The following is a 72,089-nucleotide window of genomic DNA, read 5'->3' as shown; positions in this document are numbered from 1 at the left end:
GTTGAATGGCTATTGAGTTGTCAAATAGCTAATAGTCATAAAACAATGGATTGTGCTGACAGGACACAGCAAGCAGGTGAAACTGATTTTGTTTTAAAAAATTAGCTTTTGTTACTCGAAACCTCTATTGGTCCCGTTTCCTACAAAGTGGCTTTGTGAATGTTTACAATTTATATCACCCCACTTCAAAAATAAATAGGCCACTTCATCCTTAACGTAACAACAAATTTATTATCTGTAAAAAAAATCTATAAAGAACTACTGTGTGATTTTTAGTCAAACACGGACTTCTATGTGCCATGTAAATAATTCTTAATAACACACACATATGTAAATTGCAGAATCCATACAGATTCAGTATACAGTAATCACAGTTTATCGCGATAAAATTGCTATATTATGTATACAGTAATGTACCGTTTTAACATTTTACTAAATTATATAATTAATAAATATATTTGTATTTATAAATTTCATTATTTCAACATAAAACTCCATAAAAAAACAATTCCAGAGAAAAGAGACCGGGAAAATCAGCGAAGCAAATTAATTATGTGGCAAATGCAATTCCGCAATAAACTGGGGGCACGAGATTGGAACCGATAAAGCGGTGGATTACTGTAATTCCAAATTACCGCTTTATTTAGTTTTTTCTTTTGCATGACCATCTTGAATGATTCAACAAATAAACATGTTCAACAGTGTTGAATCTGGTGTAAAGCAGATTATCTAGATAAAGCTCTTGTGTACAGGGCTTTAATTGGCTTGCAATATGCAGGTAATGTTTTGAGCAGCGTTTTTTGGGGGCTACTTTATACAACACGTTTGCTATTTATCAGTAAATATAATACATAGCTAGCGGTCTATGTAGAAGCCCATGAGCAAGTATTGTTCTAGAGAACCTGAGTAGTTCTATAATCAGACACTCATACTCATTCATAGCTTTAGGCACTGTCACTTTATTGCCAGTGTAATTTCAATTTGCTGACATTTATTTTGCTGTCTGGTTACGATGCTCACTTTGCTGAAGTTTGTACTGCACTGCCACTTCAATTCACCTCAAGGTTGCTCTTGCAATGTTTACACTCTACTGCACACTATTTGTACTGCTCTGTGCCCCATTAGCACCTGCACCAATGGTCAAAAATATCCATCACTGTGACATTTGAGTCTTGCTTTTGTGCAGGCACAACTATCTCAAAAACAGAGCCCACAAGCAGCTTACACAATACTTAAAAGGAGATTGTAAACTTCCTTTACTTATTGGCTGAGTTTGCTGCATACCGCCACCTAATGCTGCTTACTACAAAACATCATGGACAGCACATGTTGCACTGGAAATGATGGTATATGCCAATACAGTGTTTTATTTCTATGATATATACAGTATTTAGTATATACCATATTTACTATTTGGATTGCACATTACACTTATTTATAGACACAATAAGGTAAGATTTTCCACAGTGCTCTTTGTATTAGCTTGACTCTGATTTGAGCTGCATCTAGTATAAGGCTAAGAGGATCACAGAGAGAGAGAGAGAGTGAGAGAGAGAGAGAGAGAGAGAGAGAGAGAGAGAGAGAATGCAAGTGCTGCATTCCCAGTAAATTTATGAGAAGTGAGGGGGCCTGCAGGAGTCCAGGTCAGTCTAGATTAATGTTAGTCTTAATGAAATAGCAAAAAAAATCCCTCTCAATCTGATTTATATTTAGCATTTAGAGTACTGAGTAGAATAGGCGTTCAAAGCTCTGACAGTCCAGGTGCAGAAAATTAAAAATGTTTTTGTATTATTATATTATAATTATATTTTGCTATTTTCCCATAAATGTGGCAAATTATTATAAGAAGTCAATACTGTACAACCTTACTTTGAGTTGAGAGCCAATAATACACAAATATAAAACAAAACATGATGTTTATAGTGACAAATACTCAGATGGACAATGTATGTAGCAACAAATGTGTTGCTATAAAATCTTAAAAGACAACCTGGGTCAGTTGGACAGAACAATTCTAGCAGACATAACAAGTACTGAACACCACAGGAGATAAAGTCTACCATAAAGTTGCACTCACCAATGCCAACATTCTTTTCACAAGGCACTTTTTTGAGCTCGTTGAATCCTGCATTCCAGATCTGCTCATCTCCTGCCTTCATAAAAATGCCAAATTCATCCTCATCTGCTTCATCCACCACTCCAAGCTCTTCATCTGCCACATTCTCCTCTTCCTGGCCTCTCTCTTGCTTTTTGAACTGCTCCAATGCTGGTTTTACTGCTAATCTCATACCCTCGGTCTCCTCTTGTTGCTGACTACTCATGGCTCTGAGGGCAGTTGCATTTGTGGTGGGGGCCGGATTAGACGACGACGTAATAGCATTAGCAACAATGAAAAAGCCAGAACCTTGTGATAAAGAATTAGCAAGCTCCTCAAAAGTCTCATTTGTGGCATTTAATTCCCCTCCCTCCTTAAATGTCATATTTACTTCCATGATTACTTCCTGCTTTTGATGAAAACTACACACTGGTGACCCCAAATGCTCCTCTGCTGGTTCTTTCAAATGATTTACTTTCTTCATTTCACCAAAATGGACAATCTTCTCCATTTCATTATTCAAGGAACTCTCATCTTTCCTATTCTTTATCTCTCTTTTCACTTGTGAAACCGTTAAAAAAGTATCATCTGAAAGGTTGCTGAATGCAGGGTTTATAATGGCCTCCTCAAAGTGACTATTAGTTCCATTCGTCTTATTGGTATCCGCTGAAACTATTTCAGACTCTACCCCATGCTGTTTAGATTTCTCCATATCAAATTCACTGGATTTATTTAGATTTCTTTCTGTTAAAATGGTGTGTGTGGTGTGATTATGGCTAATGGTGGATAAGATTCCATTTTTCTTATGCATAACTACTTCAAATCCTGGACTATGCTTTTCAGAGTATGGCATAGCACTTTCCTTGTATTTTAATACATGATTCAGAGTCACTTCGGCTATAAATTCACTCTCATTTTGACTCAATTCTGTGGTATTTTCTGTGCAGTCGCTGGTAGAAATGGGTATGTCTTGATCCCCAAAGCTATAATTGAGTTTTGGGCAAGAGGCTAGTGTTGTGTCTTCTTTCACAGAAAACTGTGACCCATTTGCATGCTCTTCATCATTGTTAATTGCTGTCAGGGCACTTTTTGCCTGTAGGCACTGTGTTATGGAGTGTTTGTCCAAAAGTTCCGGTTTCGTAGAGCTGTCTCCCTCTTTATTCTCAACCAATGAGATATTCTCCATGGATTTAGGCCTCTTGTTAGACTTCCTCCATTTCCGGACAGGTCTGCCATCAGAAATTCCCAAGCCATCCTGACTCCCTTTTTCAGATTTTCTTCCATCCACTCTGGTCCCCACAGTACAGAGGTAATTGCATCCTTCAGCATTGAGAAAGAGGCATCGAGTTTGGGTTTGTCTGCCTCCATCAGAGTCCTTTAATGTGGCCACAGTCACTAGAGCACCAAGTCCTCCTTGCCTGACCCCAGGTGTATGAAATGAATGTGTCTTCCTATGAATACTCCCGATTCTACTCTCATGAGCTGTGTCAGATGCTTGAGAAGCAGCTGCAGTTTTTCTCTTACTTCTTGAATATCCTCCACTTACTGCCCAGGCCCTAAGACCTTTAATTAGTGGGATTGCGCCAAATCCGAGGGCACTGCTGAACGTCGTACCATTTCGCCTGCAACCATGGAGCAGCTCTCTATGGGCCACATCCAGGCAAGGGTAGTTATTGTTGTTGTTGTGCTGTAGCATTTTGTTTGTTATTGTTCTGAGGGGTCGGTTAAGTGCTGTGGGAAGAAAAGAGAAAAACATTCGACATGCCCAATCAAAAGATAATTTATAATCGAAATAATTTATTGTCAACATTTAAGTGATATAATTTTTGAGATCATCACTAGATCATCACTATGCAACACTAGGCTCTTGTTAATTTAAAATGTATATTTGTAATATATGTATTTTTGTAAAGCTGCTTTGGGACTTTGTCTATTGTTAAACATTCTACTAATAAAAATTGTATTTAACTGAATTCATACTGAGAACATAGAAATATCCCATAGTCACTGATGCAAGCAATGTCATTTTAGTATGCTGAAGCTATACAATCCTTAACACTTATGAAAACAATAAACAGTGTTACAATTAAAATAAATTTATGTGCTGCCATTCACTGATTTTGTTGCTTTGCCAAGATGAGGCAGTGTGAAATCATGAAAATTATACCAAAGAATCTACCGGCTGCAACACTATACTATACAGCTCAATTATTATTATTATTATTATTATTATTATTATTATTACTATTATCATCACAAATACTGTAATGTTTTTTACTTGGGAATGACACTATACAGTATAAGTATATGCACTGTGTCATAACCTTTTTATTCATTCAGTATAAAAACAATGTAAAGGCAAAATCTTTTTTAAATGATCAAATGAAATCAAAGAAAATGACCATTTCAGGCTGCTGTGTTCCCTCTTTAAAACAGAATGAACCTCTGTAAAAATGAACTTATTTTTTTTAACTAAATTAAAGGTTTTCATTTAGCTTTTTTGTTCATTAGACTTTCATGTAGCACTACAAACAGGTATAATTCTACAAGCAGGCAAATTACCACTTCTTTCCACTGCTTTTTCTTTTTACTGTTATTGAAGAATTAACAGCTAGTTTTAAACTGTAATCAACACACACATGCACATTGTTAAATGAAATATTACAGTATTTAATTTATTATTTAAAATATAATACAAAAATGACATTTATCTGCTAAAATAACATTGTACAACATTAAAATCTAAAAGGAAATTGAAAATTACTTATGCTGACTAAAACCTATAGTGACAGCTTCTTTAAAGAGGTGTTGAAAGCAAAAACTCTAAGATCCATTTGCAGAAGGCACACGCAGCATTGCACCTGCAACATACACTTAGACCACCTACAATGTGAGTGCAGATGGGCAGTAAGGGCTCCATTTTTGTGATGATGTGAGGATGGAATGATGTGGTGTACGGAAAAAAAAAGTACAATTGGCACATTGTATATTTTTATTCTTTGTTACCATTGAGGTGATAACATGGCACAGCGTGGTGCAAATACATTTTTAGTGTTAATTAAATAATTTAAACATGAAGTGTGATATGTTATACAATCAAATCAGTGCAGCAATGTCTGCTTTTAATAAAGAAATAAAATTATATTTCACATAGTGTATGTTTTTTTATTAAAATAATTGGCCTGTGTCTGTCACAGATTATATGTGAATATTATATTGGCATAATAAAGCACAGCTGGTTTTATTCTGTATATCCTCATTACAAAACAGATTCCTGCTTTAATAAGCTTTATAAATATTATACAATATAATAATAATACAATAATAATATTGTAAATAATAATACAATATCCTTGTTAGAATCTATAGTCTCGCCTTGCAATCAAAAATATAGAATAGGTGGCTATGGAGCCTCAAATGGCTCTTTAACAAGATATGACTGTTATGTTGCACGCAGTGATGCTTCTGTGTCAAAGATTAATTATATAAGCCTGTCATAAAAAGACACATTATAAAAGCTTCATGTGTGAGCAAGACTTTAGCAGTTACAGCTGTTTTGCTTGTTCTAGTTAGTATTTGGGTAAAGTAGATTATGTAAATTGAAGTGGCATACATGCTTAGAGAAAATCTACAAGGTTGGGTTGTTGTGAATGTGCTTGAAATGAGGAAAAGTCTTATGCCTGCATCTACAGTATAGGTGATATCACAAACATTTTCAGATGAAAATAAGTTTAACATCTCATTAGATTGAATGATTTCAGAATATCGTGTCGGTTTTTGCACCATTCCCCTCAGAACAGTGGAGTACAGTGAAAAGCGAAATATTGATTTTCACCAAACCAATAAGTATGCATTATGCCTATGACAGGCCATAGGAATAGGGTTGGAATGTAGGCACCCTCATTAGCTTATTGTGGGCAGACCACAATGGGGAAAACCTTTTCATTTCAGCATGACAGTGGCTTTAACGCAATGGCCGGATGTGGGCAACCCACAGTGATCGTACTTTAAATTCATGTGGGATGCATACAGAAATGTGGGCTGTCCAGAGTAAATTCTGGTTGACAGTTTTGTTATAAGCCCTTGTAAAGAGCTGGGTAAGACTGAAGTTGACTATTAAATTAAGCTTGTTCTGGCATGAATAAATAGCCCAAAAAGGTTTTATGCCTCACAGTAGATGATTTAAAGATTTAGAGATTATACAACTCAAATGTAAAAAGGATTTACTTTCATTTAGGTAAAGGTATACAATTTTATTTATCAGCATATTACTGAATTTAACATTTCAGCAATTGTGTTGTGTGTGTTATCTCAAGTTCATAAATTCAAATGCCAGGTATGTTAAATAAGGATATACCGAAAATACTATTTTACAATAATAATTTATTAATTATTTAAGTTAAATGAAGCTGTAGCTGTTAATTCACTGGGAAATTGTAAAATATTTTTCTTTTTTTAATATATTAACCCAGATCTGCGCTTTTAGGAATTTTCCTTCCATACACTGAATATAATAATAATAATACTAATAATAATAATTATAATAATGATGATGATAATAATAATAATAATAATAATAATAATAATAATAATAAAAGTAGGATAACGCTTAATATGCGACATATTGGGTTTGGGGACATGTCCATCAAATGACGTAATAAATAATAATTATACACTAAACTACAATTCAGACAATGGATTACTACCCCGTGTCTCCCTCTCTTACACACACACACACACACACACTCGCACACGATGAAACACATGATGATGAGATGCGTGGATGCTGCATCAGGATACAATAGGCGATGAAAGATTTCCCAAAAATGCGCATCAGGCTCAATCAAGCCTCATTACCCCGCGCTCAATAAAAAAAGATGAACACCGATAATCGATTCATTTACAGATGTCCATGTCTTACCTCGATCTCGATGCCGTGGCCATATTTTTTCTTTTCCACCAGCAGAATCTGTGTCACGAATCCCAGTGATGATTCAGATGGCCGCGCGCGTTGGAGTGACGTCTACACTGTCTAATCTACACCTGATTATTGGACCCGTCCCAGTATGTACTCCATCAAATAGTAAAAGGCACATATCCAAACGGGTTAGCGTGTATAATTATCCTTTCGATAAGGCGACACTGTCACACCACCATCAGGTCCCGGTAGTGGGATGCAGCGAGCCTATAGCGTTTGGATATAGCGCAGTATCGCCCCCTCTCTGACAAGACAAAAACCGAAGCCTTCTGCAACACACTCGCACGCACGCAGTAATTCAAATATTAAACGTTTGGGAGCCCTCTGGTGGAGAGATATACAGTTTCTCACAAAAGAGAGTACACCCCTAACATTTCAGCAACCATTTTAGTATATCTTATCAAGGGACAATACTATAGAAATGTGCAGCTTGTATAGAGGTACAGATTTACCGTCCTCTGAAAATTACTCAGCATACAGATATTATTGTCAAAATAGCTGGCAACAAATGTGAATACATCCTGAGTGAAAATGTCAAAACTGTGTCCAAAGTGTAAAAATTTGGCACCATTGTTATTCAGCACTGCCTTAATCGTCCTGGGCATGGAATTCACCAGAGCTGCACAGGTTGCTGGGAACCTATTCCACTCCTCCATAATGACATCAAGGAGCTGCTAGATGTTAGACACATGGCGGTTCCCCAGCTTCCGCTTGAGGATGCCCCACAGGTGCTCAATAGGGTTCGGGTCTGGAGACATACTCCGCCACTCCATCACCTTCACCTTCAGCTACATCAGCAGGGGAGTTGTCATCTTGGACATGTTTGTGGTCATTATCATGTTGGAAAACTAACCCAGCCATTAGGGTTGCACAAGCCAGTGCACTCGTAGTGCTGGTCCCAAGCCTGGATAAATAGGGAGGGTTGTGTTATGAAGGGCATCCAGCGTAAAAAATGGCAAATCAAATATGCGCATCACAAAAGAGAAATTCATTCCAGATCGGTTGAGGCCCGCGTTACCAACGACCGCCACAGGTATCGTTAGCCAACAGGGTACTGGTGGAAATTAGGCTACTGTTAGCCGAAGGAGGAGAAGGTGGGGAGGAAGACGTCTACAAAGACGCAGGAAAAGGAGAAGTGTAGAAGAGTGGAGGTTAGGGTTGGTATTTTAAATGTTGGTACTATGACTGGTAAAGGGAGAATGTTAGCTGACATGATGGAGAGGAGAAAGGTAGGTATGTTGTGTGTTCAGGAGACCAAGTGGAAAGGGAGTAAGACCAGGAACATTGGAGGTGTTCTTTCATGGTGTGGATGGAAAGAGAAATGGTGTAGGGGTGATTCTGAAGGAAGAGTACAGTAAGAATGTAGTGGAGGTGAAGAGAGTTTCTGATAGGGTGATCAATGTGAAGCTGGAAGTTGAAGGAGTGATGATAAATGTCATCAGTTCTTATGCTCCACAAGTGGGTTGTGAGATAGAGGAGAAGGAAACATTCTGAAGTGAGTTAGATGGAGTGGTAGAAGGTGTACCTAGGAATGAACGATTGCTGATTGGGGCAGATTTAAATGTGAATGTAGGTGAAGGGAACAGAGGTGATGAGGAGGTGATGGGTAGGTATGGCTTTAAGGAGAGGAATGTGGAAGGGCGGATGATGGTAGATTTTGCTAAAAGGATGGAAATGGCAGTGGTGAATACTTATTTTAAGAAGACGAAGGATCATGGGGTGACGTATAAGAGTGGAGGAAGGTGCACACAGGTGTTATGTAGGAGATGCAACCTGAAGGAGATTGGAGACTCCATGAGACAGTCACACCATGAAGGGAAAGAGTAGTGGAAGCCAGGCTGAGAGAAGAGGTGACCATCTGTGAGCAACAGCATGGTTTTATGCCAAGGAAGGGCACCACAGATGCATTATTTGCCTTGAGAATGTTGATGGAGAAGTATCAGAAGGAGAAGGTCAGAAGGAGTTGCATTGTGTGTTTGTAGATTTAGAGAAAGCAAACGACAGAGTGCAGAAAGAGGAATTGTGGTATTGTATGAGAAAGTCAGGTGTGTCAAAAAAGTATGTGAGTGTGGTGCAGGACATGTATGAAGGCAGTGTGACAGCAGTGAAGTGTGCAGTAGGAACGACAGACTGGTTCAAGGTGGAGGTTGGACTGCATCAAGAATCGGCTCTAAGCCCTTTCCTGTTTGCAGTGGTGATGGACAGATTGACGGACGAGGTCAGACAGGAGTCACCATGGACTATGATGTTTGCAGATGATATTGTTATTTGTGGTGAGAGTATGGAGCAGGTTGAGAAGAGCCCGGAGTGGTGGAGGTACATGCTGGAGAGAAGGGGAATGAAAGTCAGTAGGAATAAGACAGAGTACATGTGTGTGAATGAGAGGGAGGGCAGTGGAGTGGTGTGGTTGCAGAGAAAAGAGGTGGAGAAGGTGGAGGAGTTCAGGTACCTGGGGTCAACAGTGCAAAGTAATGGAGAGTGTGTTAAAGAAGTAAAGAGTGCAGGCAGGGAGAAGTTGGTGTAGAAGAGTGGCAGGAATGATTTTTGATAGAAGAGTGTCTGCAAGAGTGAAAGGGAAAGTTTATAGGACTGTGGTGAGACCTGTGAATGTTGTATGGTTTAGAGACAGTGGCATTGAGTAAAAGACTGGTGGTGGTGGTGGTGGTGCTGGAGGTAGCAGAGCTGAAGATGTTGAGGTTCTCGTTGGGACAAGGATGGGCAGGATCAGAAATTAGTTTATTAGAGGGACAGCGCATGTAGGACGTTTTGGAGACAAGGTGAGAGAGGCAAGATTGAGATGGTTTGGACATGTGGAGAGGAGGGACATGGGGTATATCGGTAGGAGAATGCTGAGGATGGAGCCACCAGGAAGGAGGAAAAGAGGAAGGCCAGGAGGCGGTTTATGGAGGTGGTGAGTGAAGACACGCAGGTAGTTGCGTTGAAAGAGGCAGCTGTAGAGGACAGGGGGGTATGGAGACAGATGATCCGCTGTAGCGACCCCTAATGGGAGAAGCCGAAAGAAGAAGAAGAAGAAGAAGATAATGCTGGAAAACTGTCCTTCGGCCCAGTTTCTGAAGGGAGGGCATCATGTTCTGCTTCAGAATGTCACAGTGCATGTTGGAATCCATGTTTACCTCAATGAACCGCAGCTCGCCAGTACCAGCATCACTCATGCAGCACCATGATGCTACCCCCACCATGCTTGACTGTAGGCAAGACACTGTCTTGGTACTCCTCACCAGTGCATCATCACACATGCTGGTCAACATCTGAGCAAACAAGTTTATTTTAGTCTCATCAGACCACAGGACATGGTTCCAGTAATTCATGCTCTTGTCTTCAGCGAACTGTTGGCAGTCTTTCTTTGAGCCAGCTTCAGAAGAGGCTTTCTTCTGGGACGATAGCCATGCAAACCGACTTGTTGCAGTGTGCCACGTATGGTCTGAGCACTGACAAAGTGCACCTTTCCGCTTCTGCAACCTCTAAAGCAATGCTGCAGCACTCATGCGTCTGTTTTTTTGAAGCAGCTTCTGCACGTGACGCACAGCATGACAACTCAATTTGATCGTCACTTGCGAGGGCAAGTGGAAATCCTCTGTATGACCCAAGCCACTGTACTGTAACTTAGTTTCAAGGTCTTACCGACTATCTTATAGTCTTGGCTGTCTTTGTGGAGACAACAATTCTAATTCTCAAATCCTCAGGGAGTTACAGTACATGTTGATCATCTAGTGGTCAGTATGAGAGAATTGTACTCAAAGCACCACATTTTAACTGCTCTCATAAAAGATATACAAATATGTATGGTCCAGTCAAGCAGACGAAAACATGAACATGATGAATAGGACCTGTGGCTTTGCATGGTTAAGTGACATACAGCATTATCACTTAGGGTGTACTTTTGTTGCAAGCTATTTTGACAAAAATGACTGTATGTTGAGTCATTTTCAGAGGACAGTAAATCTATACTGCTACTCTGAAATATATATAGTATATGGCCTTTCATGAGCACAATACACATGCTTAATGACTTTAAAGAGGAGTGGACTCAGCAGAGAGCAGCAATCACATGAGCAAGAAAAGAGACAAAAAACAAGAAAGTGAAAGGGGAAAATGCTGTGTTGTGTTGTTTCCAAGCTGGTTAAAAATGTTCTTGTCTCACTCTTTGCAACAAAGTCTTTCAAGCTTCAGACATACTTTTAGAGATACAATGTTAGCAATTATGGAAAACAAAAAATAATCAATGTCTATACTTTTTTTTTCAGACAGATCAAGTGGAACATTCATCTAAATATTAATATAAGCAAACTTAGTCACAACATATAATGGAAACAATGTGGAAAACGTTACATGAATGTTAATGTGTGATTAAACACATTGAATAAAGTCTCTTTTTCATAAAGTCACAGAGAGTAAAGCAGTAGGCTGATCACAAGATTTGCACTGCTCCTGTTAATGTTGCTAAATACGTCATTTAATGTAAGTGTATTAGGCAACTTTAACTTGTTTAAAGAATTTAACCCAACTATAACATTTTTTTAGCAGAAAAGACATTTGGCATGTATTGGAAAAATAGAAATCTTTATGAATGTCATGTACACAGCTTGAGTCACACATGAATAAGAAGTAGACAAAGCAGAAGCACTTCCAGGTTAATTTACTATAATTGAAATCTCCATCATGAAAGACTAAAGAATTACTGCACTTGTCATTCTTACTACCTTCTATATATTTCATTGTATTCGAACCTAATGGTAGCATATGTAGCAGACATGTAATTTAAAGCTCAGGGTAATATCAATCCTGTGTTCCTCATGGATATAGTGGGCCTTTTTTCTGAGCCAGAGGAAGTAGAGGTAGTAGAGGCAGGAGGTAAATGGATGCATAGGTGCAAGCAACTTTTTAAATGTTACACTATATATTTAAATGTTATAATTTTTTAAAAAGTAATAGTTTAAATATTCCATTAGTAATTCATCAGGAACGGCTCCCTGAGCAATAAACTTGACTGCATCTGACACCAGCATCGAGTTTATCAACACACCTTTGTATCAGATGTAAGATGTGTCTCAGCAACTAACAATCATGCCATATCACATTTTTTCTTTATACTGATGCTTGAAGTTTTTTAACTCTATCTGCATTGTTTTTGTGCATATTATGCATTTTTATGGGCTGCTGCAGGATTGGCTAATTACTGCAGGAATATGCAGTTGTGAATGTGTTGTCATAAAGGTGGCAGTGAGTGTATGTGAATATATACTACATACTATTAAAATGGCTGTATGATGAAAGTTCAGTGGATATAAAGCACAAACACACAAATAAAATAATATGTAAAAAATAAACTTTTTAAATTTAAAAATTAAAGTAATAGGATTTGTTTGGGCACAAAAAAATAACAGGAATATGATTAACCAAAAAAACCCAACAACAACAATGTCAGTAGAATATGTTTGATATCTGTTGAAACAGTGACACAATGACATTACCAAGGAGTACTAAAGGAGCCAGAAAATAATATTCACAGCATGCATTTTGAACAGTTTCTCATATTCTCCAAATATTTGGGCTAGGGGTAGAGGGGCTAGACAGGAGCTATTTCTCACACAAAAAACATCCAATACTACCTAAATTTTGGATTTACGCATGCTGGCTGTATCATTAAGCTTTGGGCTGCTTCTCTTCAGCTCGGGTTTTAATCAAAAATCTAAATCACAGTCTATTTTAGAACACTACCTGCAGTCCTGTAATGCAGTCCTCTGAAGATAAATATAGGTTTCACCTTACAGCATGATGCCAACCTAAAGCACAAATCTAAATAAACAGAGGAATGGCTTTAAAAGAAGAAGAAGAAAATAAAGAAGAAGAAGAAGATTAACGTTTTAGTATGGCCAAATCAAAACTCAGATTAAAATGCTGTCAAAGACAAATTCTGTTGGTGGTAGAAAAAGATCTGACATAATGTACACATCTTTCTTTTCATTTTTTACATCACAAATACATGTAATATTAACAGGTGGTGTGTAGAGGTTTTTAAAAAGCCACTGTATGTTTATGCAAACTGCATTAGATGTTACCACATTACTTTGATGAAAGTTCTTGGCATGCACATGTAAAAATGGTGCTTTACACTTCCCTAATATTTTTTTAATATACCCACTGTTTTTTATTTATTAATTAATCAAATTCAGAGATTGTTGTAAAATAGTATCTATAAGTTTTTTAAGACTGTGGTGAGACCTGCTAAACGGAAAAAATTACAGGAGGTGGAGTTGTCGGTGGCAAAGTTAAAGATGTTACGATTTCAATTGCGAGTGACGAGGATGAACAGGATTAGAGATGTGTTTATTAGAATGGCCGCACCGGTAGGACATTTTGAAGACAAGGTGAGAGAGGCATGATTGAGATGATTTGGTAATGTGAAGAGGAGGGACATGGGGTATATCAGTAGAAGAATGCTGAGGATGGAGCCATCAGGCGGGATTAAATGAGGAAGGAAGGCGGCCAAGGAGGAAGTTTAAAGAGGTGGTAAAGCAAGACATGCAGGTGGTTATTTTGAAAGAGAAGAAGAAGAAGAAGAAGAAGAAGAAGAAGAAGAAAAAGAAGAAAAAGAAGAAGAAGAGGAAGTATCAGTAAGTTTTTTTGAAATTATGGCATTCAGATTTTTATGTAAAAAACATACTCTGTGCAAGGAACTTTTTTCAGCTACAGTTGTGTTCAAAATTATTCAACCCCCACTGAAATTGATTGTTTTGGTCGGTTTGACATTGATTATGATCATTCAGTCATCCTGCTTACAATTAAATCAAAGAGGCACGTGTAGGTCAGACAAATATAACATAACATTTATAATGAAATAACCACAAATGTCTTTTCTGAGCTCACATCATTATCAGTTTTATTCAACCCCCAAGTGACATTCAATCTTAGTCTTAGTACAACATCCTTTTACAGTTATAACAGCTTTTAAACGTGAAGCATAGCTTGACACAAGTGTCTTGCAGCGATCTACGGGTATCTTCGCATCACATTGTCATCCAATATCTCCTGGTACTGAAGAGAATTCATGGTACCTTGCACACGCTGAAGCTTCCCAGTACCTGCAGAAGCAAAACAGCCCCAAAGCATGATTGACCCCCCGCCATGCTTCACAGTAGGCAAGGTGTTCTTTTCTTCATAGGCCTTGTTCTTCCTCCTCCAAACATTGCGTTGATCCATGGGCCCAAACAGTTCTAATTTTGTTTCATCAGTCCACAGAACACTATCCCAAAACTTCTGTGGTTTGTCCACATGACTTTTGGCATACTGCAGTCGACTCTTCTTATTCTTTGGGGACAGCAAGGGGGTGCGCCTGGGAGTTCTGGCATGGAGGCCTTCATTACGCAGGGTGCGCCGTATTGTCTGAGCAGAAACTTCAGTACCCACATCTGACAAATCTTTTCTCAGTTCCTCAGCAGTCACACGGGACTTTTCTCCACTCTACGCTTCAGGTAGCGCACAGCAGTCGAAGTCAGCATCTTCTTTCTGCCACGACCAGGTAGCGTTTCAACAGTGCCCTTTGCCTTGAATTTGCAAATGATGCTTCCTATGGTGTCTCTTGGTATGTTTAACATCTTTGCAATCTTCTTATAGCCATTGCCCTTCCTGTGAAGAGTAATCACCTGTTCTCTTGTCTTCCTGTACCATTCTCTTGACCTCACCATGTTTGTAACCACACCAGTAAATGTCTAGAAGGAGCTGAGTATCACAGTCATTTTAAAGCTGCCTAATTGGTGCTTATTAGGCTTTATTGCTGCTCCCTGATATCCACAGGTGTTTTCAATACCTGATTGAAAACACTTCATTGAACCTCTGTTCTTGTGGTAGTCTTTAAGGGGTTGAATAATTATGTCAATGAAGAATTCACAAAAGAAACATTTACTACTGTATTACAAAACTAATTGATGTCATTTTAGTTGCATATGGTTCTTTAAGAAGTCCTTTTAGGATTTCATTCTGAATACAATTACAAATGTACACTAAATTCCCTAAAACCATTTACAGCATTGGGGGTTGAATAATTTTGAACACAACTGTAGATGTAGGGCTTTGAAAAATCCTGTTTATATATACTCTTTAGGTGTTTCTTCTTCTTTTTGTAATTTTATGACATGGACATATTTTGGATTGTTAAAATTGCCATATGACTATGTATAAATCTTTATTCATTCTTCAGTATGTAAGTTTTCAAACCCTTTATTCAGCACTTATTTGAAGCAGTGTTTTGGCTATGACACAACAAGCTTTTACACACATGGATTGGGGGATTTACTACAGATTTTTTATTCTTCTTTTCTTCTTCGTAAATCAAAGCTTGGTCAGGTTGAATGGGAAACACTTGATATTTAGATTTTATATATATATATATATATATATATATATATATATATATATATATATATATATATATATATATATATATATAAGAATGCTACCAAACTAATTGCATATATAATAAATTAAAACAATTTGAAAAATTATACAAATAACACATTGCATATGATAGGAAGCAAGCCCCTTTCTATCATAGGAAGCGCCCAAGTACAGTAAAATACACTACACCACATATACATAGGGCTCCTTAATGATCCAAAACCCTCTTTGATTAGTCAAACTCAATTACAGTTGGTTTTAATCAGTTAGTAAATGTGTTACATAGCCATACAGAATGCAGAAACTCAGAGAGTAATAAAATTGTAGATAAAATATTTTATTTAATATTTCATCCATCTGTAAAATCAAATTTGTGCTTTACAAATTTAATATAAAGGACATGCTAAAAAGTATACAGTAATAACACTACTTTTATACTAATTCCATCCTCTTCATGATTAAATGAAAAATGATCAGCCAAAAATATCAAAATGCACACTCAGACACTTCAAATCGAAGAACACATAAACCATTCCCACACAGAAATGTAATCAATGTATGCTGTCAATTTTTAATGCATTTAAATATTACAAAAAAATCCTTATATTATGTTTCTTTAAAATGTAATAAATGTTTCTATGTTAAATTGATTTATGGCATTAAAAAGTTATTTAAATATATAAATATATACATTTTTCCTACATTCTATGTGTAACACATGAAAAATATTTTCGTCCCGTATAAGGGAAAACATTCAATAACAACAAACATTAACAGCAAAATATAAAGCTTCAAAACTGTGATGATTCTAATACAAATAGTGTTTCCTTAAAATTCTATATTTCACTTACATTGTATGTGTTTATATGATCCAATGCATGCAGGTCTGAGAAATAGTACTACTAATTAGAAAAGAGTAATTATCTACATAAAGAATAATATTTAAATAGAAGTAGATGCAATGAAATGTGTGCTCCATTAAATAAATACAGTGCAACCTTGATACTCACGGGGCTAACCCGAGATTGCTAGTATCAAGGTTACACTGTACTGTATTTATGTAAATTCATTCATTCTACATAATGCTGAATAATCAAAAGCATATAAAAATTCCACTACACACTTTTTCCCACTCTATTTAGCTGACTTCAGTGTGTAGTTGAGCTGCTACTTGCTGATTGTGTTACTTTATGCTGTGAAGTCTGGGTTACCACAGTGAAAGTCTCTTCTTTGGTTGTGGTGACTGTGTTTATTGAAGATACCTCCTGACTGGAAAATTCAATATTTGGCATTCTCCTGTAGAAACCTTCAGAAGTATCTCCACTAGAGTGCTGTAAAGATGACCTGCTTTCCTTTGGGGATCCCTGTGTGATCTGCAGGATGCCAGTGGAATGGGGGCTAAGAGTGACTTTAGGGATTTTAAACCAAGATGTCTTTTCTCCCTCTTTTTGCCTGCTTCCAATATCTTCTTTGGATCCACCCTCTTTCTGGCCACTGGCCTTTCCTGACACAGAGGCAATTGAAATATTTGGTAGTGGGGACTCAGCTCTTTCCATTTCTGTTAACATTTCCAGTCTCGCTTTTGAAGACACTACACTGCCATTTTCACTCTCATCTTGAACCTTTTCTGATTTCTTCTTAAAACCTGGAAAGGATATTTTTCCTGATTTAGGTTTTGCGTCTTTGCTTACTACTGTGCTACAGTTTAACTCCGGTTCATTGGCAATCTCCAATTTCTTATAATCTCCCTTATTATTTGAGTATAGCTCACCTTTTGTCACGTTACTTTTTTGATCGACAGACTTTGCACTTACTTTACTAGCTATGTTAATATAGCTTTCTGATTGGGAATTAACTAAAACAAAAACTGCTTTTGTTACTTTTGGAATAAGAGGGCCCTCATACTGTATTTCTGGACTTGTACACATTAATTTATTTTCGTATTTGCTCTTTACATTAGATTGAATGCAGTCTGCTTCATGCAGTTTTATATTAGCGAGGTCTGAGGATAACTGCTGACCTGTATTCACATTACTTGAGTTCCCTGTATCTGTCTCCAATGTAGAAGATTTAAATGTAGGCATTTCAATATTGAACTTTGTACCTTTTATTTTTGGCCCTTTGACTTTCTCCAGTTCAAGATGTTTCTGTGATACCCGTGAATCTTTTGTTGGCATCTTTAATTTCTGCCTTTCTTCTATGTCCATTTCTTTAACTGTAATTGCTTCTTTTCCTTTTAGCAGAGATATATCCACAGTTGGCTTTGTAATATTTGGCAATTTGAACTTTAAATATTGTCCTTCTGTATTAAAATCTGTAGGTTCACTGTCTTCTTCACCATGGGGTAGTGAAACATCTATGTTGGGCATTTTAACATCGGAAGTCTTGCATTTCCCACTGTGCACAGTGATGTCCAACTCTGAAGAATGAGCATCAGTTTTTCCATGCGACATTTGGCCTTGAGGTAATATTATATCCACATTTGGCATGTTGATATGTGGTAAATTTAGGTTATCGGTTTCAAGGTTAAAGTTGGAAGAGCTGGATTCAACTAATGCATCTTGTTTTACTTTTGGTAGAACAACATCCAAGTCTACTTTTGGCACTGATATATCAATAGTTGGCATCTTTGGGATTTTTAAACTACCCTCATAAGTCTTTATATCTGACTCAGTCACATCAATCTCAGATTTTGGCAGCAATGCCTCTTTATCTTGTATGTATGGGGCTGGCAGGGATATCTCAACTGAGGGCATTTTGACTTTTCCCTTTGTATCAAATGTTGGAGCTTTAACTTCTTTGCCTCCTGCCTCCAGATCAAGTGAAACAGTCAGATCTCCCTCAGGGTTTAGCTTTTTTATTTTGCCTTTAATTTTTCTGTCAGCATTTAGCCCTTCAGTTGCCAAATGAGATAATTTAATTCCTTGGTTATCTTCACTTTTAAATTTCCCCCCAAATTTGGGAAATGAAATTTTTGGCATTTTTAGAGTCACATCTGGGATATCGAAACTTGCCTGAGATGATGGTCTGCTACTTTCAGCTTTGAGAAGTTCAATATCTTCTCTATCACTGCCTTTATCTTTAGGAATACCAAAGTCAAGGTCAACCTTAGGGGCTGATATGTCAAAACTTGGGAGCTTTACAGTAGTCAGTTTTAAATTTCCACGACCACTGGCATCGGGTATATTTATATCACTATGATGTGGTTGAGCACAGTTTGAATCAGTATTTAGTGACTTAACTTTTGGTAGAGAAAATTCAAGGTTAGGCATTTGCAGCTTTCCCCAGATTGCAGTATCACCTTCAAAACTAGAAAGGCCCTTAGATTTCACTTTTGGAAGTGATTGATCAGTAGCTGGCAAACTGAATTTTTCTCCATCAGATCCCTCAATATTTGGCAAAAGCTTTGAAGATTTAAATCTCGGTACAGAAAATTCAATTTTGGGCATATGTAACTTTCCATCATTATCAGCCTCACCGGCAAGATTGACACCAAGTTTTCCTTTTCCCTTTGGCAGTGTGATGTCAATATCTGGCACATAATACTTTCCAGCCTTGATCTCTGGACCTTCGGCACCTACATCAAGCTCAGGAGATGTTAATTTTGGTAAGGAAATATCAGGCTTTGGAAAATTGATCTGTCCTCCTGTTCCAGACAATCCTTCATAGTCAGTGTCTCCTTTAGCGATCCCTTTCGGTAATGAAATGTCAATGGATGGCATGTCAACTTTGCCAACTTTGATATCAGGTCCTTCCACATTAATCTTTCCCTCAGGCAACTTAATTCTTGGTAGTGAAAGATCAACTTTGGGCATTTGAAACTTACCCCCTTTACTGGCATCACCTTCAAGATTCACATCCCCTTTCAATTTTCCTTTCGGCATTTTAATGTCAATGTCTGGAAGGTTAAACTTTTTGCCCTTGAACTCAGGACCCTCCGCATTAATATCGACCTCAGGTGGTTTTACTGTTGGTAAAGAAATGTCAAACTTTGGTAAGCTTATAGGTTCTCGCCTCCAGAATGTCCTTCAATGTTAATTTCTCCTTTAGCAGTCCCTTTTGGTAATGATATGTCAGTGGATGGCATGTCAACTTTCCCAACTTTGATATCATGTCCTTCCACATTAATCTTTCCCTCAGGCAACTTAATTCTTGGGAGTGAAAGATCAACTTTGGGCATTTGAAACTTACCCCTTTTACCAGCCTCACCTTCAAGATTCACATCCCCTTTCACTTTACCTTTTGGCAGTGAGATGTCAATATCTGGCACATTAAACTTTCCGCCTTTTATCTCTGGACCTTCCACACCTACATCAAGCTCAGGAGATGTTAATTTTGGTAAGGAAATATCGGGCTTTGGAAAATTGATCTGTCCTCCTGTTCCAGACAATCCTTCATAGTCAGTGTCTCCTTTAGCGATCCCTTTCGGTAATGAAATGTCAATGGATGGCATGTCAACTTTGCCAACTTTGATATCAGGTCCTTCCACATTAATCTTTCCCTCAGGCAACTTAATTCTTGGTAGTGAAAGATCAACTTTGGGCATTTGAAACTTACCCCCTTTACTGGCATCACCTTCAAGATTCACATCCCCTTTCAATTTTCCTTCGGCATTTTAATGTCAATGTCTGGAAGGTTAAACTTTTTGCCCTTGAACTCAGGACCCTCCGCATTAATATCGACCTCAGGTGGTTTTACTGTTGGTAAAGAAATGTCAAACTTTGGTAAGCTTATAGGTTCTCGCCCTCCAGAATGTCCTTCAATGTTAATTTCTCCTTTAGCAGTCCCTTTTGGTAATGATATGTCAGTGGATGGCATGTCAACTTTCCCAACTTTGATATCATGTCCTTCCACATTAATCTTTCCCTCAGGCAACTTAATTCTTGGGAGTGAAAGATCAACTTTGGGCATTTGAAACTTACCCCTTTTACCAGCCTCACCTTCAAGATTCACATCCCCTTTCACTTTACCTTTTGGCAGTGAGATGTCAATATCTGGCACATTAAACTTTCCGCCTTTTATCTCTGGACCTTCCACACCTACATCAAGCTCAGGAGATGTTAATTTTGGTAAGGAAATATCGGGCTTTGGAAAATTGATCTGTCCTCCTGTTCCAGACAATCCTTCATAGTCAGTGTCTCCTTTAGCGATCCCTTTCGGTAATGAAATGTCAATGGATGGCATGTCAACTTTGCCAACTTTGATATCAGGTCCTTCCACATTAATCTTTCCCTCAGGCAACTTAATTCTTGGTAGTGAAAGATCAACTTTGGGCATTTGAAACTTACCCCCTTTACTGGCATCACCTTCAAGATTCACATCCCCTTTCAATTTTCCTTTCGGGATTTTAATGTCAATGTCTGGAAGGTTAAACTTTTTGCCCTTGAACTCAGGACCCTCCGCACTAACATTGACCTCAGGTGGTTTTACTGTTGGTAAAGAAATGTCAAACTTTGGTAAGCTTATAGGTTCTCGCCCTCCAGAATGTCCTTCAATGTTAATTTCACCTTTAGCAGTCCCTTTTGGTAATGAAATGTCAATGGATGGCATGTCAACTTTGCCAACTTTGATATCAGGTCCTTCCACATTAATCTTTCCCTCAGGCACCTTAATTCTTGGTAGTGAAAGATCAACTTTGGGCATTTGAAACTTACCCCCTTGACTTGCATCACCTTCAAGATTAACACCTTCTTTCACTTTTCCTTTCGGCATTTTAATGTCAATGTCTGGAAGGTTAAACTTTTTGCCCTTGAACTCAGGACACTCCGCACTAATATCGACCTCAGGTGGTTTTACTGTTGGTAAAGAAATGTCAAACTTTGGTAAGGTTATAGGTTCTCGCCCTCCAGAATGTCCTTCAATGTTAATTTCTCCTTTAGCAGTCCCTTTTGGTAATGATATGTCAATGGATGGCATGTCAACTTTGCCAACTTTAATATCAGGTCCTTCCACATTAATCTTTCTCTCAGGCAGCTTAATTCTTGGAAGTGAAAGATCAACTTTGGGCATTTGAAACTTACCCCCTTTACTGGCATCACCTTCAAGATTCACATCCCCTTTCAATTTTCCTTTCGGCATTTTAATGTCAATGTCTGGAAGGTTAAACTTTTTGCCCTTGAACTCAGGACCCTCCGCACTAATATCAACCTCAGGTGGTTTTACTGTTGGTAAAGAAATGTCAAACTTTGGTAAGGTTATAGGTTCTCGCCTTCCAGTATGTCCTTCAATGTTAATTTCTCCTTTAGCAGTCTCTTTTGGTAATGTTATGTCAATGGATGGCATGTCAACTTTCCCAACTTTGATATCAGGTCCTTCCACATTAATCTTTCCCTCAGGCAACTTAATTCTTGGTAGTGAAAGATCAACTTTGGGCATTTGAAACTTACCCCCTTTACCAGCCTCACCTTCAAGATTCACATCCCCTTTCACTTTACCTTTTGGCAGTGAGATGTCAATGTTTGGGAGATTAAACTTTCCGCCTTTCATCTCTGGACCTTCCACAGCTACATCAAGCTCAGGGGATTTTAATTTTGGTAAGGAAATATCAATCCTTGGAAAATTGATCTGTCCTTCTGTTCCAGACAGTCCTTGAAATTCAGTTTCACCTTTAGCAGTCCCTTTTGGTAATGAAATGTCAATGGATGGCATGTCAACTTTGCCAACTTTGATACCAGGTCCTTCCACATTAATCTTTCCCTCAGGCAACTTAATTCTTGGTAGTGAAAGATCAACTTTGGGCATTTGAAACTTACCCCCTTTACTGGCATCACCTTCAAGATTCACATCCCCTTTCAATTTTCCTTTCGGCATTTTAATGTCAATGTCTGGAAGGTTAAACTTTTTGCCCTTGAACTCAGGACCCTCCGCACTAATATCGACCTCAGGTGGTTTTACTGTTGGTAAAGAAATGTCAAACGTTGGTAAGCTTATAGGTTCTCGCCCTCCAGAATGTCCTTCAATGTTAATTTCTCCTTTAGCAGTCCCTCTTGGTAATGATATGTCAATGGATGGCATGTCAACTTTCCCACCTTTGATATCACGTCCTTCCACATTAATCTTTCCCTCAGGCAACTTAATTCTTGGTAGTGAAAGATCAACTTTGGGCATTTGAAACTTACCCCCTTTACCAGCCTCACCTTCAATATTCACATCCCCTTTCACTTTACCTTTTGGCAGTGAGATGTCAGTGTTTGGGACATTAAACTTTCCACCTTTCATCTCTGGACCTTCCACAGCTACATCAAGCTCAGGGGATTTTAATTTTGGTAAGGAAATATCAATCCTTGGAAAATTGATCTGTCCTCCTGTTCCAGACAGTCCTTGAAATTCAGTTTCACCTTTAGCAGTCCCTTTTGGTAATGAAATGTCAATGGATGGCATGTCAACTTTGCCAACTTTGATATCAGGTCCTTCCACATTAATCTTTCCCTCAGGCAACTTAATTCTTGGTAGTGAAAGATCAACTTTGGGCATTTGAAACTTACCCCCTTTACCAGCCTCACCTTCAAGATTCACATCCCCTTTCACTTTACCTTTTGGCAGTGAGATGTCAATGTTTGGGAGATTAAACTTTCCGCCTTTCATCTCTGGACCTTCCACAGCTACATCAAGCTCAGGGGATTTTAATTTTGGTAAGGAAATATCAATCCTTGGAAAATTGATCTGTCCTTCTGTTCCAGACAGTCCTTGAAATTCAGTTTCACCTTTAGCAGTCCCTTTTGGTAATGAAATGTCAATGGATGGCATGTCAACTTTGCCAACTTTGATATCAGGTCCTTCCACATTAATCTTTCCCTCAGGCAACTTAATTCTTGGTAGTGAAAGATCAACTTTGGGCATTTGAAACTTACCCCCTTTACTGGCATCACCTTCAAGATTCACATCCCCTTTCAATTTTCCTTTCGGCATTTTAATGTCAATGTCTGGAAGGTTAAACTTTTTGCCCTTGAACTCAGGACCCTCCGCACTAATATCGACCTCAGGTGGTTTTACTGTTGGTAAAGAAATGTCAAACTTTGGTAGCTTATAGGTTCTCGCCCTCCAGAATGTCCTTCAATGTTAATTTCTCCTTTAGCAGTCCCTCTTGGTAATGATATGTCAATGGATGGCATGTCAACTTTCCCACCTTTGATATCACGTCCTTCCACATTAATCTTTCCCTCAGGCAACTTAATTCTTGGTAGTGAAAGATCAACTTTGGGCATTTGAAACTTACCCCCTTTACCAGCCTCACCTTCAATATTCACATCCCCTTTCACTTTACCTTTTGGCAGTGAGATGTCAGTGTTTGGGACATTAAACTTTCCACCTTTCATCTCTGGACCTTCCACAGCTACATCAAGCTCAGGGGATTTTAATTTTGGTAAGGAAATATCAATCCTTGGAAAATTGATCTGTCCTCCTGTTCCAGACAGTCCTTGAAATTCAGTTTCACCTTTAGCAGTCCCTTTTGGTAATGAAATGTCAATGGATGGCATGTCAACTTTGCCAACTTTGATATCAGGTCCTTCCACATTAATCTTTCCCTCAGGCAACTTAATTCTTGGTAGTGAAAGATCAACTTTGGGCATTGGAAACTTACCCCCTTTACTGGCATCACCTTCAAGATTAACACCTCCTTTCAATTTTCCTTTCGGCATTTTAATGTCAATGTCTGGAAGGTTAAACTTTTTGCCCTTGATCTCAGGACCCTCCGCACTAATATCGAGCTCAGGTGGTTTTACTGTTGGTAAAGAAATGTTAAACTTTGGTAAGCTTATAGGTTCTCGCCCTCCAGAATGTCCTTCAATGTTAATTTCTCCTTTAGCAGTCCCTTTTGGTAATGATATGTCAATGGATGGCAAGTCAACTTTCCCAACTTTGATATCAGGTCCTTCCACATTAATCTTTCCCTCAGGCAGCTTAATTCTTGGGAGTGAAAGATCAACTTTGGGCATATGAAACTTACCCCCTTTACAAGCCTCACCTTCAAGATTCACATCCCCTTTCACTTTACCTTTTGGCAGTGAGATGTCAAGGTTTGGGACATTAAACTTTCCGCCTTTCATCTCTGGACCTTCCACACCTACATCAAGCTCAGGGGATTTTAATTTTGGTAAGGAAATATCAAGCTTTGGAACATTGATCTGTCCTCCTGTTCCAGACAGTCCTTGAAATTCAGTTTCAACTTTAGCAGTCCCTTTTGGTAATGAAATGTCAATGGATGGCATGTCAACTTTGCCAACTTTGATATCAGGTCCTTCCACATTAATCATTCCCTCAGGCAACTTAATTCTTGGTAGTGAAAGATCAACTTTGGGCATTTGAAACTTACCCCCTTTACTGTCATCACCTTCAAGATTAACACCTCCTTTCAATTTTCCTTTCGGCATTTTAATGTCAATGTCTGGAAGGTTAAACCTTTTGCCCTTGATCTCAGGTCCCTCCGCACTAATATCGACCTCAGGTGGTTTTACTGTTGGTAAAGAAATGTCAAACTTTGGTAAGCTTATAGGTTCTCGTCCCCCAGAATGTCCTTCAATGTTAATTTCTCCTTTAGCAGTCGCTTTTGGTAATGATATGTCAATGGATGGCATGTCAACTTTCCCAACTTTGATATCAGGTCCTTCCACATTAATCTTTCCCTCAGGCAACTTAATTCTTGGTAGTGAAAGATCAACTTTGGGCATTTGAAACTTACCCCCTTTACTTGCATCACCTTCAAGATTCACATCCCCTTTCAATTTTCCTTTCGGCATTTTAATGTCAATGTCTGGAAGGTTAAACTTTTTGCCCTTGAACTCAGGACCCTCCGCACTAATATCGACCTCAGGTGGTTTTACTGTTGGTAAAGAAATGTCAAACTTTGGTAAGCTTATAGGTTCTCGCCCTCCAGAATGTCCTTCAATGTTAATTTCTCCTTTAGCAGTCCCTTTTGGTAATGATATGTCAATGGATGGCATGTCAACTTTCCCAACTTTGATATCAGGTCCTTCCACATTAATCTTTCCTCAGGCAACTTAATTCTTGGGAGTGAAAGATCAACTTTGGGCATTTGAAACTTACCCCCTTTACCAGCCTCACCTTCAAGATTCACATCCCCTTTCACTTTACCTTTTGGCAGTGAGATGTCAATGTTTGGGACATTAAACTTTCCGCCTTTCATCTCTGGACCTTCCACACCTACATCAAGCTCAGGGGATTTAAATTTTGGTAAGGAAATATCAAGCCTTGGAAAATTGATCTGTCCTCCTGTTCCAGACAGTCCTTGAAATTCAGTTTCACCTTTAGCAGTCCCTTTTGGTAATGAAATGTCAATGGATGGCATGTCAACTTTGCCAACTTTGATATCAGGTCCTTCCACATTAATCTTTCCCTCAGGCAGCTTAATTCTTGGTAGTGAAAGATCAACTTTGGGCATTTGAAACTTACCCCCTTTACTGGCATCACCTTCAAGATTAACACCTCCTTTCAATTTTCCTTTCGCATTTTAATGTCAATGTCTGGAAGGTTAAACTTTTGCCCTTGATCTCAGGTCCCTCCGCACTAATATCGACCTCAGGTGGTTTTACTGTTGGTAAAGAAATGTCAAACTTTGGTAAGCTTATAGGTTCTCGCCTCCAGAATGTCCTTCAATGTTAATTTCTCCTTTAGCAGTCCCTTTTGGTAATGATATGTCAATGGATGGCATGTCAACTTTCCCAACTTTGATATCAGGTCCTTCCACATTAATCTTTCCCTCAGGCAACTTAATTCTTGGTAGTGAAAGATCAACTTTGGGCATTTGAAACTTACCCCCTTTACTTGCATCACCTTCAAGATTCACATCCCCTTTCAATTTTCCTTTCGGCATTTTAATGTCAATGTCTGGAAGGTTAAACTTTTTGCCCTTGAACTCAGGACCCTCCGCACTAATATCGACCTCAGGTGGTTTTACTGTTGGTAAAGAAATGTCAAACTTTGGTAAGCTTATAGGTTCTCGCCCTCCAGAATGTCCTTCAATGTTAATTTCTCCTTTAGCAGTCCCTTTTGGTAATGATATGTCAATGGATGGCATGTCAACTTTCCCAACTTTGATATCAGGTCCTTCCACATTAATCTTTCCCTCAGGCAACTTAATTCTTGGGAGTGAAAGATCAACTTTGGGCATTTGAAACTTACCCCCTTTACCAGCCTCACCTTCAAGATTCACATCCCCTTTCACTTTACCTTTTGGCAGTGAGATGTCAATGTTTGGGACATTAAACTTTCCGCCTTTCATCTCTGGACCTTCCACACCTACATCAAGCTCAGGGGATTTAAATTTTGGTAAGGAAATATCAAGCCTTGGAAAATTGATCTGTCCTCCTGTTCCAGACAGTCCTTGAAATTCAGTTTCACCTTTAGCAGTCCCTTTTGGTAATGAAATGTCAATGGATGGCATGTCAACTTTGCCAACTTTGATATCAGGTCCTTCCACATTAATCTTTCCCTCAGGCAACTTAATTCTTGGTAGTGAAAGATCAACTTTGGGCATTTGAAACTTACCCCCTTTACTGGCATCACCTTCAAGATTAACACCTCCTTTCAATTTTCCTTTCGGCATTTTAATGTCAATGTCTGGAAGATTAAACTTTTTGCCCTTGATCTCAGGTCCCTCCGCACTAATATCGACCTCAGGTGGTTTTACTGTTGGTAAAGAAATGTCAAACTTTGGTAAGCTTATAGGTTCTCGCCCTCCAGAATGTCCTTCAATGTTAATTTCTCCTTTAGCAGTCCCTTTTGGTAATGATATGTCAATGGATGGCATGTCAACTTTCCCAACTTTGATATCATGTCCTTCCACATTAATCTTTCCCTCAGGCAACTTAATTCTTGGTAGTGAAAGATCAACTTTGGGCATTTGAAACTTACCCCCTTTACCAGCCTCACCTTCAAGATTCACATCCCCTTTCACTTTACCTTTTGGCAGTGAGATGTCAATGTTTGGGACATTAAACTTTCCGCCTTTCATCTCTGGACCTTCCACAGCTACATCAAGCTCAGGGGATTTTAATTTTGGTAAGGAAATATCAAGCCTTGGAAAATTGATCTGTCCTCCTGTTCCAGACAGTCCTTGAAATTCAGTTTCACCTTTAGCAGTCCCTTTTGGTAATGAAATGTCAATGGATGGCATGTCAACTTTGCCAACTTTGATATCAGGTCCTTCCACATTAATCTTTCCCTCAGGCAACTTAATTCTTGGTAGTGAAAGATCAACTTTGGGCATTTGAAACTTACCCCCTTTACTGGCATCAGGTTCAAGATTCACACCTCCTTTCAATTTTCCTTTTGGCATTTTAATGTCAATGTCTGGAAGGTTAAACTTTTTGCCCTTGATCTCAGGTCCCTCCGCATTAATATCGACCTTAGGTGGTTTTACTGTTGGTAAAGAAATGTCAATCTTTGGTAAGCTTATAGGTTCTCGCCCTCCAGAATGTCCTTCAATGTTCATTTCTCCTTTAGCAGTCCCTTTTGGTAATGATATGTCAATGGATGGCATGTCAACTTTCCCAACTTTGATATCAGGTCCTTCCACATTAATCTTTCCCTCAGGCCACTTAATTCTTGGTAGTGAAAGATCAACTTTGGGCATTTGAAACTTACCCCCTTTACTGGCATCACCTTCAAGATTCACATCCCCTTTCAATTTTCCTTTCGGCATTTTAATGTCAATGTCTGGAAGGTTAAACTTTTTGCCCTTGAACTCAGGACCCTCCGCACTAATATCGACCTCAGGTGGTTTTACTGTTGGTAAAGAAATGTCAAACTTTGGTAAGCTTATAGGTTCTCGCCCTCCATAATGTCCTTCAATGTTAATTTCTCCTTTAGCAGTCCCTTTTGGTAATGATATGTCAATGGATGGCAAGTCAACTTTCCCAACTTTGATATCAGGTCCTTCCACATTAATCTTTCCCTCAGGCCACTTAATTCTTGGTAGTGAAAGATCAACTTTGGGCATTTGAAACTTACCCCCTTTACTGGCATCACCTTCAAGATTCACATCCCCTTTCAATTTTCCTTTCGGCATTTTAATGTCAATGTCTGGAAGGTTAAACTTTTTGCCCTTGAACTCAGGACCCTCCGCACTAATATCGACCTCAGGTGGTTTTACTGTTGGTAAAGAAATGTCAAACTTTGGTAAGCTTATAGGTTCTCGCCCTCCATAATGTCCTTCAATGTTAATTTCTCCTTTAGCAGTCCCTTTTGGTAATGATATGTCAATGGATGGCAAGTCAACTTTCCCAACTTTGATATCAGGTCCTTCCACATTAATCTTTCCCTCAGGCCACTTAATTCTTGGTAGTAAAAGATCAACTTTGGGCATTTGAAACTTACCCCCTTTACTGGCATCACCTTCAAGATTCACATCCCCTTTCAATTTTCCTTTCGGCATTTTAATGTCAATGTCTGGAAGGTTAAACTTTTTGCCCTTGAACTCAGGACCCTCCGCACTAATATCGACCTCAGGTGGTTTTACTGTTGGTAAAGAAATGTCAAACTTTGGTAAGCTTATAGGTTCTCGCCCTCCATAATGTCCTTCAATGTTAATTTCTCCTTTAGCAGTCCCTTTTGGTAATGATATGTCAATGGATGGCATGTCAACTTTGCCAACTTTGATATCAGGTCCTTCCACATTAATCTTTCCCTCAGGCAACTTAATTCTTGGGAGTGAAAGATCAACTTTGGGCATTTGAAACTTACCCCCTTTACTGACATCACCTTCAAGATTCACATCCCCTTTCAATTTTTCTTTCGGCATTTTAATGTCAATGTCTGGAAGGTTAAACTTTTTGCCCTTGAACTCAGGACCCTCCGCACTAATATCGACCTCAGGTGGTTTTACTGTTGGTAAAGAAATGTCAAACTTTGGTAAGCTTATAGGTTCTCGCCCTCCAGAATGTCCTTCAATGTTAATTTCTCCTTTAGCAGTCCCTTTTGGTAATGATATGTCAATGGATGGCATGTCAACTTTGCCAACTTTGATATCAGGTCCTTCCACATTAATCTTTCCCTCAGGCAACTTAATTCTTGGGAATGAAAGATCAACTTTGGGCATTTGAAACTTACCCCCTTTACTGACATCACCTTCAAGATTCACATCCTCTTTCAATTTTCCTTTCGGCATTTTAATGTCAATGTCTGGAAGGTTAAACTTTTTGCCCTTGAACTCAGGACCCTCCGCAATAATATCGACCTCAGGTGGTTTCACTGTTGGTAAAGAAATGTCAAACTTTGGTAAGCTCATAGGTTCTCGCCCTCCAGAATGTCCTTCAATGTTAATTTCTCCTTTAGCAGTCCCTTTTGGTAATGATATGTCAATGGATGGCATGTCAACTTTCCCAACTTTGATATCAGGTCCTTCCACATTAATCTTTCTCTCAGGCAGCTTAATTCTTGGGAGTGAAAGATCAACTTTGGGCATTTGAAACTTACCCCCTTTACCCGCCTCACCTTCAAGATTCACATCCCCTTTCACTTTACCTTTTGGCAGTGAGATGTCAATGTTTGGGACATTAAACTTTCCGCCTTTCATCTCTGGACCTTCCACACCTACATCAAGCTCAGGGGATTTTAATTTTGGTAAGGAAATATCAAGCTTTGGAATACTGATCTGGCCTCCTGTTCCAGACAGTCCTTGAAATTCGGTTTCACCTTTAGCAGTCCCTTTTGGTAATGAAATGTCAATGGATGGCATGTCAACTTTGCCAACTTTGATATCAGGTCCTTCCACAGTAATCTTTCCCTCAGGCAACTTAATTCTTGGTAGTGAAAGATCAACTTTGGGCATTTGAAACTTACCCCCTTTACTGGCATCACCTTCAAGATTAACACCTCCTTTCAATTTTCCTTCGGCATTTTAATGTCCATGTCTGGAAGGTTAAACTTTTTGCCCTTGATCTCACGACCCTCTGCACTAATATCGACCTCAGGTGGTTTTACTGTTGGTAAAGAAATGTCAAACTTTGGTAAGCTTATAGGTTCTCGCCCTCCAGAATGTCCTTCAATGTTAATTTCTCCTTTAGCAGTCCCTTTTGGTAATGATATGTCAATGGATGGCATGTCAACTTTGCCAACTTTGATATCAGGTCCTTCCAAATTAATCTTTCCCTCAGGCAACTTAATTCTTGGTAGTGAAAGATCAACTTTGGGCATTTGAAACTTACTCCCTTTACTGGCATCACCTTCAAGATTCACATCCCTTTCAATTTTCCTTCGGCATTTTAATGTCCATGTCTGGAAGGTTAAACTTTTTGCCCTTGATCTCACGACCCTCTGCACTAATATCGACCTCAGGTGGTTTTACTGTTGGTAAAGAAATGTCAAACTTTGGTAAGCTTATAGGTTCTCGCCCTCCAGAATGTCCTTCAATGTTAATTTCTCCTTTAGCAGTCCCTTTTGGTAATGATATGTCAATGGATGGCATGTCAACTTTGCCAACTTTGATATCAGGTCCTTCCAAATTAATCTTTCCTCAGGCAACTTAATTCTTGGTAGTGAAAGATCAACTTTGGGCATTTGAAACTTACTCCCTTTACTGGCATCACCTTCAAGATTCACATCCCCTTTCAATTTTCCTTGCGGCATTTTAATGTCAATGTCTGGAAGGTTAAACTTTTTGCCCTTGAACTCAGGACCCTCCGCAATAATATCGACCTCAGGTGGTTTCACTGTTGGTAAAGAAATGTCAAACTTTGGTAAGCTCATAGGTTCTCGCCCTCCAGAATGTCCTTCAATGTTAATTTCTCCTTTAGCAGTCCCTTTTGGTAATGATATGTCAATGGATGGCATGTCAACTTTCCCAACTTTGATATCAGGTCCTTCCACATTAATCTTTCTCTCAGGCAGCTTAATTCTTGGGAGTGAAAGATCAACTTTGGGCATTTGAAACTTACCCCCTTTACCCGCCTCACCTTCAAGATTCACATCCCCTTTCACTTTACCTTTTGGCAGTGAGATGTCAATGTTTGGGACATTAAACTTTCCGCCTTTCATCTCTGGACCTTCCACACCTACATCAAGCTCAGGGGATTTTAATTTTGGTAAGGAAATATCAAGCTTTGGAATACTGATCTGGCCTCCTGTTCCAGACAGTCCTTGAAATTCGGTTTCACCTTTAGCAGTCCCTTTTGGTAATGAAATGTCAATGGATGGCATGTCAACTTTGCCAACTTTGATATCAGGTCCTTCCACAGTAATCTTTCCTCAGGCAACTTAATTCTTGGTAGTGAAAGATCAACTTTGGGCATTTGAAACTTATCCCCTTTACTGGCATCACCTTCAAGATTAACACCTCCTTTCAATTTTCCTTTCGGCATTTTAATGTCCATGTCTGGAAGGTTAAACTTTTTGCCCTTGATCTCACGACCCTCTGCACTAATATCGACCTCAGGTGGTTTTACTGTTGGTAAAGAAATGTCAAACTTTGGTAAGCTTATAGGTTCTCGCCCTCCAGAATGTCCTTCAATGTTAATTTCTCCTTTAGCAGTCCCTTTTGGTAATGATATGTCAATGGATGGCATGTCAACTTTGCCAACTTTGATATCAGGTCCTTCCAAATTAATCTTTCCCTCAGGCAACTTAATTCTTGGTAGTGAAAGATCAACTTTGGGCATTTGAAACTTACTCCCTTTACTGGCATCACCTTCAAGATTCACATCCCCTTTCAATTTTCCTTGCGGCATTTTAATGTCAATGTCTGGAAGGTTAAACTTTTTGCCCTTGAACTCAGGACCCTCCGCACTAATATCGACCTCAGGTGGTTTTACTGTTGGTAAAGAAATGTCAAACTTTGGTAAACTTATAGGTTCTCGCCCTCCAGAATGTCCTTCAATGTTAATTTCTCCTTTAGCAGTTCCTTTTGGTAATGATATGTCAATGGATGGCATGTCAACTTTCCCAACTTTGATATCAGGTCCTTCCACATTCATCTTTCCCTCAGGCAACTTAATTCTTGGGAGTGAAATATCAACTTTGGGCATTTGAAACTTACCCCTTTAGCAGCCTCACCTTCAAGATTCACATCCCCTTTCACTTTACCTTTTGGCAGTGAGATGTCAATGTTTGGGACATTGAACTTTCCGCCTTTCATCTCTGGACCTTCCACACCTACATCAAGCACAGGGGTTTTTAATTTTGGTAAGGAAATATCAAGCGTTGGACAATTGATCTGTCCTCCTGTTCCAGACAGTCCTTGAAATTCGGTTTCACCTTTAGCAGTCCCTTTTGGTAATGAAATGTCAATGGATGGCATGTCAACTTTGCCAACTTTGATATCAGGTCCTTCCACATTAATCTTTCCCTCAGGCAACTTAATTCTTGGTAGTGAAAGATCAACTTTGGGCATTTGAAACTTACCCCCTTTACTGGCATCAGGTTCAAGATTCACACCTCCTTTCAATTTTCCTTTTGGCATTTTAATGTCAATGTCTGGAAGGTTAAACTTTTTGCCCTTGATCTCAGGTCCCTCCGCACTAATATCGACCTCAGGTGGTTTTACTGTTGGTAAGGAAATGTCAAACTTTGGTAAGCTTATAGGTTCTCGCCCTCCAGAATGTCCTTCAATGTTAATTTCTCCTTTAGCAGTTCCTTTTGGTAATGATATGTCAATGGATGGCATGTCAACTTTCCCAACTTTGATATCAGGTCCTTCTACATTAATCTCTCCCTCAGGCAGCTTAATTCTTGGGAGTGAAAGATCAACTTTGTGCATTTGAAACTTACCCCCTTTACCAGCCACACCTTCAAGATTCACATCTTCTTTCACTTTACCTTTTGGCAGTGAGATGTCAATGTTTGAGACATTAATCTTTCCGCCTTTCATCTCTGGACCTTCCACACCTACATCAAGCTCAGGGGATTTTAATTTTGGTAAGGAAATATCAAGTTTTGGAAAATTTATCTGTCCTCCTGTTCCAGACAGTCCTTGAAATTCAGTTTCACCTTTAGCAGTCCCTTTTGGGTATGAAATGTCAATGGATGGCATGTCAACTTTGCCAACTTTGATATCAGGTCCTTCCACATTAATCTGTCCCTCAGGCAACTCAATTCTTGGTAGTGAAAGATCAACTTTGGGCATTTGAAACTTACCCCCTTTACTGGCATCACCTTCAAGATTAACACCTCCTTTCACTTTTCCTTTCGGCATTTTAATGTCAAAGTCTGGAAGGTTAAACTTTTTGCCTTTGATCTCAGGACCCTCTGCACTAATATCGACCTCAGTTGGTTTTACTGTTGGTAAAGAAATGTCAAACTTTGGTAAGGTAACAGGTTCTCGTCCCCCAGAATGTCCTTCAAAGTTAATTTCTCCTTTAGCTTTTCCTTTTGGTAAGGAGATGTCAATAGATGGCATTTCAACTTTGCCAACTTTGATATCCCGTCCTTCCACATTAATCTTTCCCTCAGGCAACTTAATTCTTGGTAGGGAAGGATCAACTTTTGACATCTTAGTCTTACCTTCTGTATTGGCCTTGCCATCAAGATCAAAACCTCCTTTTACTATTGGCAGTGATATGTCAATTCCGGGCAAATTAAAATTTTTGCTTTTGATCTCAGGACCCTCAAAACCTACATCAAGCTCAGGGGTTTGTAAGGAAATATCAAGCTTGGGTAAATCAGTTTGTCCTTTTTTTCCAGGCAGTCCTTTGGCATCAATTTCTTTTTTTGCACTCCCCTTCGATAATGAAATATCAATGGATGACATTTCAACCTTTCTCATGTTAATTTTACGGCCTTCCACATTACCTTTTCCCTCTGGTACCTTGACTTTTGGTAATGAAGAATCGATTTTGGGCATTTGAAATCTACTCCCTTTATTGACCTCACCTTCTAGATCAACACTTTTTGTTATTTTTCCTTTTGGCACTGAGATGTCAATATCTGGCCTATGAAATTGTCCACCCTTGATCTCAGGACCATGTATGTTAATATTACCAACATGTACAGGTGTATGCTTTGCATCTAGTTTTGGAAATTTAATCTTTCTTGTCTTCTCATCAATGGAATTTATTCCTTGAATAGGTCCAGTTTGATCTGCAATCACTTTACCGTGTTTTTTCAGTTTAATCTTTGGGAGTGCAAACTCTACATCAACTGGAGAAAATTTTATTCTACCTGCTGATTTCCCAATGTCTATTTCTTCTTCAGCTCTTGTTCTCTTTCTCTCTTTTAGTCTTTTCAGTCCAAATCTCCCTCCTCTTTTCTTCTTGGCTTTGAATTGTTTGACACTTCTCACACTCTGAAATTAAAGATAATGTATTAACAGGTGCCCTGGCAGTGGCATATTATAGGTAGAATGGATATATATTAAAAATATATGTAACACTGAAAACTTTTTGTTAGATATTTTATTATACCATTTTTTGCAACTTAGTCTTAGGTCCTTTCTGTTCAATAACTGGTGTATTCTGATGACCACTGTCTTCAGTTTGTGCCACAGTCCTTTTCAAGAAGAATGACACTTTATAAGGTTCTGCACACTGGAGGATCTTCAAAGCATCTTCATATTTGACATTATCAAAATACACTCTGGCACTCAGCAACTGATCTCCTAAAAAAGATTAACCAAAATTCAGCCAAAATCCTTGAACCTATAATTAATCAAACAACCAAATAAGCATTACTTTGGTTCAGAAATAAAAGAAAAAAACAAAAGAACATATAGAAGTGTATTTTTGAGATCATGTATTTATGGCATACTTGGTAGAAATTGCAAGCAAGCATTTGGATGACATAAGAAATTTGTGAAACTAAACATTGAGCACTGTAAGGTTTCGTACCTTTCTGGAGGCTAAGATGTTTCGCTGCAGGTGAGTCTTTTAAGACGTCTTTGATGAAGATCCCCTTTGTCCCTCCACCCACCACACTGTAGCCACTGGCTCCTACTTCAGCTTCTGTCTCTACTACCATCTCCACTATCTCTGATAGACGTCTCTTCTCCTCCTGGTTTTGTAAAGATTTTTAAAACTTATTAGAAATATTGCTAGCTCTATATTTGTCATTAGCAGTCCTTCTTTCTGGTGTAGTTTTCCTCTGAGTAAAGATTTTATAATGTACCTGCTAGGGGTGTAATGGTACACGTATTTGTACCGAATTTTTGGTACAGGTCTTTCGGTTCAGTACACGTGTACCGAATGCAATAATTTTTATGTGCAGAACATCGTTAAAATCTGAGGTAAACTGCAAGTTTATTTAGTGTCCACCTCACACGTTGAGTGCATTTAAAAAAAAAAAATCATATTATTATTATTATTAAACTTAAAAATACAGTCATGTCACCATGTCTCTGTGGCGTTGTTTTGTGTAGCTAACGGCTAAAGCTTGCGCTACTGATTCTTTAGTGTTTTATGGCCAGCTTCAAGAATTTCTTTTAACAGGAGAAAATCCTGACAATTCCACATATCAAGGGAGTGAATAAATGAAGGATGCAAGGAAAGAAGAATTTTTTTATGTTTGCAAAAATAAGTAGAACAGTGAGGTAGATCATACCTTTAGGAAATAGAATATTAAATGTAAAACACACACAAACACTTACATACACATCTGTATTATCCAAATGGGGTCTAACAAATTTCTGAAAAATTAAATAAAATAAACTACAAGTGCATCTCAATAAATTATAATATCATTAAAAGGTTTATTTATTTTATTAATTCAATACAAAAAGCAAAACTCATATTACATAGATTCATCACACACAGACTGATATATTTTAAGTGTTTATTTCTTTTAATTGTGATGATTTTTGCTCACAATTAACAAAAACCCACCAATTCACTTTCTCAAAAAATTAAAATACTTCATAAGACGAATCAAAAAAACATTTTTAGTGAATTGTTAGCCCTCTGGAAAGTATGTTAATTTACTGTATATGTACTGAATACTTTGTAGGGGCTCTTTTTGCTTTATTTCCTGCCTCAATTCAGTGTGACATAGGGGTGATCAGTCTGTGGCACTGCTGAGGTGGTATGAAAGCCCAGGTTTCTTTGACAGTGGTCTTCAGCTCATTTTCCTCTTGACAAAACCCCTTTAGATTCTCTATGGGATTTAGGTCTGGTGAGTTTTCTGGACAGTCAAGCATACCAACACCATGGCCATTTAAACCAATATTTGGTGCTTTTGGCAGTGTGGGCAGGTGTCAAATCCTGCTGGAAAATTAAATCAGCATCTCCGTAAAGCTGGTCAGCAGAGGGAAGCATCAAGTACTCTAAAACGGGTAGACAGCTGTGCTGACCTTGGACTTGATAAAACACAGTGGACCAACACCAGCAGATGACATGACTCCTGAAACCACCACTGACTGCGCAAACTTTACACTTGGCCTTAAGCAACTTGGATTCTGTGACTCTCCTCTTTTCTTTCAGACTCTGAGACATTGATTTCCAAATGAAATGCCAAGTTTCTTTCCACTGAGCAACAGTCCAGTCCTTTTTCTCCTTTGCCCAGGTAAGACACCTCTGATGTTGCCTCTGGTTCAGGAGTGGCTTGACACAAGGAATGTGTCAGTTGTAGTCCATGGATACGTCTGTGCATATGGCTCTTGAAGCACTGACTCCAGCTGCAGTCCACTCTTTGTGAATCTCCACCAAATTCTTGAATCCTGAATTCTTGAATGCTTTTTCTTGAATACACATTTTTTCCTTCCATTCAAGTTTCCATTAATGTGCTTGGATACAGCACTCTGTGAACAGCCAGCTTTTTCAGCGATGACCTTTTGTGTCTTACCCTCCATGTGCAGGGTGTAAATGATCGTCTTCCAGCTGTCAAGTCAGCAGTCTTCCTCCATGATTGTGGAGCCTGAACCAGACGGAGACACCATTTAAAGGCTCTGGAAACCTTTGCAGGTGTTTGGATTTAATTAGCTGATTCGAGTGTGACACCACGAGTCTCCAATATTGAACTTTTTCACAATATTCAAATTTTCTGAGATACTGAATTTTGGATTTTCATTAGCTGTAAGCAATAATCATTAAAATGACAAGAAATAAACACTTGAAAGATATAATTCTGTGTGTGATAAATCTATATAATATGTGGGTTTCACTTTTTGTATTGAATTACCAAAATGAATCAACTTTTCAATTATATTCTAATTTATTGAGATGCATCTCTATTAAATTAGAATTATCCATTTATTTAATTCCATTTAATCAATCAATTGTGTTAATTAAATTACATTACATTACATTATTACATTTTGTTTTTTATAAAATATAATAAAATATTATTTTATATATTATTTAACCAAGCAGTGATTTTTATTTAAAATTGTTTTAAAAATGTAAACTGTTGAAAAGTTGATCACAGATGTTAATAATAATAAACATCGTTAATAAAAAAAATTACAAGCAATTTTATGTTTTGCATTTCTTCCATGACATACCAGGGTAGGTAACAAATCTAGAATATTATGTACCATTACACCCCTAGTACCTACAGGTTGTCAGCCAGAAGACAATAGGTTTACTTTTGAGTATGTATTTTTTATTTAAGTTTCTTTTTCATGCCATCCCAAGGATATTTTTTTTTGTCCTGCTGCCTCTGGCTTCCTCATTATGGATGTAAATCTGTATCAGTGACAAAAACAATTTTGCCCTATAGTGTAAATGTTCATCAAAATATTAATATTAAAATATTAATATAAATATAAGATAATAAACCAGAATTCCAGCTTCCATTTCCTGATATTTACATCAAGATGTGTAAAATAACACAGAAGCATTGGTGAAAGACCACCCATTTGTTTGTTAGCAAAAGTAAAAGTAAATAACACATTAATAGTAAAACAGTATTAATATTTGATTACATATTGTTTGTTTGTAATATTAGAAGTAAGTTAATAAGAAGGACTGCACAGGTAGGACACAAGGTGAGAGAGGCGTGATTGAAATGGTTGGTCATGTGCAGAAGAGGGACATGGGGTAAATGGACTACATGCAACTCACTGCTCTTATGCACTTACCCTTAATGTAACTCTACTTGAACACTACACCAGGCTAACATTTCCTACTATGTTACTGACTTCAGTCTCTCATATGAGATATTTTTATTATTATATGTTATTATTATGGTTCACTCTTACCAGAGACTCAATCTTGTCCTTTGAAGGATCCATGCTTGCAAGATCTGTGTGGCTATGTTTCAGCTGGCTTCTTTTTTTACTAAGCACTTGTTTTAGTTCTGCATGGAGTTTCTCCTTCTGAACCTAAAAAAAAAAAATTATGCAGTATTATAAGTGCGCTTGTGTGCCAACTAGCATGTCTTGGGCCTAGTCCACACTGATTGTTGTTTTATGCTTTAGACAAAATAGCATATTTAGTATGTTTCTCCAAACATTCCCATCTATAGCGAATTACAAACAAACTGCTGGACATATGCACTGGGTATTTTATATTTTACCGTATTTGTCATTTTTATTTGTTTTGTCAGACTTGAAATTGCTTTCATGCATGCCCCAGTGTAACTTGTATTCTGAACAAAGCAGTCAAATGAAAAATTAAAATGTGCCACAAAAAGCCTCCAAAAAGCTTTAGTAATCTTCAAATTGTGGAGATCACAAGACAATCATGCATTAGCATTTTCAAAATGCAACATTTTCTCCTATCCAGATTACATTTGTTAAAATGGTTTTTCCAGTTTGGGAATGGTTTAAAAGAGATGCATAGTTGGTGGCCAAAAAACACTGTTTAATTGTGGATGGAAATTCAGAATGTTTAACAGATAATCTTTTTTCTTATTAATTGTGTAAGTGTGGAATAGGCCTTTCTCTATGAAAGAAACATTAATACTGAATTTGCTGAAATAACCATTATGCATTATTATCATATTAAGTGCTTTGTCACTACTTTTCTCACCTTGTTATTTATTAAAATGGTGTGGCAAAATTGTTATTTATAACTGAATTTGAGAATTTTATATCAGAACACTCACAACTCTTTCTGCGCTTTCAGGGTCTTCAGTGGTGATGCAGAGGCGCTGGCTGGTTTGAGGAACAGAGGGAGGTGATGGAGGTGACTGCCTTTTGTTTTTTACCTGCTCATATGTGACAAAGAATTGTCTTGTATAATTAACTGGTATAATTAGTATAATTATATTCTTTAACAGATTACTCAAGTAATGGTAATAGATATTCAGCTAGTACTAAATTCAGCTACTAGTAAGTACTGTAGTAGCAAAATTTCTAATTAGTGAATACCTGAGTATTGAACCTTTATGACTTGTGTCTTGACACATTTGATAAAAAAAAATATTATTATTAATTAATTATTGGTAGTTAATAATAATGATGCATTTTTATTAGCAACATGGTGCAAAAAATGTTACATAATTTCTAATTAGACCGCAGGTATTGAACTCACAGCTAGGTTAGAATAGCTGTCCTCTAATGCTCTGTCTGTGTCTGAAAATGAAGCAAGAAAAGATATACAGTATAATTTGTAATAAATCACATCAGTTTTAGAGTATTAGAGCCACAACAACAACAAACTAATTTAAAGTCTAATTTTGCAGTTTTATTATTTCTTGACCCTTAAAGAGCTTCATTTGTGACCTGAATCCTAACTTATGTCATTTAATCAGAATCTAATTAAAACAAGTCTGTGAGACACATGGTGGCAGCAACAGCTATTGGACTGAATACAAAAAAAAAAAAAAAAAGACTGAAAAAACTGTTAAAAAAAAAAACTGTTTTTTAACTTCTAATTTGACTTATATAAAGGGTATACAAGCAATTTATATTCAGGTTAGTTGCTTTGAAGAATCTCTCTACCACAAGATGTATTAATGATCACAATTTATTATCCAGTGGTTGTTTAGGTATTGTTTACATTTCTGACACTTCTCCTTTTCATCAAGGTCACCTGTTACATTGTGTTATCTGCAATCGAACAAAGCACAGTGTGTGAGCTTTAATGTGGGGAAGTATCAACAAAGTGTTAATGAGTTCTTTTATACAAGGTATCTAACCTCCCATTTGAGCAATAGAAACATCCACGATGAGCACAGTACCTTCCTTTCTCTGAAAGGTATGTGAAATTAAAAGCAAAAATGGAACCACAATACCCTGATTGTAATCTCTCTATCCCAATTGTATTTTTTTATTTTTATAAGTGTGTATTACAATAAGTAAAACATATACTATATAAACTATATACTAAAATATACTATATACTATATACTAAAAAAATGAAACATTTTAAGTGGAGAAATATGTACAGTACCAATGAAAAATAATCGTTGTAGGGAAATGACAGTGTTAGGCTTGTTGACCCTAGTTACCTAATACTTTTCAGATTCTTTCCATGGTGCTTTAGTTCTTTAAGAACCGAAGCTTTGCTAAGTATGCCATGCCACACCCTTCTCTGGTTGCCATCAAGCATTCTAATGGTGTCCCCTGTCAATCTGCATATTTCTCATTCCTCATCAAGTGGCAAAGCCAAGAGGCTGTACCCTTTTTATAAAGCCATTATTCTGTTGACCACAGTGTGGATCATACGCTAATCCTAAACCTAGGTATTTGATTTCCTGTTTCATGACAGATAAACTGTAACTAAAGCTAGACAAACATTGTGTAAACATAAAACAAACTATATAATGCACAGAATAATGAATCGCAATACCTTGTATATGCAAAAAAATAACACCTTAAACCTTGGTATTAACTGGCTATTAGGGCACTGATGTTTGGATGTTTTTTTGCTTTTGTTTAGTGTTTTATATACAGTCTTTATAAAAAAAAAAACAAAAAAAACACCCTTTTGTTAAACTATAATGCATTGCATTTTGTAAATTGGCTATAACATAAAAAAATGTATGAACATTAGTTCTAAAGTTTGTAATTATTTAAGTAAACAATATAGTGCTAAAAAAAACTATAAAGCTATATGTAAACTATATAAGTAATGCAATTGGTTTACATATAGCTTTATAGGTTTTTTATTACTATATTGTATACTTAAATAATTACAAACTATAAATTTTGTAAACTAAAATGTAAACTATGTAAAAATATGTAAATTATATAAGTAATGCAATTGGTTTCTCTGGTGGTCTAGTGGTTAGGATGCAGCGCTTTCACTGCCACGGCCCGGGTTCGATACCCGGTCAGGGAACCAAACCTATTAGGTTGCCAAAGCCAGCGCACTCTAAGTGCCGGTCCCAAGCCCAGATAAATGGGAAGGGTCATGTTTGATTTGCCAAATCAAACATGCGGATCACGAATACAGATGATCCCTAATGGGAGAAGCTGAAAGAAAGTACAAGTAATGCAACTCTATTTAATAAAACTATATGTAAGGAAACATACAGAAAATATGTCAAAAAATGGCTGTCAAAAAATTCTGTATTCATTTACTGTATAATTACAATTTTAAGAATTGTGCAATTTCTTATATTTAAAAGCTGAAATTAATAGGTAAAAAATAGGTAAAAACCCTGAAACACGATTTAAATTGTATGGTCTGGATGGATTTTTGGTTTAAAAGAGGCAGATGTAGGCGACAGGGGGGTATGGATACGGATGATCTTGTGGCAACCCCTAATGGGAGAAGCTGAAGAAGAAAAAGAAGAAGAAGAAGAAGAAGAAGAAAAAGAAGAGGAATGAATTTAGACCAGTTTATGGAGCAACTAAAGTGTAAAAAAATTTATAAATGACATTTCTGCAATGAGGACAAAAGGTTTCGATCCTGGTAATAGCACTAAGTAAATGTGAAGTATATGTACTATACATATAGATGTAAGTAAATGTTAGATATATGGTTAAAATGTTTTAGCTTTGTTCAAATGCAAAAAAATAAAAAACTACATTAAATGAGCCAGTGTCGTTTTAAATGGGAGAGGTGGGTCCTTTGAGATTTGTGAATTGGTAAATGGCTCTCAAAGATTTTCATAAACATCCATCTAGGTAGCATTAGCAATGGACATTAAAAGTTGGGTAAGACTTAAAGTCCACCACAGACTGTCAAATTATATCATGATTGCTAGTGAGACTAAAAAAAAACATGTTTATGTATGAATGTATATGTATAAACTGAATAAAACCACTCCTCAGTTCTAGGGACTCAACATCATACTTCTGTAGTACATTGTTGTATAAATTGCTGTCTGACAGCACTAATTGAATTTAGAATAATAACACTTGGCATTTCACATGACACATGACTACTCAAAATCAGTTCATGCAAAGGAGTACAAGAGTCATAGTTGCAGGGTCATTCAAGACTAGCTTGTTTGCGTAAGGTGTGACTGTCTGCACTCTGCTGTATACGTGTGTGGGGGTATATATATGTGTGTGTGTGTGTGTGTGTGTGTGTGTGTGTGTGTGTGTGTGTGTGTGTGTGTGTGCGTGTTATATAACTAATTGATTGAAATAAGCAGCTGCAGTCATGTGATGCTATACCCACAGGAGTGGTCTGCAGGAATGTTGGCACACAAACTTGAACTGTATTTAGATGCACAATGTTGTGACACATCTGCCACTAAAATAAACAGTTTAGCACCTGGATGTGTAAATGGCTGTGTGCCTATTGTGCACACTAAGGTAGACTGACAGACAGCTAATTGCAGTAGTTTGCTAATAGCAGTACTATGGGCCAGGGTAACATCCTGTTACTCTGTTGGATTCTTTTCTGGGTATCTCATTTATTTTGGCAGGAGCCTTTCCCCTCATTGTATTGTCATAAACAGTGAATTGACAACAGACAACACTGACCTTTAGTCTAAGACATATGTGGGATTTTTCCACTCAAAGCTACGCAAATCACCTACTCTGATTTGTCTTCTGCAAGTGTGGGATAGCAGCTTTTGGTTATACACTATGATAGGCTATTTTTGGTGTCATACATTGTATGTGCTTGTGAGTCTTTTGTGTGTGCATAGGAAGGAAGCGTTATGATATATGTTCATTATAAGCGTCATTCGAAAGTTGCCATTTCTTACTGGTTTTGTAACTTTAGACGTCTGTCTATCAGTCTGTTTGTCTGTCTATCTCAACTCTCCCTGCTGGAAGTGACATCTCACACTCTCCTGGGTGGCAACAGGAAATGGTCTAATGTAAAAATATATATTTATTGGAGATACATGTAAACACAGCTCTACTACTCTTGACTAGCAGTGCAAAACAATGTTTTTTTTAAAATTATGGTTCAGATTATGCACAACACATTGATAGAGTTAAATGAGTAAGTAACAGGTGTATGACGTTCCAATTTATTCATGTTTATGTTTAAAATATTTGATCATGTTTAAAATATTGAATCTAAAATAATCTTCATGAGTTTAATGGATGTCTTGCAGCTAATCTTACCATTATTCAACTGACAGTCTATACATTTGCATGCAAAACTCCTTAGCATTCAGCTGTATGGTTTACCACAAATGCTCCCTTTAAAAAGAAACAATACTCTCTTTACTCTTTCATCAAATATTAAAGTATAACAGCACAATTTTTTCTCTATATTTCATTAAATACCACTTTTGTTTCCTCAACATGTCAGACTATCACTGAAGGATTTCTTATGGTGAAGAATGTAAAACATCACCTAGAGAAAAGTAAATCTTCATTTCTTTTTAACTGTTAAATATCATAAACACTTATTAACTTGTGTGTATTTTACCCATCCCTTTCCTTTTCTGTTTCTATTCATTTTAAGTTATTAAAGAAAAACAAAACAACACAGAAAACAAAAAAAAGATGTTCCAGGATAAAGGTGTTTGATGAATTCAAACATGCCAGAATCCAAAAAAAAAAAAAAAAAAAGAGTGGTTAATATTGAAAAGAGTATTTTGTTAGCATTTAAACAACATATACTTGTAATACCGAAATGCTAATTGATTGCATTCTCCCAGGGTACACCATGTGCTCAAAAATATAACGAGAAAATGCAAAAAATAACGAGAGAATGCAAGATTTACAACTTATGAACTAATAAAAAAAATATCCCTGGAATTAAATAATTGTATTTTTAGCCTTTCCACAATCATGCACAGAATATCTAAAGTTGCAGGCTGTTTTGTTCAGAACTCAAAGATTTATTAATTATTTTAAAAGGCAGGGGTCACTATGAGTCATTCCTACACTGCACTGAGATCTATCTTTAGACCGTCAACAAATGTTTCACACACATTTCTTACTCTCAGTGCTGGAGACACTACCCAGTATTGCACCACAATTGTACCTATGTTAGCATGCTGGCTAAAGTATTAAGGTGAAAAAAAATTGTAAGGTATTTCAGTGAAGGTATCCTCATTGTAGACTATGTAATAGCAAGTATTTTCTTGCTTTTTTTTATAAATATGTGTAGTACGCCATTTATAAACTATTTCTGCCCAATAAAGGTCTTTCCTGCCTGGGACGTCACATCATTGATCTTTAGGGATATATAGCATGTTGTGCAGACATAAATAAAAGCAACAACAACAACAAAATATTAAAATTTAATTAAATACCTTTGTGCCATTTGCACATCTGTCTTCTATTTAGGTGCACATTGATCTGCATGAAGTTGAGCTCTGACACAAGGCTACATTTTCACAGAGACAAATCACATTGCAAGTGGTAACTGTATTGAGGTTGTCTGCGATAGCTGCCCCATAAGTCATATAGTGCCCTACAACTCACTGCCAAGACCTGGTGACACTACAGAAGATCTGGATGTCATTTGAGGCAGATATTTATGGTGGAAAAAATGTGAGCATGATAGATTATCATAACTTATTACTTATGTAAACCTCATGGCAAAACTAAAAAAATAACTTTGGGCATGTCTTGCTTGGCATGTTTTGGACATTCCTTGAAAAACCTCTCAATCAGCCACTCACAAACAACTCTACTGCTCCTGAGTTATTCTAGATCATTATTCTGTTGATTCACTTTGTTCTCCGGTATTAGACTTTAGTCTGCATTTCCATTCTGCACTGACATGTTGATAAAAACCGTTGCAGTGCATGAAATCAACCTAAAAAATAGAGAGCCTATTATATGTGCTCAAAAATAATAAACACCTCCATGATTTCACTACACAGTGCTATCTTAGCTATGGCATGTAGAGACTTGGGTCTTATGACTGGACACTGCAGCTGTTGCTTCTCTGTAAAAACCAATATAGAGACAGCTCCAACACTCTCTCACACACACACAAGCACGCACACACTCCTGCATTCTTCATAACTCAGGTTGAGTGTGTATGGCAGTACCAGTCTACAAAGAAATCTCACATGCTCATGGTTGCAAATTATAGCAACAATGTGCTGCATATAGTTAACATACACATATAAAGTTGTTCTCTTATAAATAAAAACACTCCTAACACAGTTAAACAATTATTTAGCATCAATTTGCCAACACAGGTTAATTAGTGGTTCTAAAATAACTTTATACGTTGTACATTTGGTCCCAGAGTTTTGTTTTTGTAGGACCTGACTGGCTAGTTTTGAAAAATGTTTGAATTAAGCTCTAAAGCAGCAGCCTTTTAAAGGCAATTTGTTGAATTGCATCATGGCAGGAGAGTGTTTTTAACTCAAGCTCTCCACCCAGCAAACCCTGCTTTTGCTTCATGCAATATGAATATTTATTTATACAATACCTGTTAAATACCATAGAAAATAAATAACTGTAAACACTAAATAATTTAAACTAGGTGACAAAAATTTGTTGAATACATTGAACTAAATCTGGAACAAATATAAATAAAATAAACTGTCTGAAAATATATTACTACTTTAAAAACTTTAAAAATATGGTTTATAGTTATATAAATCTTTGTGCAAATTTGTATATAATGCAATCTCCAAGGCTTTTTGAGCTATGTGCACATTTCTCTACTGCATTATAAAATATCTTTCTGCATGTTTTTGTTATTTAATAAGTACTCCGTGTCAATGTTCATTGCTGATGTTCACAAATACAAAATCAAAATACCTGCAGTTACATCTATCTGTTCAGGACTCTGAAGAGTGCACTGTAGTGGACAAATCAAGGAGAGAAAGAACCTTGCACCTACCGTGATCAATGTGTCCTTCTGAAACTGTGCCTGACTAAAAACTCTAAATGATTATTAATACAAACACAGACCTACACATGCACACAGTCACTCTCTGCCCTCTGACAGCCAGCCACCCTACTGCCCTGACTGAGCTTGGCTAATTTAGAAAATGGAACTACATTTGCAGAAAGGCAATTGGGTAAAGCCCGAAGGATGGCCCATTTAGGGAGGGAATAAGGGCAACAGGACGAAGTTCAAGGGATGGCCCATGTAGGGATGGAATGAAGGAGGGAGGGAGGGCAACTTGGTGAAGCCCAAAGGATTGCCAATGTAGAGTGGCAGAAAAAGAGCAAGGAACATAAACGTATTTAGCTGAGCTGATTTGTACTAGTAGCTTCCCTGGCATAACGAAAATGTTCATCTATACTAAAAAAAAGTCTGCTATAAAATTATTTCACATGTGAACACACACATTGGATTATATCCAATACTCTATAATGCTTCATTAAGTCTCTATTTTAGAAAGTTATGCATGAAGCAGCATCAGCAGAATGAAAAGTTCCAATAATGCTCATGTGTAGGGAGAAGAGAGGAACAGTGTTACATGATGGCAAAAGTCACATGACTTGGGGAATCGTTTGGAGCGCATACCTAAAAAAGCTCTCTGTCAGTCTTTTTCTGAGAATACTGCTACAATTGACACACACACACACACACACGGTAACTTAGCATTAGACATAAGTGTTTCACAGTATTTTCTACATGAACTAGCAATACTATCTGTGAATCTGTTCCATGGGCAATTTCAGGAAGTCCATGCTACACCCAAGCAGATAAACATACTCACACACAAAATTCCTTCCCAGATACATAAACCAAGTGTGGCAGCAGAACAATGCAGATGTCCTTCACTGTTCACCTCGACCACCATATTTAACATTATTTACAGAAAGGAAAGAGGACTCAGGAAACAGGTCAGAGAAAGCCTAAACAGACACACCACCTTCCTTTAGTGTTTGATGCTTAGCATTGTTGCTGCATTCTACAATTTTGTAAGACAGAATTCAAACTCTTTGCTTTTATTGTGTTTTCAAATGAAACTTCATACTTTTGACATTTTAAGGTAAACCAAAACACTCTACACTTCAACTGGTTCAACAAGCATGAGATCTTTTTTAAGCATTTAATGCAGACACTAAAATAAAAAAATTTAATAATTGACACATAAGTAGGGATATCTCAACATTTTTTATTTTAGAATGCAAAATTACTATGCATTGGTCACCAAAATACTCAAATAATTTCCAACATATTTAGAAATGGAAATTCTGCCTTGCAAACTTAAAAGCTGTCAGAAAAAGAAACGCCGAAATGCTGAACATTGGGTTATTTAAATCTTTATAAACACTGGCAATATTTTTAAATGATCACAAAAACAAGGCCTTAGACTGACTCAACACCACCAGAACAAAATGTAATGAACATAGCAATGTCTTGTGTGTATATATATATATATATATATATATATATATATATATATATATATACACACACACACATTTTTACTATGAAAGCAATAATTAAAAGTTGTTTTATTTATTGCTATGCCATACAGTATAATTATAATAACCTATAGCTCTACAAAGCTGAAAGAGAAAAAGCAGTTAGTACATTGTTCTTAAAAAATAAATAAAGAATACATTTCTTACCTGTGTTGAAAGAGGGGGTCCAGTTGAGACAAAAAATCCCTCTCAGACACTCACACATGATTGATAGATATACAAAACACACTATCAATCACTGCATATCCAAATTAAACAGACACAAAGCATGGGGTGCACTTAGTCCCGTTCTTCTTAGGTACCTGGATTAGGCTGCTGGACTGGAAGAGGAAGATGTGTTAAACCTGACTATAGAATTATATATTCCAGGTTGGTATATTTTATCCATCAGGATACATCAACTGGATGCTACTTTAATGCTAGGATGGATATTATAACACTATGCAAAATAAAAAAAAGGGGGATTTAATCATGAAATATTGTACTATACAGTGGACAGGGTGTGGTAACCAAAATGAAAAAGAGAGCAGGGGAGGCTCATGAATGGATAAATAGATTGATGGAGAGAACCAGGACCGGAGTGATAAAAGATGAGAGAGAACAACACAGAATGGACTGTTAGCAGTTTGAGTCAGCAGATTGCAGTGTGCTAAATCCACCAGTCTTTTGTTCCCGATTTTAACTTGGATTAGTAAAATAAACATCCCTTAAACCTCTTTCAGACAGAGATCAACATTAGTGATAAAAACAGACCAAAAAACCCCCAAACATTTATTCGCTCACACAAGCAAAAACAAATAAAATCTTTCAACTTTATGTATTCCTTCTGGTTAGAAATGTCTCTCAACACGTCTAGGAAATACTGTAACTGAAATCGGACTTTTCGTGTAAGAGTAAAAAGTAAAAAAATGAGTAAAAAATAACAATGATAAAAAAAACTAAACAGAAAATGGGTCTAAAACCAAAATATAACCCAAACCCAAAAGAATAATAATTAATATAAACATTGTTTTACCCAACATTTACATCAATACCATGTTTAATCCATGAATAAAAATATTTCGTCAAAAAATTATTGATTGTATTTTCTTTTTTTAATAAAAATAATAAATTAGCAGTACATTTGTAAAGAATTTAGACCTTCTTGTTTTGTAATAAATGAACCATTTTTATTTAATATAGCAGACAAGTTACAAACAAATCTAACAGATAAAATTAACAGTACAAGTGACTGTGATCTGTGTCTGTAACACTAACTCTTAAAGTAATAAACACAAATGCTGTGGCTAATGTGTATTTCAAATGTGCTTTCACAGACCAATAAATTCCCAATTAATAAAACCAGCTGACTATAAAAACTTTCTTCTCAGACATCCAACACCAACAGCAGGTGGTCTGAAATACATACATACATAGAGAGAGAGAGAGAGAGAGAGAGAGAGAGAGAGAGAGATTATTATTATATATAATAATATTATATTATATATAATATATATTATATTATACTCATACCATTGCTCTGCAATTATATTTTGTTTGTGAGCAGAGGTTTACTTATGTAAAATTCTACCAAAAATTATCTCTAGACTAAAATGAAGGGTGGGATACAGCATGGACCACCAACTATGTTGAGATGCAATCTTGTTAAGTGTAATTTGCAAAGAAACGTGGCTAAATAAACGTACACATACAGCCTCAACTCCTATGGGTCGTCTGCGTGCTTAGACACACGGCTCAATGCTCAAGAGTAACTCTACCCACTTTACAATCGAGATCATAAATTCTGTTTACAGAGTACAGTAGAAAGTGAAAGTCACTGGATCCTTCTGCTTTGGGCAGAAGCATTAAAAAAGAGACCACGGTTTTGTTCTTGGTTGAGAAAATAAAATTTCAACACCACTCAAGCTTATTAACGAAGTTCAGGTGTAGTGGTGATATTCAACGAACAAACTGTTGAATGGCAATTTGACAAACATCACAGTCTCTTTGTTGGCGGAGAAGCTGGAAATACTGTGTATGAGTAGGGACGTCCCAGAAGCATTATTTAGTTAAGATTAGTTAAAAGTACAGTGGAACCCGGTTATGTCGATGTCCTAGGGGGTCGCCAAAAAGCACCGAGGTAACCGATGATCGAGATAAACGAAAATCAAAATTGCGGCAATATATTAACGTGCTTGAAATTTCTTTATGTACATGATGTGTGTTAATAAATAAGAATGTGCATGCAAGTGTTTTTAAAGGGTTTTTTTTAACCAACAGCGTTGCCGCGATTTGTTTGATGAAGGCATGCTATAAAAATACATACAGTACATGTTTATCTGTCAGGAATCCACCTGCCACGCCGAAGGGGGCTTTCTCGGCCGCTTTCTCTGAAGCTCCCGTCTTCAATCGCGCACATATGGTGCTCGTTTAGCATCATCACCAGCTCCTATTTAAACTTCCACACTCTCACCGTCCGTTATTGTTGGTATATGTTGGTTCACGGCGGTCGTTGTTATCGCTCATGCGTTTCCCGGTACGTGCCTTCCCACCGGCACTCTCTCAACGGCTGCTCTTTTCTTCCAAAAGCCGCGCCGCGCCCCTACTAACACTACGAACACTAGCACTAACTAACAGCAGAGATTCACCAGTATACAACACCTGTAGCAGCTGTAAGGCTTGATTTTTCCGCCACTTCCGCGAATTCTTCTGCGGCTGCACCGAGATAACCGACGTTAAATGGCAAATTTTTCCCCCCTTTGTGCTCAAGATATTAGGGGTCGGTGACATAACCGATAAAAAATGCTTAGAAAAAGCCAGAATTTGGCGGTTCCACTTCAAAAACGTCGACTTAATAGGGTTGTCGAGGTAACCGAGGGCGAGATAACCGGGTTCCACTGTATATTATTTATCCCAAAGTGAAATTGTAATTTTTGCATATCCCAACTTTTCGAGAAGATGGGTCAGAGCACAAAATTCATCAGAGCACCCCAGAGCTTTTAAGGTTAAGCACTATGTTTAAGGGCCCAACAGTGGCAGCTTGGTGGTGGTGATATTAAAACCCTGACATCATGTTTAGTAATTAGCTTAACTGCTGAAACACCACTGCATAGAGGTGAATCTGGAGACACGCAGATAGACAGACACATTAACATATGAATGCTTACAGGGTTTTTGTTTTTTTATCAAAATTGTGTTGCATTTATTTAATTAAGCTTAATTTTTAAATAAATGCACTGTAAGGTGTGAATGTAATAATCAGAATGTATTTTTAATTAAAATTCTTAGCAGATTTGAAAGAAACAACAAATAGGCAAGTTCATAACTTTGTCCAGGTTTAGGAAATACATAGAAATGAGCTATTTAGGGGTTTAAAAAAAAGAATCGGTCCATATTGCTGTCCTGAATAACTTTTCACTAAAAATAATCTAAAATAACATTTGTATTATTTATTTACTGTATAGCATATTTCGGCTGCCCTGCAAGTCATTCTCTAACTGAGAAGCCTCCCGTTTCAGGCAGTGGAACTGCCCAACCTCAGTTAAACCGACGCAGATGGAACGTACCACATTCCCTGGCGGGGTGCAGGTTGTTATAAGGGAAAATAGAGACCTTCGTTATTAAAAGATTAATAAGCTTTAAAACTTTTGATGATAAATAACAGTAACAATAATAGTGATAATAAAGAACAGTTGTTCTACGATTACTCGAACCCATAATTATATAAAGCTCAAAATAGAAAAAAAAAAATAAAGCAAACATTTCCTCTTTGCTCCTTGTACCGTAAACCAGCGCTTAAAATGGACGCTGAACAATCTTTCTATTTGTTTTTTCCGCTGAACAAACTAAACAAACGCTTTATATAAAATTAAAATGTACCTCGCCCCTTTTAAACCTTTGAATAATATATGGGTTCAGCGCTACGTGGCTAGTCCTGGCATTTGTAAAGAAAGCGTGGTTGCCAGATTGACGTGTTTCAACTATACATTCAGAATTGGGATCAGCAGAGGGATGAGAAAAGCAGGTAAAGAGACAGGGAGGTGTGGCAGCAGGTGAGGAAGCATATTGCAAAAGCAAAAGAAAAGGCATATGTATATATGAGCTGTACACTAGAAGACGTTGTACACTAAGAAATGAGAAAAGGATTTGTACTAATTTTCCAGGCAGAGCGACCGAGCTGGGAGGGATATGCTGCAAGTTAGAGCAATAAAGGATGGAGATGGAAGAGTGTTGACTAGTGAGGGAGTGTGTTGAGAAGATGGAGGGAGTATTTCGAGCAGCTGATGAATGAGGAAAATGAAAGAGAGAAAAGGTTGAATGGTGTGGAGATGGTGAAGCAGGAAGTGGATAGGTTTAGTAAGGAAGAGGTGAGAGCGGATGCCTGAGGAATGGAGAAGGAGTGTGTTGATACCGGTTTAGGAATGAGGAAGCTGTGCAGACCTGCAGTAACTACAGGGGAATAAAGTGGATCAGTCACACCATGTAGTTATGGGAACGAGTAGTGGAAGCCAGGCTGAGAGGAGAGGTGACCATCTGTGAGCTAAGATGGGGTGGGTGGAAAGAAGAACATCTGCAAGAGTGAAGGGAAAGTTTATAGGACTGGGGGGAGACTTGCTATTTTGCATGGTTTAGAGACAGTGGAATTGACAAAAAGAAAGGAGATGGAGCTGGAGGTAACAGAGTTAAAGATGCTGAGGTTTTCACTGGTAGAGACAACACAAAGAATGTAGGACATTTTGGAGACAAGGTGATGGAGGCTAAATTGAGATGGTTTAGACATGTGCAGTGGAGGGACATGGGATATATAGGTAGAAGAATGCTGAGGATGGAGCCACCAGGCAGGAGGAAAAGAGGAAGGCCAAGGAGGAGATTTATGGCGGTGGTGAGGGAAGACATGCAGGTAGCTAATTTAAAAGAGGCAGATGTACAGGACAGAGAGCAATATGGAGACAGACAGACAGACAGACAGACAGACAGACAGACAGATAGATAGATAGATAGATAGATAGATAGATAGATAGATAGATAGATAGACATACGTTATATACACATAAATGAATGTGAAATGTTGGGCAGAATGTACAATAATGATAAAGATACATATAGATAAAATAGTGCAGATGTACTGAGGAGTAAAAAAGATATACTATGTAATATGTACATGTATTGTACAGAGGTTATATACAGAGTTTTGTTTTGTGTTTTGTTTTGTAGTGATTTAGCGGTGTAGTGTAGAGTTCAGTAGTGTGATGGTGGATGAAAAAAGCTGTCCCTGAACCTGCTGGTTCTGGTGCGTAAGTTCCTGTATCTCCTTCTCGATGGAAGGAGGTTAAACAGATTATGACTGGGATGTGAAGAGTCCTTGATAATGTTGTGAGCTCTGCGCAGACATCTGCTGTGGTGAAGGTGTTCAATGGCAGGTAGTTGGGTGCCAGTGATGCGTTGGGCGGTTTTGACCACCCTTTGCAGGGCTTTACATTCACTCACAGTGGAGCCTCCGTACCATACGGTGATGGAGTTGGTCAGGATGCTCTCAATGATGCAGCGGTAGAAACTCGTTAAAATCCCTGGGGACAGATGAGATTTCTTGAGACTTCTCAAGAAGTACATGCGTTGTGCTTTTTTAACCAGAGCTAACATGTTCTGCTGCCAGGACAGATCCTCAGAGATGTGAACTCCTAGGAACTTAAAGCTGGAGACTCGCTCTACCTCAGTTCCATTGATGTTGACTGGTAGATGTCTTCTGCTGTTGGATTTTCGAAAGTCCACAATGAGATTTTTGGTCTTTGTGGCGTTGAGGGTCAGGTTGTTGGTGGCACACCATGCTGCCAGATTACGGATCTCTTCCCTATAAGCCGATTCGATGTTCTTGTCTATCTGGTCGACCACGGTGGTGTCGTCTGCATACTTGATGAAGATGTTGGAGTTATACAGAGGAGCACAATTGTGGGTAAACAGGGAGTAGAGTAGTGGGCTCAGAACACAGCACTGCGGGATGCCAGTGTTCAGAATGAGGGTTGAGGATACCTGGTTTCCCAACCTAACAGATTGAGGTCTGTTGGTGAGAAAGTCCAGAATCCAAGTGGAGGTACAGATACCCAGATCACTAAGCTTAGTGATCAGTACAGTGGGTAGGACTGTATTGAACGTGGAGCTAAAATCAATGAACAGCATTCTGATGTAGGTGTTGCTTTGATCCACTGTTGCTTTGATCCACTGTGAAGACCCCTAATGGGAGCAGCCAAAAGAAGATGAGGAAGAAGAAGATTTACATATATACTGTATATATAAACCCCAAAGAGACTATATTATAAATTCTCAATGAATTGGTTTGATTAGGCAATGTTATTTTCCCTATTTAAAGTTGCATTCTTTATAAACATAGTTTATATGAGTTTGGTTTTATTACCCAGTTTTCTCTATTTTTGGTGCAGGGCTGGAATAGGAGTTTTCCTTGTGTTGTCTCTATTTTATAGTTGTTGAATAAATGCTGGGGTTCATTTGCTGCTATGGAATAAATCTGTGACTGTAGCTCCTAGAAAAGCATATTTGCTTTTGTGACTGAAATTATTACTTTAATTAAATTAGAATGTGTTAAATAAATAATTCAACATAAAAAACGAAGTTTAATTCAACATCAAAATTTTATTTGAACGTTATTTAACTTAACTTCTTCTTCTTCTTCTTTTGCCTGCTCCAATTAGGGGTCTTCACAGTGGATCATCTGTCTCCATATAGCTCTCTGTCCTGTACATCTGCCTCTTTTAAATTAACTACCTGCATGTCTGTCCTCACCACATCCATAAACCTCCTCCTTGGCCTTCCTTTTTTCCTCCTGTCTGGTGGCTCCATCCTTTGCATTCTTCTACCTATATATCCCATGTCCCTCCTCTGCACATGTCCAACCATCTCAATTTAGCACCTTGTCTCCAAAATGTGCTACAGTCTTTGTGTTGTCTTTATTTTATAGTTTTTGAATGAATGCTGGGGTTCATTTGCTGTTATGGGAGAAATCAGTGACTGTAGCTCCTAGAAAAGCCTATTTGCTTTTGTGACTGAAATTATGACTTTAATTAAATTTGAACACATAAAATAAATAATTCAACATAAGAAAAGACGTGTAACTTTCTTTTGTGGGAAAGGTGAATAATGGAATCCTTTTTTTTTTATATAACCTACACTCATTCTGAAAAGATCTTTACTGCTTTAGAGTTAAGTTTTTCATATAGCTTTTGGAAATGTTTTTATATTACAAAATTTAAAAGGTTACTTTATTGCCAAGCTTTCATTACCTAACACCTTACAGCTGAGACACAATAGAAATATTTATATTAAACAATCTGCGGATTATTGACTACCATCTAAAATTTAGAAGGTGACTAAGGAATAGAGGAGGACCTGGTGTGTTTTCATCACAGTACATGCTAAAAGCAGGACCTACACATAAAAGAGAAAGTATATTGATTGAAATACAACAATAAAATTAATTCAGTTCATTTTTGTATGAAATGAGAGCATAATTACATTGTGTACCATCCAAATGAAATTCAACATGATCAACACAATAAAATCTTCAGATTCAGATTTCTTAAAGATGCCATTTATCCATGATTTTTACTGCTTGCTGGACAGTTGGTTAAAAACAGTGTATTCCAGAGATTTAGAAAGAAAGGAGAGAAGTGATACCAGTCTGTTGTTGTTGATGTCTGACAGGTTTCTTTAATATGGGAAGGACCCTTGATTACTTGAAGGCAGATTTCCTCAAACTTCTCATCATACAAGGAGGCAAAATCATCAGCATTCAGGGAGGATGGAGCAGGTGTGGCAAGGGGGTTGGGAAGTAAAGAGTAGATGTGGAGCTTACGAAAATCTTGTGCGAAGGCCTTGAGCTTTTCCTTGTAGAAGACAGTCTTAGTAGAAGTCACACCTGAAGAAAATTTGGTCAGGAGTGCACAAGATACAAGGTCTACATCGAGTTGTGATTTTTTTCCACTTCCTCTTTGCTGATCTGAGTTCTCGTCAATTGCTGCGTAAAACTTCTGACAGCCAGGGTGTGGGACAAGATACAAATACAAATACTGTGAATCAACAAGAAGCAAAGCCAAAAAAAACCCAAAAACGTAAATACACAAAACTAGTTAGGGGCTAGGAAGTAAGGAATAGGCAGTGGGGAATAAGGGCCCAGTGGCGGCATCTGGTGGTCAAGGCAAAAAAAACCCTAAAATGTCCAAACCCTGACAGATATGCTTTTTAATGTTTATGGAGAGATATAAGATGTGCAGTCATGTTAGAATGAAAGTTCACCCTCTTTCAAGTATATGGTTTTACATATCAGGACATGATAAAAAGCACAATGGACAGAGACAGAGCAAAGGCAAGTAAAAGTGCTAAATGCTTTATAAAGCATATAACAACCTTATACACCCGAGATGATGGGCAACCTTATGACACATGCTGTTATTGGCTGGATGCTTGTGCGTAGACACGTGAATATCCAGTACAATCCAGGCAGCATTTTATTATGTGTGCTCATTATTATCAGAAGTGTGGGGGACAAAATCATTCATATTTCAATGTGTGGGGGACATGTCCCCCATGTCTCTGCTACTTCCCAGCTAGTACTATTGCTAGCATTGTACCACTGCCCTCTCTGTCACCACTACTATCAGGTAGTACTCATCCTCCTTCTTCCTTATGCAAGTAATATTCGAACCACTAATATTACTATGTAATTATCCGCCTCCTCCCTCTTACTAGTAAAAATTAAAGAAGTTAAAAGTGTAATAAAGAAAAGTAAAACATAAAATTCCCCCTCAATATATGTATAATAAAATGTTAATGTATAAAACAATTGAATATCTAATAAAAGTTAAAAGGTCTAGTAAAAATGTAAAACAGCCAATAAAATGCTAAATGTATAATGAACCGTATAAAGGTTTTATATAGTACAGAAATATTGAAATATCTAATAAAAACTGTAAAAGTATAATAGAAAGTTTAATGTTTATTAAAGTTTAAATGTCTTACTAAAGGTTAAAAGGCTAATAATAATAATAATAATAATAATAATAATAATAATAATAATAATAATATACAGAATAGCGGGTGAATAAATTATGAATCTTCTTGCCAGTGCTGATGAAATCTTTGGCAAAACAGTTTGTTGTTAGAACTTGAACTCACACTTGAACACAGTGCCGTGGTGTACACCTGCTCAGGAAGGAAAGAAAAGCAAAAAAAAGAGTTTATAAATCAGTGACATGTTTACTTAACTAGATGTTGTTTGTGTATCTCTATGGCAAACGCGCCGGGGGAGGGCTGAGTTCGTGTAAAACTATGGGAGCCCAGAGGGGAGCGTCAGCGGACATTAAAGAGAAACCCAATTTTTATTAAAACAGATTGATGTAAACTACACATTCGAGTTAATCGATAAAATCGATTTATCGCCCAGCCCTACTTGAGTTGCATCCCATGCTCTGTAAAATCTCTCCCAGATTTGATCCACCTTATCTGGGTGGAGGGTGGCTGCTCCCTCATTTTATGTGGCCTAGGATGTACGCTGCACTCAGGGAGAGCAGCTTTCCCTGGGTCCACAGCAGGATCTGACGTGCCAGCTTGTATAGCAGGCGAGATTGCAGACCCCCCTGGTGGTTGTTGTGGGAAACCATCAAAGTGTTGTCCATACAGACCAATATATGGTGGCTTCTGAGGTCTGGGGAAAAATGCTTTAGAGCTCGAAGCGCAGGCTTTTATGACCACTCCTGACCCTGTAAAGAACGCGTGTCGTAAGCGTTATACGATAGACAGGAACTCCCAGCATGGGGCCCTGAAACAGAAACCCGGGATCTCTTTATACATCTAAGGCACGTAGAACTCGTTGAATGACCTTGATCGTACTGAGTGGATTGCCCCTCCGAGAGAACCCTTGGGCCCTGAGCCACCACTGGAGGGGTCTCGTGTGCAGGAGGCCAAGTGAAAGCACATTGGATGCCCACCATCAGACTCATCAGTTGAAACTGCTTCACAGTTAGTGAATGGCCTTTCCTCACTTTCTTGATGGCCGTGAGGATTGACTTGACATAAGCAGGAGACAACTGCGCCTGCATAAGGGTTGAACCCCATAGTACGCCCAAATATTTGGCTCTCTGTGATTGAGAAAGCACACTCTTCTTGGCGTTCAGCCTTAACACCAGCTCCTTCATGTGGGCAAGAACGACATCTTGATGCTAGCCCGCCAGCTGCTCCGATTGGGCCAATATCAACCAATTGTCGATAAAAATTAGAATGCGGACCCTCTAAATCTCAGTGGGAGCAGTGCAGCAGCCTCACACTTTATGAAGGTGTGGGGTGAGAGGGCAAGACTGAAAGGAATGAAAGGACTGGCTATTGGTAAGCTTCAACCTCGAAAGCAAACTTCAGGAACTTCCTGTCCAGTGTTTCATCACCAGAGCCTACTTGGGCCCCACCAGGGTGGGGCATACCCCATTAAACTGGGGAGGAAGAGACTCACAACTGCTGTCTACTGTGCAAAAGACCCATCGAAACACGTCTGGCAGAGCCTGCCAGGTTGCTAGATAGTCTCTAAGTAAATAATAGTCGCTCGAGACTGACCTCTGGTGTGCCTAGAGCCAGAGCTTACACTATGGTGCAGCTCTAGGGGCCTCCTGAGAGGCAGCAAACCCTCCAAGTCTGCTATGGTACCGGGTGGAAAAGGGAAGGCATTCCCCTGAAGTGCTGAGTGTGGCAGGGTTAACAGACGGTTCGCTTGAAGGATGGCTGCATGGAAATATGCATCCTTCATATCTATCGTGACACACCAGTTCTCTGACCTAATTTGGCAAACGACCTGATTCAGGGTCAGCATCATCAACCTGAGTCTCAAAGCCTTTAAGCGGTTCAGCTGACATAGATCAGTATAGTATGCAACCCTCTGGCTTGGTGGGCAGCATCGGGGATTTTTAGGGATGACGCAACACCCGGGGAGAGATAGACAACCAGCGTCTCTACAACCCGGAGCATCGTCCCATAACCACACTTTTCAGTCTGACTTTATTATCATATAGCGACACCTGAAGGGACGGGCCGAATAATGGCTTCGCCCAAGACCTGGACACCTCAGTCCCAGTGTAGAGGCAGTGATGTGGGTTGCAGAAAGTGCTCATCAAGCTTCCTGGATAGGCGAGCTTCTGCTAATCGGCCGGCCAATCTATCTCAAGCATGGCTATGGCATGGGTCACTACCTCTTATAGCTCCTCTAAAAGACTGACTGAAGGGTTGTCTCGCAGAGCTCCATCCCCCAGGAAGGAAAGGAATGCTTAGTTTCTTGGTCGCTTTTTTTTTTTTTTAACCTCTTAGCCTAAAGCACAAACAATAGTTTTGTAATTTAGGTGGTTATTCTTTTGTTTACGTCACAGTACTTCAATTGGTATATTGTTTGTATGTGTTTTGGAATAACTTTCACATAAAAAACACCATCTTGGTGGTAATAAAACAAATATGGCTGATAGAATATAGTGTAACGAAACAAATGAGAAACAAATGAGACCACCTATCATTTCAAACCTTTTATTTCCAGCCAGTATTCTTTTTTACTCTTTACAAACTCTTAGTGGTCAAACAGCACACGTGCACACAAACCAGGAAGTGAATACAGAAAATAATGAATTTAATCCATTTTGGAATAAGGCTGTAACATAACAAATAACGAATATTATCTTGAAGCACTGTAGAAAAACAAGAAACATGATATTGCGAGAATAGTTTTGCTTGCTGATGCAACTCTTACAACTTCAAGAGGCAAGCTGTGTTTCAAGAGCTCATGAAAGTAGCTGTAATAATGGAATGTTAGAAAAGCAGATCGGCTTAAACATCGATCTGAAATCCTTTGTATTTAATGATGTGTAATTACATGTCCAAGCTTACTTTAAACTCCACCTCAATCAACTCCTGACTGGACAGATCTATCAGGACAAGAATAGAGGAATCGTATGACAGCTGAACACTGACCAGGTACTATCCGGAGGAGAGACAACTTATCAGTGTTTTGCCTCCTCAGATAATGCTGAGTGTGTACGAGCTGAACTGTGTGAAATCAGCACCTACCTATTTGTTGGCTGCTGCAAGACACATCAGAATTGCCCTCCCTGCCTTGTACGGCAAGTTCCGAACACAAGATAATGCACAACAGAAGTCAGAAACAGAAATTTGTTTGATTAGGTTTAGGGTCTGACCACTTTTTTCTCAGAGATGTACACACAATCCTGCTGAAGTAAGCACAGGCAGCCCAGAAGCACAGGCTGGACCCCCAACTGGGCCCAGCTCCCTCGGTCGGAAAGAAATGTACTTAGTGTAAGTGCAGAAAATTGATGTCTTTTATTTTGTTTTTTGTTTGTATGCATTTGTACGTAATTAGTGTTTTCCTGTTTGAAGTTAGTGTATAGAGAAGGGGGTGAGTTGGTGGGAACGCTTACTTTCTGTTGAACGTTTTAATAATTCTCAACGGGTTTTAATAATTCTCAACGGGTTTTAATAATTCTCAACGGGTCTACAATTTTGGACCTCATTCAACATAACATCAATAAATCTACATGGTTATACGAAAAATATTCACAACAATAAAAACAAGGATTAAAAAAAAGGTTTAAAATTTTATTTAAAATAAATTAAGACACTTAAGAACAGAATAGAAATTGATTATACAAAAAAATACAGTGGGGTCAGTTTGGACGTAACACAGGGCTCATTTAGTAAATGCACAGATAAACAATATGCTAATTGTGGCTGTTAATGTTAAGTTAACATTATGCCATGTCGTCCCAAATAAAACACTGCATGGGAAACGGCTTTGGTGTGTTAGTTACAGTGCACTATGCTACAAGCTATTGTAAACAAGCTAACGTTCACTAGATAAGACATATTTTAATCACTAATAAATCAGCATTTTTTCCGCAACTAATTTATGAATGAGTCTGCATCAACTACATTAAAGAGAATCACTTTATTTAAAGTGAATAAAATATATAAAACACATTAACAAATCCGAAAACAAATGAACAAATCCAAAAACAAATCAACAAAAACAAGTGCAAAACCAGAAGAAATAAAGAAAAAAAAAGAAAAAAAAAAGACTGTTGTACTTCCTGTATATCTAGAATGACAGGTGTCTCATCCAATTATCTGTAAGTTTCCATTCAACTATACCTACCTTTTCCGGTTTGTCTGAATTTTGTCGTTGTGTTTCCGGATTTTTTATTTGTTTTCGGATTTCTTGTTTTGTTTTTGGATTTGTAAATTTTGGTTTTGGATTTGTTAATTTGTTTTTGGATTTTTTGTTTTGTTTTTGGATTTGTTAATTTGTTTTTGGATTTGTTAGTGTTTTTGGATTTGTTGTTTTGTTTTTGGATTTGTTAATTTGTTTTTCGATTTGTTTTTTTGTTTTTGGATTTGTTAATTTGTTTTGGGATTTGTTAATGTGTTTTGCACTTCTCGGCCACCGTAAAAATACCCCACCTAATGGAGTTGAACATTAATTGAGCCGCAGACACACACCTGACTCGTGTGTGAAGAGTAGGTGAGATGAACTAGGAAAGCAGGCAGTGGGTCAAACCACTGTGAGGAAGGGGAGGGGGGAACTCAACTGTTTCTAAATGCATTTGTTTTTTTTCTACTTACACAATTATTTAGGTATACATACATATATTTTTCACAATAGAGAGTGCGATATTTTTTTTTACTATTTTTTTTGGAAGGGGACAATCCTCGGATTGGGGGCATGTCCCCTCCGTCCCCCCCGGGATTTACGCCCATGGTTTAACGGATGTACCTGCTTGTGGTCTCGGACGCGCATCATGAAGTGGATCAGTGGGACACGACGCACATACTAACGGCAGAAGAGGTATGACAGCGGTTTAAAAGGATTATGGCTTTATGCATCGCTGTTGTGGAAGACGCATTTGTTGCGATTACTCTTGGATGTAGTCTGTGTTGCCGTTGGTTTCATCTTGTGTGCTGCCTCCCTACGTTCATTCATGATTTGAGTCTCTGAGCGCTGAATGCAGCGCTGTTTGAAGTGCGCGGTGACTGTTGAGTTTGAGAATGAACTCTGAGGATATTGAGCACGCTGAGAATGAACTCTGAGGATATGGAGCACGCTGAGAAGGAACTATGAGGATATGGAGCACGCTGAGAAGGAACTATGAGGATATGGACCACGCTGAGAAGGAACTCTGAGGATATGGACCACGCTGAGAAGGAACTCTGAGGATATTGAGCACGCTGAGAAGGAACTCTGAGGATATGGAGCACGCTGCAGATAGCGGCAAACGAGAACTGCGGTAAACCAGCCGCATCTTGAAAATACACGGTTAAGCCAGCCGCACTTAGTTTAGTGTTGCGCGTCTAATCGTGCACTTATGGCAGGGGTGGGCAATTAATTTTTACAAGGGGCCACAAGAGAAACCTGAATTATGTCAGAGGGCCACACCAACGATAATATTTTAGGGATGCACCGAAATGAAAATTCCAAAAACCAAAAGTGAGGAAACCAAGGCCAAAACCGAAAACTGAAACACCGAAAGTGTTGTACTAACCTCACTAAAATCAATGCTTTGCAATTCAAAGAATAAATCAATTACAAAAGTTTTTTTTTTTTACTTATTATTATAAATTATTTTTGTTACCATTCATAGGTATTGACAAACAGGCAGCGGTCAATTATTATTAGCAGCGGTCTGTTAAACAAACATAATTGACCGCCGAACGTTTGGAAGCCCATTCAAGTGAATGGAAGGTTCTAATCTACAGCATTAAGAAGAGCCGTGTAATCAGGGGCGCAATTAACAGTTTTAAGGGGGGGGGTCTGCAAGACAGAAGTTTGGGCCCCCATATATATATATTTTTTATATATATATATATATATAAATATATACACGTTATATTATTATTAAAAGTTAATATAGTTTAATTTTATTTACAGGGAATTTATTTTATTTCACCAGTGTTATTTAAAATGTGTGTATGTACGATTTAAAAAAAAAAAAAAAAAAAACTAATTGTAAAAATTTTAATTGATTGTGGGGCCCCCTAGCGTTCTCTTGGGCCCATATGCCTGGCATACTCTGCACCCCCCCTAACGGCGCCCCTGCGTGTAATAAATATATTATAATAATAATTATTTTCGGGATCCACGGGGAATGTTTCAAAGATCAACCCGTCGATCCACTGTCGACCACTGATCTGAGGCAATGAATTCCATAATTTTTTGTTATGCTTTTTGCCTTAGCTCCATCACTGGAAAACTTTCCTGCCTTTTCAAATACGTCCTCTACGGACGGAGTGCGCATGCTCGGATTGACTTTACTTTTCTGCCCCGCGTTCTTCTCATATTTAGAAGGCAATCGGGATGTTTGGATTTCAGATAGATATAGATAGATGTAAAGACGCTCCAAAAAGGCGTTTCCGTTAAAAAAACAAAAAGACATTAAACATCTACAAATCTCACTGCATTCTCAATCCTGTTCCATATTCAAACACTCATTAAACATTTTCCTTTATAGGTTTGCTCAATATTTTCAGTAATTCTTATTTACAGTGTCCCTGTCTATTACTATATTGTATTTTTACCCCTTTTACTGTGGAGTTTTGGAGAAAAATAAAGGCAAAATCACTCAAAACCCTCAGGTGCATTTTTAACCATGTTTCATATTCAAACACTCAAAACATTTTCCTAGATAGGTTTTTTCAACTGATTCCTCTTCACAGTGATCCAGACCATTTTATTTATTTTGTATTTGTCAATAAATTTGACTGTACATTTTCAAGAAATGAAAGGCAATATTATTTAAAACGTGTTATTTTACATATTTCCATATTATTCACAAAAATCTAAATAATTTGCATGATTATATTTATTTTAGAACAGTTACACTTTCAGAAAAAAATTATTCCTGTTTTGTTCAAACATAAAAATTGAAATCTGGATTTCACTCCTTTACTATAAAACTTGAGAGAAAAATGAAAGGTTGCAATTATGCTGAGACATGTTTAATTTACAATCAAATGTTGAGGAAACAAAATAAATAAAAAACATACCTTGTGTATTTTCCTTTAATGTACATCATCAGTGGCATTTTAAACATTGCCAGAACTGTTCGTTACCAATTACACTTCTGGGTATATCTACACATGTAGGATGATACCACTCTTGGCATTTGGAGCACTGGACCATCAGCTCATTGTAATTGTACTGTGTTCTGCAAACGCAGTAAACAGGCATCGCAGTTTTGGTGACGTTGACCTCGGCTTCACCCTCTCATGTCTTCATGCCAAATGCGATACTGTTTTTCGTTAACGAAGCATACAGTTGTGCCCTTAGCCTGCTTTCATTAAATACGCATACCTCTGATGGGTGACCCTTGCAAACAGCATATGCAAATGCTATTGCAAACAACCCACCATTGCTGTGATTTGATTGCTGCTGCACAGCTGGTTGCAAAACATCAAACTTGTCTGACTGCGTCCTCACCAGCCAGGACAGTGCTTGTAGTGTTTCTGGGTCCAGAGGGGTGCATTTGCTGTCATACACAGAGAGCTGATTTTCATTACAAAACAAATTGCTGACCGTGATCCAGTGGCATTGCCGAATGTTCAATATTTGCACAAACTTATTTTGTGGCTGGCCAGGTCGATGATATCACAGGTCAACCAGTAATCAGGGTGAAGTATTTGTTGCAGCATTTGTATTTTTGGTGGCCTGCATAGTCTTCGAGGAGCAATTGTTTCTGATGGAACGATTTGTTCCAGATTGGCCCTTCGATTTTCGATTGTCCTCTCCTGATATTCTTCACTGGTTCTTTCTGTAGATACAGAAGATGCAATTTATTTCTTAAATATTTTTTGTGCCACTTCAGATTTAAATTTGATGCAATGTCAAGACAGTCAATCTTGTTTGTGATCTTAGTCTATTAAGTATCTTTATGATGAGGGACAGCAGTGTCAGTTCTACATTTCGGGACCTTTTAGAAGACCACATGATAAATGTAAGGGACCATGAGATAAAATACAGTCATAATCATGCAATGATAAACCATTCTTTTAATTAATCAGCTGATTTTCCTTTCCCTTCAGTCTGCTCAGGTGTTTTGGGCTATACTTACATTTGTTGTACTTCAGCACTATCATCTTTCCTCTTTCCCGTGTTGTGTAATAGTGAAATTGAACATAGCAAATATGCTCGTCTCCTGCAATATTGACACTGGACATACAAACATACAATTTCCAATCAATATATTTCTCTTTCTAAATAAGCTGTGAAAGTTGTTTCAAGAGATTGGAAGCCATGACTCTGCTATCATAATGACAAGACATCAGTGTACACATTCAGTAACACTTTAGAGTGAAATCTTATTTGTTAATGTATTAACTAACATAAACTCACAATGAGCAGTAGGTAAACTTAGAATAATACTTCCCTCCACTTGTTCTGTATCAGTGATTGTTCCCAATATTTGTACCTCACCAGTTAGAGAGATATATATATATATATATATATACACACACACACAGTACAGACCAAAAGTTTGGACACACCTTCTCATTCAAAGAGTTTTCTTTATTTTCATGACTATGAAAATTGTAGAGTCACACTGAAGGCATCAAAACTATGAATTAACACATGTGGAATTATATACATAACAAAAAAGTGTGAAACAACTGAAAATGACATATTTTAGGTTCTTCAAAGTAGCCACCTTTTGCTTTGTTTACTGCTTTGCACACTCTTGCTATTCTCTTGATGAGCTTCAAGAGGTAGTCACCTGAAATGGTCTTCCAACAGTCTTGAAGGAGTTCCCAGAGATGCTTGGCACTTGTTGGCCCTTTTGCCTTCACTCTGCGGTCCAGCTCACCCCTAAACCATCTCGATTGGGTTCAGGTCCGGTGACTGTGGAGGCCAGGTCATCTGGCACAGCACCCCATCACTCTCCTTCTTGGTCAAATAGCCCTTACACAGCCTGGAGGTGTGTTTGGGGTCATTGTCCTGTTGAAAAATAAATGATGGTCCAACTAAATGGAAACCGGAATGAATAGCATGCCACTGCAAGATGCTGTGGTACCCATGCTGGTTCAGTATGCCTTCAATTTTGAATAAATCCCCAACAGTGTCACCAGCAAAGCACCCCCACACTAGGGCTGTGCAATATGGACAAAATAATCATATTGCGATTTTCTGAATGAATATTGCGATTGCAATTTTAACAATTGTTTTTGCTTTTTCAAACTTTTTTAAACATGCTTTTTCTAAATGTATTCAGTGCACAAGAAGTGCATAACAAAACATTTATAAATTATATAAAATAACAGTAATAGTTTAATAAACAAAACTGTAGTAAAATTGTCTTTAAAACAGACAACATAAAATAAATTAAAATTAACTAAACTAAATTCCAGTCATAATAAATAAACTTCAAAACTGTTTTTTTAGTGCACACATTTAATAACTGTACAGTAGTACTAACTGCTTGATAAACAAAACTGTAATAAATTGTCTTAAAAACAGACATGAAATAAATTAAGATGAACTAACCTCAACTCCAGTCATAACAATAATTAAAAACTAACAGAAATCAAAACCATTGCTCTCTTAAAGGTTTTTTGCAAGAAAAACCAGCATGTCCACCATATCTGTGGTCGTGGCGTAGTATTTCACCTGCTTGAGCTCGTATTCAACGCCCGCCTTACATTTCTCATACATTTCGGGAATAGCAAATCGTGTGAAATGAGTGCGAGATGGCAGCTGGTATCTTTTGTCGAGTGTTTGTATTAGTCTTTGGAAGCCGTCTTTACTGAAGATGTGCGCAGACATCATATCTTTGCATATATAATAGGTGACTGCGTCGGTAATTTCTTTGTGCCGTTTTGATCCTTTCTCATAAGGCATGGCGCTTGCAAATGCTTGAACAATGTATACTTGTTCAATCTGTTCGGGCTGGCTTTGATGTGTGCTTTTGTTTGTTTCGATGGATTTTGTCGACATGCATTGATCATGCAGTTTTTTATGGCGCTGTTTTAAGTGTTGGAACAGATTTGTAGTATTGCTCCGTTTCGTTGGAATAATCATTCCACAAGTCTTGCAAATTACCTTGCTCTGTGACACATCCTCTCTCCTGAATCCAAAATACTCCCAAACGACTGAATTTCTCTTTGACACCAAATCATTTTTATCCATATTTTATGTTCTTTCCTCCCGCTCGCCGATTTGGTTTTTCCGCTCAGCTTCGTCGTGCGCTGCGTGAGCTCTGATTGGTTAACGTCTTAAAAACATGCGCACAAGAATGTATTCTGAATAAAAATATAAATAAATTAATAGATAAAATCGCAGCCTTATGCGGTTTAGAAATCGCATTGACCTGGTCTCTAATCTGAGCTGCTGTTAACCTGCGATTTCTGAGGCTGGTGACTCGGATGAACTTATCCTCTGCAGCAGAGGTGACTCTTGGTCTTCCTTTCCTGGGGCGGTCCGCATGTGAGCCAGTTTCTTTGTAGCGCTTGATGGTTTTTGTGACTGCACTTGGGGACACTTTCGAAGTTTTCCCAATTTTTCGGACTGACTGACCTTCATTTTTTAAAGTAATGATGGCCACTCATTTTTCTGTACTTAGCTGCTTTTTTCTTGCTATAATTCAAATTAAGTCTATTCAGTAGGACTATCAGCTGAGTATCCACCTGACTTCTACACAACACAACTGATGGTCCCAACCCCATTTATAAGGCAAGAAATCACACTTATTAAACCTGACAGGGCACACCTGTGAAGTGAAAACTATTTCAGGTGACTACCTCTTGAAGCTCATCAAGAGAATGCCAAGAGTGTGCAAAGCAGTAATCAAAGCAAAAGGTGGCTACTTTGAAGAACCTACAATATGACATATTTTCAGTTGTTTCACACTTTTTTGTTATGTATATAATTCCATATATAATTCCACATGTGTTAATTCATAGTTTTGATGCCTTCAGTGTGACTCTACAATTTTCATAGTCATGAAAATAAAGAAAACTCTTTGAATGAGAAGGTGTGTCCAAACTTTTGGTCTGTACTATGTGTGTGTGTGTGTACACACACACACACACACACACAGTGGGAATCAAAATTAGAGAACAATTTATAAACAATTGAACAATTCTGAAATAATGTCATCTTCACTGTTGAAGGACTTTTTGTCCTGTCTATACCATGCTTCCAGAACACCTTTTCCACAAATTAACTAAAGCATTAAAAAAAAATATATATATTTTGCAGACAAAGAGGGACAAAAACTCCTTCCACTGTTGAGCAGTGAAGATGACCTCTATGAAGGATGGGAAGATCAAACTTTTCTACCTGGTATTGTCCACTGATTATTTTAAAGATCCTCCAGACTTAGTTGGCAGAATGTAAAAGAAATAGAATTCAGAAGCACAAGGGAGCCATCACAAATGATCATAATTGGCCATTAGACTGCCTTTTTCCCATACATTTTCATCATGTCTGTTTGGAAAGCCTGCAAGTAGTACATGACATATGCTGTTGTGTGGTCACAAGTAAGGTAGGTTGCAACTGGAAGAGGAGATGCCCCCTTGGAAGGATTACGCATAACTAATTATGCTATAACTAACATATAAATAGTATGGTCGACTTGTGGAGCTTCCTTTCTGAATAATACAGTACTTCCTGTTGCATCCAGATAGACAATGGCTTCTTTGCACCATCTGTAATACACTGACAGTGTTTTCTTAGACCATAGCATTATTTTGGGTGCATCATGATCCTCTATAGGACTTCATAGTCTGATCCTTTCTTTTCATTGATATAATATTTGTAGACTTAAAAGTTGTTTGAATGAGGTCTTTTCAGTTGTCTTTGAGTGCATGCAATGATTTTCAGAACCTCTTTTGTTGCTTCTGCACGCACTGGCCACCTTTTTAGTTCAGTGGTACTGTGGTAAACATCTCCTGTGAATAGCACAGCTGCCTTCAGGGTGACCTCATCGGTCACTTCCACACTAACATTAATTGGGCAATTTTCAAATCGGCAGTAGGCCTTTACATTCGAATAAAGGTGTTTTTTTGTGACAGCAGGGTTTTCACACTGTCTTTTTAAAACCAAAACTGCAGTATGGGTGAACTGACCGTATTCCCTTCGCAATCAGCTTCGGTTTGTCCACTGTAACCCTTGAAAACATCGTCCTTTCTGATGCTTTCTCAGCTCTTGCCATTCTTTTGTCAATAAAAAAAGAACCATGGCTCTTGTGGCAAACTACATTTAAAGACTGTGTCCTCTACCTCACTGCTTTCTGTAGACATGTAAACTAATTCAGCCAAGTCAGGTTCCTTGTCATGATACTGTAACACAAACAATTCCAATTGTATTTTAAAATAAAAAGGTACAAACGTGGACAGAATTGTTGGTACCCTTCGGTCAATGAAAGAAAAACTCACAATGGTCACAAAAAACCTCAATCTGACAAAAGTAATATTAAATAAATGTTAACCAATGAAAGTCAGACATTGCTTTTCAACCATGCTTCAACGGAATTATTTAAAAAAATGAACTCATGGAACAGGCCTGGACAAAAATGATGGTACCCCTAACTTAATATTTTGTTGCACAACCTTTTGAGGCAATCACTGCAATCAGACTTTTCCTGTAACTGTCAATGAGACTTCTGCACCTCTCAGCAGGTATTTTGGCCCACTCCTCATGAGCAAACTGCTCCAGTTGTTTCCGGTTTGAAGGGTGTCTTTTCCAGACTGCATGTTTCAGCTCCTTCCAAAGATGTTCAATAGGATTGAGGTCAGGGCTCATAGAAGGCCACTTTACAATAGTCCAATGTTTTCCTCTTGGGTGTTTTTAGCTGTGTGTTTTGGGTCATTGTTCTGTTGCAAAACCCATGACCTGCGACTGAGACCAAGCTTTCTGACATTGGCCAGCACATTTCTCTCTAGAATCCCTTGATAGTCTTCAGATTTGATTGTACCCTGCACAGATTCACAGACACCCTGTGCCAGATGCAGCAAAGCAGCCCCAGAACATAACAGAGCCTCCTCCATGTTTCACAGTAGGGACAGTGTTCTTTTCTTGATATGCTTTATTTTTTCGTCTGTGAACATAGAGCTGATTTCCCTTGGCAAAAAGTTCCCTTTTTGTCTCACCTGTCCATAGGACATTCTCCCAGAAGCTTTGTGGCTTGTCAACATGTAGTTTGGCATATTCCAGTCTAGCTTTTTTATGATTTATTTTCAACAATGGTGTCCTCCTTGGCCGTCTCCCATGTAGTCCACTTTGGCTCAAACAACGATGGATGGTGCGATCTGACACTGATGTTCCTTGAGCATAAAGTTCACATTGGATCTCTTTAGAAGTCTTTCTGTGCTCTTTTGTTACCCTTCGGATTATCCGTCTCTTTGATTTGTAATAAATTTTCCTCCTGCGGCCACGTCCAGGGAGGTTGGCTACAGTCCCATGGATCTTAAATTTCTGAATAATATGTGCAACTGTAGTCACAGGAACATCTAGCTGCTTGGAGATGGTCTTATAGCCTTTACCTTTATCATGCTTGTCTATAATTTTCTTTCGAATCTCCTGAGACAACTCTTTCCTTCGCTTCCTCTAGTCCATGTTGAGTGTGGTACACACTGTCACCAGACAACACAGTGACTACCTGGAGCCCTATATATAGGCCCACTGACTGATTACAAGATTGTAGACACATGTGATGCTAATTAGTGGACACATCTTGAATTAACATCTAGCTTTGGTCACATTATTTTCAGTCTTTTCTAGGGGTACCATCATTTTTGTCCAGGCCTGTACCAAGAGTACAGTACAGCTTACTATAAGAAAAACTGTCTGTCTTTATTTCAGGCTGCAAAGCAACACACTTTGTTTACTGAAGCAGAAACCAAGATGTTTTTTAAATATATATTTAATTTGACTTCCTTTTTTCTTCTGAAGATTCAGGCTTTTTTTTTTAGGACAAGGACTGTTACCCTTTTAAAAATAAACACACACAAACATACACAGACACGCCTACGTTTAAACAAACCCTAGTTTCTGAACATTTATGAATACAAATTGTAATTTACTGTAATTGGCTCAAATATAACCCAGAGCATAACAATTACTCCCTTCTTATTTAATAAGATGATATTCATAAAATTATACTTATGCAGTTCTGACATTTGTAACTTTAAATGTAATAGGTTTTAGCAGTAATTGCAAAAAAAATTTTCTACTAAATACAAAATAATCTAATAATAATAACATATAATATCATTATTATTGTTTTCTATTTATTTAAATATTTTGTCCAGAAAGCTTGTAATCAATTACAAAAAAAAAAAATACAGTAGAAAATCTTGAAAATCAATACACCAATAGACAGGGTGAATATGAATGAGAAACATTTTAAAGAACGAGCAAACCTATGAAGGAAACTGTTTTAAATATGGAATATGATTGAAAATGCACCTGAGGTTTTAAATGATTTTTCCTTTGCTTTTCTCAAGATCTCCACAGTAAAATGAGTTGAAATTAGTTAGAATACTAGACAGGGACACTGAAAATAAGAATAATTTAAAAGATTGAGCGAACCTATAAAGAAAAATGCTTTATGAGTGTTTGAATACGGTGATTCAAATACCGTGATTTTTATGTTTCTTAAACATTGTACAGTAGTACGACCTGAAAATGAATTCATTTATAGTCAGGCTCACTCTGAGTAAAGATCAATTGAATGAATTAGCAAACATTTAAAGAAAGGTAAAATAAAGGCGATTTTGCTTTTACATTTTACTGTATAGCAGCAGCAGCTGATCAATCTCCTATTACAGTGAATAGGATTACAGTAGGGCTGGGTGATAAATCGATTTTATCGATTAACTCGATTGTGTAGTTCACGTCGATCTGTTTTAATAAAAATCGGTTTTCTCTTTAATGTCCGCCGACGCTCCCCTCTGGGCTTCCATTTCGACCGAACTCAGCCCTCTCCCCACGCGTTTGCCATAGAGATACACAAACAACATAGCAGCGAGCAGAGAAGAACTCGTTCCCA

At 37.8% G+C, this 72,089-nt stretch overlaps 2 protein-coding genes and 1 long non-coding RNA gene across 3 annotated transcripts in view; 1 reads left to right on the top strand and 2 right to left on the bottom strand.

Annotated features, from left to right (window-relative positions):
* Positions 1-7,292, bottom strand: part of si:ch211-14c7.2 — a 14,195-nt gene extending 6,903 nt beyond the window's left edge. Inside the window, exons 1-2 of the mRNA XM_046863747.1 lie at positions 7,017-7,292; positions 2,078-3,826 (exon numbers count right to left, since the gene is read on the bottom strand). Of these exons, the coding sequence (XP_046719703.1) occupies positions 2,078-3,791 (1,714 nt within the window). The 5' untranslated portion in view covers positions 3,792-3,826; positions 7,017-7,292. The remainder of the gene's footprint in view (positions 1-2,077; positions 3,827-7,016) is intronic.
* An 8,521-nt stretch (positions 7,293-15,813) lies between these two features.
* prx (periaxin) lies at positions 15,814-47,111 on the bottom strand. Its single transcript, XM_046863974.1, is given in 18 exon segments — positions 15,814-19,497; positions 19,680-19,796; positions 20,087-23,519; positions 23,522-25,477; positions 25,480-25,901; positions 25,990-26,059; positions 26,122-28,950; positions 29,050-30,338; positions 30,341-30,699; positions 30,928-31,693; positions 31,696-32,473; positions 32,476-34,722; positions 34,841-35,034; positions 35,264-35,426; positions 38,566-38,688; positions 39,414-39,515; positions 46,481-46,523; positions 47,089-47,111. Coding segments are annotated over 18 exon segments (17,775 nt in total). The 3' UTR covers positions 15,814-16,636.
* Positions 47,112-71,621: 24,510 nt separating this feature from the next.
* The window catches only part of LOC124395925, a 3,156-nt gene continuing 2,688 nt past the window's right edge, over positions 71,622-72,089 (top strand). The window contains exon 1 of the long non-coding RNA XR_006927701.1: positions 71,622-72,089. This exon is cut by the window's right edge and continues 805 nt beyond it. This is a non-coding gene — a long non-coding RNA (uncharacterized LOC124395925).

This window comes from Silurus meridionalis, chromosome 13 (genome assembly GCF_014805685.1).
Source record: "Silurus meridionalis isolate SWU-2019-XX chromosome 13, ASM1480568v1, whole genome shotgun sequence".
NCBI lineage: Eukaryota > Metazoa > Chordata > Actinopteri > Siluriformes > Siluridae > Silurus > Silurus meridionalis.
The sequence above is the reverse complement of the archived record's forward strand: the minus strand, read 5'-3'. Positions and strand labels throughout refer to the sequence as shown.